The sequence below is a fragment of the Scaptodrosophila lebanonensis genome, unplaced genomic scaffold, assembly GCF_003285725.1.
Source record: "Scaptodrosophila lebanonensis strain 11010-0011.00,11010-0021.00 unplaced genomic scaffold, SlebRS2 tig00000001-arrow-pilon, whole genome shotgun sequence".
NCBI lineage: Eukaryota > Metazoa > Arthropoda > Insecta > Diptera > Drosophilidae > Scaptodrosophila > Scaptodrosophila lebanonensis.
Window position 1 is genome coordinate 14,049,998 of NW_022060529.1, and position 68,672 is coordinate 14,118,669.

At 39.2% G+C, this 68,672-nt stretch overlaps 2 protein-coding genes across 3 annotated transcripts in view; both read left to right on the plus strand.

Moving 5' to 3' along the window:
- Window positions 1-1,021: 1,021 nt before the first annotated feature.
- On the plus strand, window positions 1,022-35,774 carry LOC115625912 (homeotic protein distal-less). 2 transcript variants are annotated; one of them, XM_030521148.1, is made up of 7 exons: window positions 1,022-1,958; window positions 5,280-5,473; window positions 8,441-8,634; window positions 34,280-34,421; window positions 34,574-34,678; window positions 34,778-34,997; window positions 35,489-35,774. In XM_030521148.1, the coding sequence occupies exons 1-7, from the start codon at window positions 1,828-1,830 to the stop codon at window positions 35,505-35,507; spliced, it is 1,005 nt and encodes a 334-aa protein (XP_030377008.1). In that variant the 5' UTR covers window positions 1,022-1,827; the 3' UTR covers window positions 35,508-35,774. The 2 variants fall into 2 exon arrangements, with proteins under 2 accessions (XP_030377008.1, XP_030377016.1); XM_030521156.1 differs by having other exon boundaries at window positions 5,280-5,455.
- Window positions 35,775-68,069: 32,295 nt separating this feature from the next.
- Window positions 68,070-68,672, plus strand: part of LOC115623793 (odorant receptor 88a-like) — a 1,444-nt gene continuing 841 nt past the window's right edge. The window contains exon 1 of the mRNA XM_030518372.1: window positions 68,070-68,672. This exon is cut by the window's right edge and continues 381 nt beyond it. Coding sequence (XP_030374232.1) covers window positions 68,070-68,672 — 603 coding nt within the window.

A 68,672-nucleotide genomic window follows, 5' to 3' on the forward strand; every position in this document is an offset into this window, starting at 1 on the left:
AACGAAAAAAGTAATACAAAGAAGACAGTCGACGGCAGCAGCGCTGTCGCGTAACAAAACCAAAATGTAAGGAATTGTAGCAAACAATTTCTGTACAACATATTTGCATACAAAAGTTGTAAAATCCCAAAAGCCACAGTCGACATTGTTGTTGTTGTTGTTGGTGGTGGTGTTGCTGTTTCTGTTGTTGCCGTTGCTCATACAAAGGGCCGGCGGGCAAGTGTCTGCCATGGCCACGCCTCATTTGCTGACAAGTGGGTGGGGAGGGCGGCTTAGTAGCCAAGTCTGGGGTTTTTGTGGGCCCGAAAAATACATATACTAGTAGCTAAATAAAAGTCTTTTGGGTTGACAAAGCATATCCAGGACGAACAAATATATGCATGCATACAAGTATATCCACCGACTGCCAAAACTTAGCATAACGCATACGCCGTGCTGTACAACACGACCCAACACTCCTCACCTAATTCTACCCTACTCGACCCTACCACCGAACCCTTACAGCCCACTGCCGCGCTGTTGTGTGACCATTGATAAAATTTATGGTATTGGTGCGGTTTCAACACCAACCGCTGCCGAGACAATGCCAACACACGCATACATGCACGCAAGCACACACACACGAGCACTGCCAGCACTTGTGCTCGGCAGAGACGCTTGACAAACCGGTTCCGTGGCATGCCATTGGTGGTGGGCTGTGCCTGCAGCTACAGAGCAGCGTCGCAGCAGCAGCGCGCTCGCTCTCGCACACGCCACTCAGAGGCAGCAGCCGCTTCCGTCGCACGCTACAACCACAGAGCGACAGGGCGACATAGCAGCACCGACTCGCCAGCGACGGGCAGCGCGCAATCGCAGCTTAGAGCTCGTACCTAGTCGTATACGCACTTTGTTCGTGGTTGGTCGTTGCCGTCGTAAGCGTCGCAGCGCCGTCGTCGTTGTTAGCTCGTCAGTTCGTCATCAAGTGGTCTGGTCTGGTCTGTTGCCGTAGCTGTTGCCTTTGCTTTTGCCGGCTCGAAACGCCAACGTTTCTCAGAGATTGTGAGATCGGGTCGCGAAATGATTGCCGTCGCGTAAATTGCATAAAAAGCATGAAAAGATTATTTTGTGCATACTCGTTGTTGCAGAGTGGCGCATTTTGTAATGCCAATTAAATGCACAAAGCATACAAATTGTTATATGATTATTATTGTTGATAATTGAAGCAGAAGGGAGGGTCACCGTCTGACCCACATCGAGTGCTAAAGATTTCTGCCCATGCATTAAAGTGTGTTTTCAAGTGACAACAAGAGCAGCAGCATCAGCAGCACCAGCAGCTGAAGAAAAAGTGTTCTAATACAATTGAGTGTGCCCAATAAATAATCACAATCACAGCAACAAAGCTCATAATTTATACATAAATGTAATTCTGAAAACGTTTAACAAAACTATCATAGCCATTGTCATTGCCGTTGCCGTTGTCGTTGTCGTTCTTCTTGCCCTTAAATTAAACACGTGCTCCAAAAATATATGTGTCCGAGCATTTGGCACTTTGAGGCGTTGCCGCACATTTAATTGTCCGATTGACTGGTGAACTCTAATTAAAACTTTGTTTATGTGCAATTAAAACTTGCATACACATATATACATTTATATATACATATACACACAAACCAACACACGCATACACTCACTCACACAGATAGCGATTGTCCTGCATTTCCTTGCGCGCGCGTTCCCACAAAAGCCGTCAAAATTCTTGATAAAGTGGCCTCAATAGGCGCCAACACGCTTAATTTCACGGATCTAGGGAGCCCCTACGAGGGGCCTCCCAGCACACCGCAATCGGGCATGGATGCCCCCGATGCGCCGCATACGCCCAAATATATGGACGGCGGCAGTACGGCAGCCAGCGTTACGCCGGGCGTCAACATACCGGGCAAATCGGCCTTTGTAGAGCTCCAGCAACATGCCGCCGCTGGGTGAGTTCAAAACTTAAATTAAAAATTATGATATACTGGCTATAATTTAGATAACACAAGGGAGAATCCTTTGATATTATCAAAGAGTATGCTATTCAAATGAAAAATTGTTGTTCGTATTCCTTCACAAATAGTCTTTCGATCAGCAAATAATTTTTATGTTTAAAGCTTTTCTATTGAAACAAGTGTAAAGCTAAACTACACAATCGAATCTTGAGGATTTATTTACAGTGTACAGGTTGGTCGATAACTTTTAAAATTGCCGTGCGCCACGCAATGAATGTCGAATAAAAAATGACAACAACAAATTTCGAGCAACATACAAATAAAGTCGACCGACTTTATCGCATAAAACGGCAACACAATGATAAAAACTAAAGCTACCTATGCGATCATAAGCAAATTTTAACTTAGATTAAAGTCTATTGAAGTCAACCAAACACAACAATATCAAAGCTGCAATACATTAAGAAACAAAAAAAAAATTACTGGTTTACTGACTGGCTGACTTCAACGACAAGCCCAAAATAAATCAAGATGCAATTTTCGATATGCCAGCTTATCAGTTTCAAATTCAAATTAACTCAAGTATTTCTGTGGATATCGGGGCAGTAGAAATAGAAAGTTAAATGGAATACATGTTGTTACTCGTATGATCCGGTTCAATATACAATTTTCTTAGAATCCGATTTGTATTGCCAGCGCCAAGCATTCTGCTTCCTTGCCAACAATTCCCTAATGATTTGTATTCAAAATGTAGATCCAATGAAATCAAATGAAAAATAATCTTAGATGCTACTCTGTTCGGTATTTCCATGTAAATAGGTTTGCAGCAATATAAAAAGTTGAGCCTACAAATTCAATATATAGACCAAAGCATTTAAAATACTAGACTAAACGCTATGCTTAGTATTGTTATTAAAACTATCAGTATGGTTCAATAACTATACAACATAAAAATAAATTTTATTTAACATTGTGAAATAAAATTTGATTAAGGAAAATGATAAGAGTTACAAATATTTAACTTGTTGCAAGTTTTAATTTCTATAAATTACTAATTTGTATTAATACAAGTAGCTTCGTCAAAGCACATTTGAGTTTAAAAAGTTAATGTTTTTCTTTAGAATGAATTGAACATGGTTTCAGTTTTTCGATTCTGGTTCAAATTGTCATCGAAGCGCCATCAAAAAATAAATAAGTCCCCTTTTTGAAATTGAAAAGTTCTGTCTGTTATCGTTTTCATCCAAAGATGCCTCTTCGCATTTCAGCCTTCTGGAACTAAAAGTGATTTGAAACCTAACCATTGATAGCTTGATTATTATATTATTATTTATATTTTTGGTAATAGTACAATTTCCTAGAACGCCATACGCCCTAAGCGGAATCGAAAAGCCTAAAACCACTCTCATCTGCCGTTTGAGAATAAAACGTTCTAAACTTATTAAAAATTGCTTGAACTGTATTTTAGAAAGTATAGAATACACATTAAAATAATAATCAAATTTATTAATAAATTCCATATATACGTATTCATATAAAAATGTAAGTGTAGATAGTTGAATCTATAGTATAAAAATCTTGCGCAAGAAACTTCTTAACATCCTCAATATACTTTCTTCTTAATCATTACTTATAACAACAGACATCTATTAAATCATCGTACATGTGGAAGAATATTAATCATACTCAGCGCCTATGCGTATAGATACTTATAGATGTACATAGTTCCTATCTTAATCACAAAAGCTTTTACGATTTTATGCTGGTGCCACTGATTAACGCAACAGAACTATGCAAGTAGTCTGTAGAAAGTAGCGGAAGCCCAACATTAATTCAATTAAATTTAGAGTTTTGCTTAATATGTAGACCAATAAATGTTTAAGTTACACAGTACAGTGACGCCTAGTATTATGGAATCGCTCTGAATTGGATAACTTAAACTGTTTTCGAACGCACGATTCGATTTTTCATTATACATATTTTATTGCATATTCTGCGGTTAGGGGCTCTGTCATTTTCTTTCGCCACACAGCCTGGACTTTTAATCGTTGTTGGTTGGTCAGGGCTTCCAGCTGCGACTGCCATATTGTTGAGTGGCTTTGCGGTTTTTGTTTGCCGTTACCGTTGCGTTTGCGTTGCGAGTGTTGTTTCCGTTTCCGTGTTGCGCCACATACAACATATATATGTACATGCATACATAGATAGTTATACATATATGTATGTATGTATGTATGTATGTATGTATATAGATATGCACGTACAACGTACCATGTCGATGCGGTTTCACCTAAGCGGCGCCGCTCTATTGAATATTTTATGGCTTATTATGTGGCAATTTGTTTGAAACGTTAACATAATACAGCAAGAAGAAAAAATGGCCTGAGACATGAAACTGAACTGCATTGAAAATGCTCTGCATGATGGGAAATTGTGCAACTGTTTTCGCTTCTCACCGCACTTTTAGTTTTGGTCTGAGCCCAAAAAAGTGTTAACAAAATATTTACCGGGCAACATTTTGGAGGTTACCGACTGGATTGTTAGTGGCTGGCAAGAAACAACTTTGACATTTTATTGATTTTGCTGTGTGTCTACTTTTATAGTTTTGTAAATAAAGTCATGAAAAGGACCTGTCTATGCTCCGCTTAATATACTTACATTTACATACATACATATACACATTAGTTTCAAGTTTCGTGTTTGTTGTGTGAAAAAAGTTTTCTTTGACGCTTTTTGCATTACACATGAACTTAATACACGAGTATATATCATTAACATATAGCCACAATATGTAGTTCGTACTTGTAAATGCAACGATATAAATCTGTAGGTAGCACGCAAGCGTTTATGGTTACTTTTTGTTTATCATTATTATTTTTATTTTTTTATAAACTATGGAAGTTTCTGTTAGTTGGTGAGAATAATGAGAACTGTAGTCGGACGTTTCAGCGCAGAGTTTTGTTTGCAACAATTGCAGAAATCGTTCAAAACTAAACTTATTTTATTTTTTGAAGGATTCTTCCCTTTTCAGATATGTATTTCAATTTCATTTAAATCCTATTAAATTATTTTATGATAACCAAAATTCACTTTTATACTGAAAAAAGATGAATAGGTAGCACAAAATATTGATTTATCAATATCTATTGATATTTCCCCATAAAAAGAGGGAACAAATATTTTTTAATAATGAAAAACGTTGGGAGGACAGTTTTTTAATTGCAATTACTTTTGCACTTCCCTTATTTATATTGCTGTAATAAATTACTTTCATTTAGTGATTACAATAACATAATCGTGTTGTTCATTATGTCTTTATAGATACGGCGGCATACGCAGCAGCTATCAACACTTTGGTCCACAAGGCGGTCAAGACTCGGGCTTTCCGAGTCCGCGCAGCGCCTTAGGTTATCCATTCCCGCCCATGCATCAGAATTCATATTCTGGCTATCACTTAGGCAGCTATGCGCCACCCTGTGCGAGTCCACCAAAGGATGGTAAGTGTGAATTTACATGTAAGTCCTTCTTAAAAATAGAGTTTATGGTATTAAAAGGTCACTGGACTATATTCATTTATTATTTTAACAACGAAATATGGACTGTCGATGTAGATTACAAAGTACAATACCTTCTGATTTCAAATTAAAAGAAAGCCTCATAAATGATTTAGAAAATTTATAAAAACGCTTGGGGGATTCTAGTTCCCATCCTGCGAGATTCAAGTATTCATAAATTGGTCAAATATATGATTGTATACACCTATGCTGATGTATAAGTAATTTAAATATAAATTCAGTGGAAGAAAGAAAAAACATTTTTAAAATGTTTATTGAAATTTAAATTTAAAATGTCCGGAAAAGCAAAAAATTGCAAATTATACTAATACGTATAAACATATTGCATTTTTGTTCTATGTATTCAATTTTCAATGTTGAAATCAAAAATATTGGTTTGGTAACAAAATGCATTCTAATTCATTAATTAATAAATTTTAAAAAAAGAGCTCCTTGATTTGGTATTGTCGATAGATTATATAGTACAATAGATAGATAAATACAATAGATAGCACTGACAATAAAGATATCAGTCTTGACATAAATATTTTATCTAAACGCCAAATGTTCAACTTCTCTTTTAAATGTTTTAGATTAAACATTTTTTAAATCACACAAATCGGTTTTATGAACTAAAGTGTGAAAGGTGTTCATGAATTTTTGGTACTTAATATCAAAATCTGCAACTGTGCTTCTGCATTCTAAGTAATATGGAAGTCCTGTAACAACCAACGGTACCATTTAGGAATTAAAAGCTGGGGCTCATTTAAAGTGAATTCGTTCGATGCACAAAATGTCAGCATTATTCGCCTTTGCGACTCAGCAGAACAGTGTGCACAGAGCCTTCATGAAATTCGCACATTTCGTTTATTTGGCAACACTTGAACTGACGTAGACAGCGGGTTCAAGTGCCTTTAGTGTCGCCTCTTTGTTTGGCTTTTGAAAACTTGTTCATTTATTAGGATTTAACTGGCCTTATTGTGCATCTGTACAGGCAGACAAAGCTACTGAACTTTTAGTTTAATATTTATGGTATTATAAATGCAGCATTAAATTCTTGATTTTGTTTAAATTCAGATATTCACTATATATTCGATCAAAATCACCAGCTTCCATGAAGGTTCGCTTAAATTATATGTATATTTAGCTACAATTTTTTTTCATATACATATATATCTTTTATTTTCTGTTTGCTGGCATAATTGCGCGCTTGACTGTGACATTTTTCAACTATTTCGCTTTTATGGGTAGCTTCTCTTCTTTCTTTTATATATATATATATATATATACATTTTTTTTATATGTTTACATATATATTTTGTTTTTTTGGGCTGTTTAAGCGTTTTGGTTGAGCAGTTTTGTACGTAAGTGAAAAGCAATTCATTGCTATTGTTGTTGCTGTCATTGTTGCTGTTGATGCCGCATGTGCGTCGCTTTTAATTTCAGCTCAACGCCAACACAAAAATGTTGTCGTCAACTACCGACAGACAGCTTGACTTTCGTCACACATACGCCGCGTTGGCTGGCAATTAACCTTGATGTGGCTGGCTACTTGAATTCGAATCTATTTTTATGCATATATAGAGAAAATGAAATTTATTCGCAGCCAAACATTTAGCGCTGCAATTCGCCAACAAAAACAAAAAAAAAAAACAGCATCAACAAAATGACAAATACATTTTTGGACTGGTTGGAAACAGCTGATCGGTACCAGAAGTCATTAATGGAAACGCTCTCTTACATGCTCTTAAACACATTTGTAAGTGCCCACAGGGTGTATGATTAATTTTATGTTCCAAACATGGCAAACACAATGTCTAATAATAAATTGCTCAACGCAAGACTCTCGCAGAGGTCTCAAACTCTCTCACAGACACACAAACTGTCTCTCTAACACACACATATGCGCTGCTGTGGTTGTTGTGGCTGTCTGTTTGCGCAGTTGTTTGTAATTATAATTGCGGTAATTACGCTTTCGTTTGGCGTAATTAATTACACCATTCTTTGGCGCATGTAGTTGTCTGATGAATGCGACCGCGGCCAAGAACTGAGAGCGAGCCCTCATTTCACACAGAGTCCAATAGCCAGCCGCTCTTACACATATGCATGCATCCATATACATACATATATACATGCATGTATATATGTATGTGTGTGTGTGTGCATCTGCTCAGCAGGGACAAAGTGTCAGGCTAACTAATGGCCCATGGTAGCTTGCCGACTGGCAGTTGGGTGGTCGTTTGTCGAGTCGCTCTCTCACTCGCTCCAAGCTGCCATTTTGTCATTAAAGCCACAGCACGTGCTATGGCGCCAATAATTTTTGGCGCAAAACACACACACACACATGTACGAGTATGCTCGTATGTGTGCACATGTGCCTGTCCGTATTTGGCGCTTGATAATAGTTGATAGTTTATAGCCGCTGTTTGCCTTTGACGAACAATTAACGTTGTCATCAAAAGTTTCAATTAAATTTCGATTTCGATTTTCTTGGCGGGTGCTTTGAACTTTTGTTTTTATTTTTCCTTTTATCTATCTATCTATTTATCTTGTTTTTTAATTATATTTATTTTTATGACATTTACAAGTTACTTTACGTTCGCTGCCAAAAATGTAAGCTGCAATTAGTTAGTAGCTGCTCTAGCTCCATAAAAGTAACAGTTTATGCATTCCCCACAGCAGTGTCTCATAAATATGCATAAGTCATAAAATACCAAAGCAGCTTGCACAATGAACAATGGATCCAGGGAATGGGGGGAGGAGGGAGCACACAAAAGGGCTTAAATACCGCAAATTGCCTTGCTATAGTTTTTATGCCCCAATTATAAATTCATCATTGACCGTTTGCCTTTTACAGTCAGTCGATCTTTGTTCCTGCCTTTGTATTTTGCTCATGTTCTTTATTCTCTTACTTTCCACCACTTGCAGACTTTTCAATCTCAGACAAATGCGAGGACTCTGGCTTACGCGTCAATGGCAAGGGCAAAAAAATGCGCAAGCCTCGCACAATTTACAGTTCACTGCAGCTTCAACAATTGAATCGCCGATTCCAACGAACCCAATATCTGGCATTGCCGGAACGTGCCGAACTGGCAGCGAGTCTGGGTCTGACGCAAACGCAGGTGAGTTAATAAAAATTTAAAATGTATGCATTAAGAAGTGCATTGGCCTTATCCTACACTCTAAGTTCCAACAGAACTTTCTATAAGAAATAATAAGATATGAGATTCAGGGGAGTACAACTAAACTGAATGCACAAGTGACCATTTTTATTGGATTAAATCCTGAAGTGCATTCTGACATTTCCTATTTCCTATTAAGTACTATTAAAAGTTTGAATTGAAAGCCATTTAACAAGCCTTAAAATTAAAGGAAACTTTTATGGTTTAAATAAGAGTTAAATTTGGCATTTTTTCAGCTCTTAAAGAACTCGTAAAATACTATATTAAATAAACCAAAAATAATAATAAATTTGGAAGTGCCATGCAATAGTATGAAATAAGCTATAACATTTTTCAAAATGTTCTACAAATTGGAACACAACAGAGGAGCTTCTGTTTATTTTCGTTTTTTGATTGCTTGACGTATGAAATAACTTATCTTGATTCCTGAAGAGCGAACACCTTGTCAATTCTTATTCAAGCAAATTACTTATTCAGTTTTTTCTTGACTTTAAATATGGATTAACCAATTCTCAACACAAGTATTCAGTCTTCAATGTCCATTCCGTTTTAATGACCCTTTCAGAGCAAAGTTCTCAATTTTTAGTTTCCAAGTAGTGCTCACGCAATTCCCCATGCTAATCCTTTTAACAAGACCTTAACGACTCATACTAATGCGAATGTACATATGTACAAGTATATTGTGGATATGCAAACGAGTGCATTTAAAATTGAATTGCTGACATGTTGCTGCTAATGTTGACTGACAAACGAGCCACATACAAATGTACGTGCATAGTCTAATGTATGATGGCCTCCTACGCTTGTGACCCTCACTCAGACCGTGTTCTGTGACGAAATACAAGTACGTGTCGCCACTACGACTCACAACTATGTAATACTATTATGTATGTAGTATGTACGAGCATCTACAGTTTTTTCCACGTGTGTCAATGTCAATTTTATTTTTATATATTATTACTACTTTTTTTTTTTTTTTTTTTTTTGCATTGCACGCGCTGTTGCCCAAGAGAGGCAATGAGAGAGGGAGATACATATTTACAAAAAAAAAAAAAAAACGCCTGCCATTGTCGCGGGTTTGCCCCGAAACACCCACCCAGATAGATGTTGTTGTCGTCAACGTCCAACTGTCTGAAATACTTATTGTTTCTGCTGTTCTGAGTGTAGTTTTCCACTGGAAAAAAAAAAACGCAACAATTTGCAAACTAGCGCACAGATACACAAACACACACCCTTATATACTTTCATAGTTGGCAAAACTTTTTGCAAAAAAAAAGTAAGTAAGTGAATGAGTCTCGTTTTGAAAAATTTATTGATAGTGGGCGTGGGCTTCCTAATTGAATTAGTGTGCCACAAAGTTCATGCACACACACACACACACACACATGCACGAGTACGCCTTACAACAGTCATAAGAAACTTGTAAAACAAGTCGAGACCCTGTGCCATACTGAAGTGCATCTGTGTGTTTGTGCTTGTGTTTGTGTGTGCGTGCGTGGGTGTTGCTCAGCCGCAAGTTGTTTATCAAGATATGTAGTATTTGAATATTGCCTGCTGTCATGGGCCATGCGCTATTGAAGACGCAGACAAGTCTGCCACTGCCACACACGCACACACACACACACATACTCGTTCGTACACACGTTACATGTGTGTTCCACACGGCGGCTGTGTAATAAATATACTTTTTCGCCATGCCACAACAATGACAGCAGCGCTGTACTTAGTCACCCCATAAAAGCTGATTTACATGCACCAACCGCAATGCGCCGCAGTGGGTTTCCCCGCATTCCCTCAGTCCACAAACAACCGCATAGCCAAGCCTACAAGCCCACAAACCAAAGCCATAGCCATAGCCATAGCCAAAGCCAGAGCGCCCAAAGAGTCGAAAGAGACCAAACCAAAGAGACTAGAGAATGAGGAGTTGAAGTCAAGTCGAGGCCAAGTCGTTGCCAAGTTGCGGACGACAACGTTGTTAGGACTTTGGCACATGAAAACCGCATAAAACTGGCAGCTGTCAATCGACGTCAACATTGCCAACTGACAGTCAAGTAAAACTAAACAAACAGCGCCACGCCCACAATGCACAATTGTTTGTGTGCGCTGCACTTTAACGAACTGGGCCCAGAAAAAACAACAACAACAAATTCAACGAAACGAGTAAAATAAACGGTACATACAATTTGGTTTTTATCTCTTGACCCTGCGGCATTTAAAGGGTTAACACTGCACCGCTATCTCTTACATACACATCCCCACATACATACATACGTACGTACCTTCGAGTATGTATGTATGTATATTACACAAAATTAATTTATGAGTGCGCCGAGGGTGTTACTGTTATATTTCTTATCCTGCACAGGCACGACCCTAGGCTACTGACTTTCGCTTTCGTCTCACGTGGTGGCGGGCTCGCGACCTATGCGCGTGTTAATTAAAACCGCCCTGCGTTTTCCTTTCTGCCCCACCGATAACCGAAAGCAGCACCATCAGGCACCATCAGCACCACCAGCACCAGCAGCACCACTGGCACCAGCAACGGAAGTTTTTTATTGATTTGGACGCTATGTCTATGGCAGCTATAGCGCAATGCTTACACGCCAATGTTTGGCCCATGCAAACAAAAAACTATTGTGCTTTAGCTTAAGATTTATGCGTTACACAAACAGCAACAGCAATAGCAAAAAAACACAAACACCAACTAAAATACAGCAGACAATGCCTAAAATGAACTAGGTAGCTGCAGCAAAGAAGTGACATTTCATATTCTGAAACAACAGAATAGTATAGTGTAGTATGTGCCTTTGTTCTGGCTAAAGAGCTAAAATGCTATCTTCAAAGAGAAATATCCCTCTTAAGCACTATTTGTATTTATTTATTTATTCAAACACGATTGAGAAATGGCTTAAAAAGTTTGGAAATCAAACATATACTATAGAACATTTTCAGTTTTGAACTTAAAATCAAGTTATAATCTTCTTTTTCTTTGGAACAACCTCTTCTATTTTAGGGAGGACAGAAATGGTATTAAAATATATACTATTTATATATTTATGTATTTATTTATTATATATTTATTTGCTGCTTCATTGTGAATCTCCAAATGTGGCTATTGCTGTCTTTTTTGTAAGCCATACGATTTTGAATAGAATAGTTTTCAAGTTTTCGCCCCACCCCTCACAAAGCTCTAGTTTTCCAAACAATGCACATTTGTTTATAATTACAAAAGCCTTTTTTAATCAACTTAGACTTGATTGATCTGTGGTTCTTTATGCTTCACTGTAACAGCAACAACTGCAGGGCAACTTAATGGCCTTCAGCGGGCGTGCACACACTTTTCGCTGTAGTTTAGTTACTTTTTTTCACTTTTATTTTATACAATATTTTTGGGGCGTGTTGCAGACGAGCAGGCAGTTAGCACGCCTCTGTTATATAAGTAAGTTGCTGTTGTGTGTACACACACATACGCGTGTGTGTGTGTGTGTGCGAGTCTTAAAGTTTTGTCTTGAATTTGAAATGCAGCAGAAGTTTTGCACGCTCGCAGTAGCTCATTGACTGACATTAACAACTGACTGGCTGGTCAGCTGGCTAGCCTTAATCTAGACATGTTCTAACACCTGCTTATACTTGTATGATAATAAAAAATGTAGTGCTGAAAAGAAAAAACTAGTAAAACATTTATTCATAATGCGACTTGTAAGCACATGCACGGACGCGCTCTGTCAAAACTGTGGCAAATTTTAAGAAATACGAGAGTACATTTATTTCTTTTATAGCTGCCATATAATTAAGTCGATTTCATTATTATATTTTGCATCTACTGCTAAAATTCAAGGCAGAAACTTGTTCCGTGGTTGCTTTTTATATCATCATCATTATTGCCATCATCAGCATTATCGTTTGCTGGCTGGCTGGAACGTCGGGCAGCTATGAAGTCGGTGCCTGGCAATTTTCCCTGTCCAATGATGACTTGCATAGTCCGGTCGTTTGGGTTCGTTCTTTCACTTTGCTGCTTAATCAGCGACTAGTTTCAATTCCAAGCATTTGAAAGTGCATCCGGTGCTCCACTGCGGCCTCAGCCAGCTTAATGATTTCATAATTGAGTTAAATGTAGTTCAATATCGTAAGCGGACTGCACTGTGCGCATATGCGGGACTTTATTTTCGCTCACCAAGCTGTGAACCTTAATTAAAATTCAATTAGAGCAAAATGGCGACTACTGTTCGCCGCTCTTGTTGTTTGTTTTTTTTTTGGTTTTTTTTTTGTGTTCTTATTGCCAGCTGCTAGTTGTTTTAGCGCACACACACGTGTCGAAAGCGCAGCAGTCGCGCCTAATTGAATAATTACATACACATGTAGAATGTTGTTGGCACAAGTTGTGCGCCAAAAAATCGCAGCCCAACAGCCTTGCTGGATAAAAGACACTAACCAAATAAATATTAAAAAAAAAAATCCCGTGTGAAACACTCAACGGGCTGTTTTTTTTTTTTAAATGGTTCTGAACAACTTTTTAACTGCGTGTTTATGAGCTCATATCGGCACATTTTGATCTTGATTTTTGCTGTGCAGCAACAGAAACAGCAACAACAACAAAAGCCAGCTGAGCAACTCCAAAAGGGCGCATGGGTTTAGTTTCGCAACAACACTCAACAAGATTCAAATAAAAAAAAATACAAAACTTGTGGGAGGCCACACTGACAGAGAACAAAGGATTTGGCAGCAGCAGCATCGAGTCGAGCTGCTGAAGCTTAAGCAGAGCAGATGAACTGCCAAAACGGCGCTTGAGCTTGTGGCAGCTAAGCAGGCACAAGAGAAATGTTTGTAGGCTGAAGTCTTTGCCAGGGACCTATCGGTATATATTAAATGAATTATAATGTTGCACTACGAAAGCAATATTTTATGAGAATTTGCTTTTGGTCTTACAGCGTTGGCTTGTTGCCATTTATTAGAAACCCACGATATTACTTTTCATAGTATGCTTTTACTAGATAGTCCTAATATCAAAAATAATTATTTGTAATTAATTGATTTATTGATTAAAAATTAATTAATGAAAAATGTTCGAGTTGACTCACTGATTAAGGCTATATACAAATTTTGTCCTTCATCAAAATTACAGCTCGAGTTTTATTTTTGATCTAATAAAATAAAACTTAAAGAATAATCATTGTTAAAACTCAAAATTAAATGTGAGCGAATGAATAAAAATTAAAATTCTTTAATCATGATTAAAATGCATAGATAATCCTTAAAAATGGATATCTGTAAACTCCTCCCTTTCTCAAGGTTACTATAATTGAATGAATTTTTGAATTGAATTGAATTTTTGCGTTAAAAAAAAAAAGAATATATCCATTAGTTGCGGTCCTTGAAAAAAACCATATAATAAGTAAATATGGTTGTTGGCTGAGGATTCAAGTAGAACAGCATTTCGCATGTTTCCCTTCTTTCGTAGCTGGCATCACATATATTATAAAGCATATTCAAAAATTATCTTTAGCCTTCTTCTAATTCTTCATTATTTAAACGAAAACAAGTCTTGAACCTTTGTAAAGCTTTGTGTAGATTATTCTGAAGCTTTTCGAAGGACTACTATAATGCTCTACTAACATTTCATCATCGGTATAGGACCTGTCTACAAAAATCAACAACGTGCGTCAACTTCACTCGTGTCTTTGTGTGTGTGTGTGTGTGTGTGAGTGTATGTTGCAAGCAAAAGTTCAGCAGCGACGGCTGCTGCGATCGCAGTTCACATTTTTGTGGCTGTGGCTGTGGCCGCTGTGTCGCTACACGCAGACGCATCGCCCACGGTGCACACCTTCAGAGGCCTTTGTGGCAAGGCTCTTATGGGTTGTGCTGTTGTTCTTATGCTTGTTTCTTGTGCTGGCTGCCTGCCTCCGATAAGTCTGTTCCACCCCTAACCCAAAAGAACGCAGAGGCCGCTGTACAATGCTCTGAAATACGCAACAGCCGCACACAAAGGTCATGGACTTTACATACGAGTATTTACGATGAATTTTGAGCGGAGCAGCGGTCGCAGTGCAAATAAACTATAAAATCTCAAAATTGAAATTAATTTCGTCATATTAAAACAATGAAAACAAGTGACAGCAACTATGTTTAATGTGCGTAAATAGTTTTATTGTATTAAGCGCGCAAAAATGAAACCCGAGCTCGACAGAGCACAAAAAAAAAAAGTAGCACAACTTGATTTAAATAATACAAGTGTCTAGTTAGTATCAACAGCCAACTTGAAGCGACAAGACAGCGCGTGAATAGACAGCAATAACAGCAATAACAAAAATGAAAAACTGAAAAACTGGCTGACCGCATTTAAATACTCAGCGGTCGCAGCATAAATGAACGTGACCGGGCGGGCGGCAATGGCGACAACAGCAGCAGCAGCCAGCAGCAACAACACAAGAACAGCAGCAGCAACAAACAAATCGCGTTGTATATCAGTGATTGCCTGATTTACGCGCGCAATGTCAATTAAATTATGGCACATAATACAATGTAACTAAAACGGCAGCAACAACAACAGCAACAGCAAACGCCTCATGTCTTAATAACACGCACGCATATTGCAACAACAACAACAACAACAACAAGAACTAAAAGCAACATGTCGAGTCCGACGCAGCCCTCCCTATATACTGTGTCGAAATTTTTGCACCGTGTGCTCGCGTAACAGGAACTTTGAATTAAGTTTGATCAGCGCTGTGATGCTGGTAGAGCTATGTATATACGAGTGTGTGTACAGCAACAACAACAGCAACTACAGGAACAACAACAGTAGCAACAGCAGCAACAGCAACAACAACAACAAGCTAGTACTCGTATAACAAACAAGCTGCCATTAACAATGATGCATTGCTCGTGACACGGGCATCGCAAACACTTGTACATTTTTACATTTTTTTTCTACATTCGTAGATATGTCCGTGTGTCTGTCTAGCACATGTGTGTGTGTGTATACAGCTTCTCACTCAGCCATTCAGCCAGTCAGTCACTCAGTGGTCGCACTTCCACTTCGAGTGACAAGTGACCGCATTTGCATTTGAGCGCATCTAATGGTCATCAAAAATAAAAGTTGCCTGGAAAAAGTTGCGCATATTAATGCCAAACATGTGCTTACATGCTGTTTGCGCAATCTTGATCTCAGTTGACATAATTTGCGATGGACAACAACAACAAATACAACGCAAAGACAAAAGGCAAGACTCTCGTCTTGGCAAAAAATACGTCAAAACTATGTCACTATATAAGAGAGATACTTTCCAGGAACTTTGCAACCGGCCTATGAACTGGAGAAGGAGGAAAGAGGATTATTGTGATCAACTAGTTCTCAGGCATTTTTAAAAACATAGCATCCATTTAATTTGAAAGTACTCTACTATACTTGTACACTCTTGAAAGTCAGGTAAAATAAATGTGTTGTAAAATATGGTAGAAACAAGTCCTGAAAGAAACAATGCGTGGGGACACAATTAAGAGAAGTATTTAACGAGTACATACAATTAGGCAAATAGTTTTTCATTACTAATCTGGCTAGCAATGTTGATAATATCTTTAAAGATAAATTAACTTAGATGCGGCTACACCTTGACTACTGATATACTTACATATGTATATACTGTATATAAATTTTTTTTTTAAAATCTTCAATCTTATTAAAGATCTCTGGAAAATTATTAAATTTTATGGAGATGACGACATTTTATGTGTTTTGTAAATTATTTTATATCCAAATTATTTATTATAAGCATCAATTGCGCTTTTAAAGCAGAAACAAATCTCATTTTCTATAAATTATAAATCCATTTTTTTTTTATTGAAAGTATTCATTAACTTTCGATATAAAATATATTTTCTTAGTAAATGTCTCTTGCTCGTAACGGATATAATTTAGTAATAGTTATGGATTTGGAAATAAAATGCATGATTTAGTACTCTTTTGTGTTACTACTTCTTTGGGGAAAATTTATAACAAATTTTCTCAGTTCCAAAGTTGTGAGAACTGCTTATGCTGCGTAATAACTTTGCTTTGGGTTTTTCTTTTGTGCCACATCCTGTCCAGCTTCCGCTTTGTTCTTTGTTTATACAAACTTGTTGCCTGTTTATCACGCACCATGGATGTACATTCGTGTATGTATGCCAGAGGCTGTGCATCAATTTTACAGTGTCGTGTTGAAAGCTAGTTTCAATTTTAGCATTTCATTCATAATATTTGTTGCTTTCGAAACGTGTAAACTGGTCAACTGCCTCTCTGGCCATCCATCAGCATCAGCTTCAGCTTCAACTTCAGCTTCAGTATCAGCATAAGTGGCAGCGGTCCAAGCTTTTGCGACAACAGCCGCACGAGTTGGAGATGTTTGATAAAAATCTGCAGGAAATTACAAAACGCAAGCGCCAACAGATAAAATGTGAAAGAAAAAGAGAGAAAGAGAGAAAGAGAGAGAGAGAGAGAGAGAGAGAGAGCGAGAAGCGAAGCAGTTCGAGCGGTCGGGCAGCCAAGTTATTAGCCCGCTTCACAGTTGATGTTGTTGTATTAATGGTTGTCGCTGGCGTTACTGTTGTTGTTGGCGGTGTTGTTGCGGCAGCAAGTGAGAGTATTCAAATAAATAAAAATTTACGATTATTGCGCGCATAGTTGGGATGCCAGCTAAGCCGGAGGCCGGCCGCATGCCCGACTGTCTGTCTGGCCAAAACAATTGGCTAACATTACGTGGCTTGCGTTTGAGGTTGGCGGGTTAATTACGCGCTCATTTGTTGACACACACACACACACACACACACACACACACACACACACACACACACACACACACACACATACATATACACACATGCTCGCGCAGACGAGAAGCGTTGAAATACAGTTTTGGCCGCCCAGCTAAAGCCACAACAGTAACAGCAACAGCAACAGCAACAACAATGGCCAGCAATGTAAACAACTTTGGCTGGTTTTGACTTGAGTTGTTGGCTTGGTCGCGCCTCAAGGATGTGCGTTGCAACAGTGATTGTTGTTGCTTGCGTTGAGTTTAAGATTTCAGTTACGCGATAATAACAATAATTATTATTTTATTATTAAAAAAATCAACTTTATAAAAAGTGTAAAACGCGCCAAGACAACTAAGGCGACCAACTCCAACTTCGAAGACGTCGCGCCGTCGACGAGGCATTGACGGCTTGCCAAAAAGGCTGGCTAGCAGCCAGCCAGCCAGCCATCCAGCCAGCCAGCCAACCAGCCAGGCAGGCAGACAACAATGCCATAGGCTTCAGCAGCAGCAAGCAACAACAACAACAACAACATTAAAAACAAAAGCAATGCCAACTTGGCAACACCCGCAAAATGCGAGACGACCATAACACACGGTGGAGCTTCCACAAAAAGGCATATAAAATATTTAAATAATTAAAGTTAGGCATAATAATATTGTGTGACAAAAAAGATCGTAAGTAATAGAAAGAAAATGTGCTCTATTTAGAAATTGTCATTCATTATTCATATGTTTTATCAGGTTTTTCCAGTAGATAGATAGATACATCTAGTATAACAAAAGCAACAATAATTTCGTTTCTCCTGCTAGTTCTGCTTTAAAGCATGCGGTTGTATTTCTGTCGGGAAATAGCTTAATATATTCCACTGTGCTTGGGCGGGGGCAGCGTGCTGTGGGCACATGATGATGTATTTTTAATCGATGTGGAGATATTTGCGCGCCTTTTTCGCAGCCTTTGGCTGTGCGCCGTTCGGCAGTGGGTGCTGCCGGTTCCTGATTGTGCTTCATGAGTCACAGACACAGACTTAAGTCGTCTAAAGTTGAAGCCCATTTCAAGAAATGAGCACAGGCTCATATTTTAATTGGCGTTCGCCTGTAGATGGGTATATGGGCTCTCAAATTCATAAATACGCATACAAGTATGTGAACAGCCACTAAGTTGCCGTCAATACGTAGTTGCAATATGAAGCCGAATAGTGGGCGGTTTTGCGACCCCCCCCGTAGCTAGAACACCCTGGCAGAGGTTGTGCACTTGACTTGAGTTTGGATTCTACCCCCCTTGGTAAATGCGATGCCAATTACTGAGCTTAAATATCTTTTGTTGTTGCGCCATGTCATGTACTTTGACACCAATTAACGTTGCCCACCAACTACGTCTATAACAACAACAACAACAACACCAACTGTAAGGAAAATCAGTCACATTTTATCTAAGCGCGTTGCTTTTCTTTCGCGGTAGCGGCAGCTACGGCAACAACATTAGCAACAGCAACAACAACATCAACAATGGCAAGGCAACTTTTAACGCTTGGTTAATTTTCTAAAAACTTTTTTCCACTCTTTGTTTTTGTTTTATTTTTTTTCTCCTTACTATGCTGTTTTTCATTATCATGATCAAAAAGCTGGCACTGTTTTTGATATCCGCTTGCTGTCTGTGTGAAAATGTATGGAAAAAAAGCGACAACAATAATACAAATAGCAACAACAAAAACAAACGAACAACAAACGTTTTGTGTACATCAAATGAAAACGACAAATAATAGTTAGTTGACCATGATTTCATTTGTGGGTAAAAACTAACCCCAAAGAATGCGCTTCTACTATTAACTGTGCAATTAAGGGCCACACTTTTTTGTTTGTTATCTCTTTTAAAGTAAAACGTTACGATCTGAGTAGTAGTAGTAATTATGCATAAGTTGGGAAACAAATGAATAACAGTTGACCGCAACAAATGTAAAAAGCCGAGTTGAATTTGAAATTTGTACCTACAACTGCTTCAATGTTTCTCTCTCCACAGTCAATTTGTTTGTTCGCCCGATTTTGTGATATTCTATGCACTTTTTGTTCACCTCTCTGTCAGCTCCACCAGAGTGGAACACTTTTTTTAAATGCACTTCATGAGTGCTCTTTAATTTTGTAATTGGGTAACGAGAAATGTCATATTTATGGACTTGAAAAAAAATAGCTGTGATTACTGAAACAAAAAAAAAAAAATGAATTAAGTAGATCGGTTATTTTTTGGTTATTATTTTTTTATGAGATATAGAATTGTTTACTTACTCTACATATATGTTAAAAGCTAAAATTTACGATCAGTGTAATTCAGTGTGCACAATATCAGATTATAAAATTTGAAGAAAATTCCAAAAAAAAATTACTCAATTGTTTTTTGGGACATTATATGGCCAATTCGATTTATAACCTGCCCTGTCAGAGGTTAGGTTATGTCATCTAAAATAATTGCCAATTAATATAGCGTGTTCATGTGGAAGAATGATCAAATGATTTCCATTGGAAATAAAATATAAAGTTAATTAATATACATAACTCAAATAATAGTTGATAATGGTCCAGCCGACAATTTATTTCGCAAAAGAGCATAAAAAGTAAACAGATTTATTCAGAAAAACTAAATATACCTAAAATTCACTTAGAAAACTTATAAGGCAGAAACTTAATGCAATAAAACCAAAACAATATTAAATACGACTAAGCAATACCTCAACAGTCTAAATAAATCCCTCAAGGCATAAATGAAGGTATTAGTTAAGGATTAATTTTGAAATGATTTTGATTTTCTTATATACAAAATTTGAAACAGCTTCTCTAGTAGACCGTTTTTATTGCCATTTTATGGTCGCCAGATACTCGTAGACCGACACTTTCTATTTATAGCTGACCACAACAAGAACAGCAAGATTTCTAACAAAAATCAGACACTTACACCTTCTAGCTGGGGAAGTTTTGTTTTTTTAATTTTCCAATTGTGACTATTGCGAATGATATGTGTTTGCAACACTAGCGCATTAATATTTAACAGTCAAGTTTAGTTGGTCATGCTTTGGCCATATTTCGTGCTTGGCACACATAATTTTAGATCAGCAGCTGCATTTGTTTTAAGCTGTTGCTAAACAAGACGTGGTGGAGAATATTATGTTTGGCGACAGCCACGGCTCTCACATAAGTATTATGATGCAGTCACTAACTGAATTGCTTCATTTAGAGAGGAAATCTAGCAAACTCATTTAAATGGTTCTACTCGTACTAGACATGACATAAGTACTCGTACACACACACCTCCCTTACCCTCTCTGTGCACCTTCCCGCGATTTACTGTCACTTGCTACAAAACAGAACTAAAATGAATATGACTAACAATTTGCAGTGACTGTAGAACACAAATAAAAAAGTCGAAATACAGAAAGTACAAAGCAAAAAAAAAACACTCAGACAATGCTGACTAAATTCGAATCGACTGTTAGTGATGCTAGAGAATGATTTTTTTTTTTGCACATTCTGCGAGCTCGAAGCGTCCCCGCCCCGCCTGCTATCATAACAACCTTAGCTACTTGGAACTGCACTGTCTGCTGTATCTGCTTAGAATCTCACCTTGACAATTGTTGATCAAATGCTGCCGCCGATTTATTGTTAAAAAATGTTACATTACGTACAGCGATGTTTTTATTTTCATAATAATTTTGTTTTTTTTTTTGCTGCGCCTGAATTGTTTCAATTGTTGTTGTTGTTGTTGTTGAGTGACGAGGGCCACTGATGGATTACAAAAGCGCAACTGGCAACTGACTCAGTTTTAGTTGTTGCAGCTATAACAACAACAACAACAACAACAACAATGCAACAGCAGCATTAGAAACAACGCATTAGAATTACAAAATTTCAAGGCTTTGCAGGTGAATCAAATACAGAAAGAAAAAAAAAACGACCGGCGCATTGCATGCCAGTCAGTCAACTAAACGCTGTGCTTTGGGGCGTTTTAGTATCTACAGTGCTTGTTGTTGTTGCTGTTGGTTGTTGTTGTTGTTTTCTATAGTTCACTTCATTCACTTCACAGCGCCATAGAGTGCGCGGTACATGGGAACAGTTTCCGGATTTGACATTGTTGCACAACCCGTGCAAAAAATAAAAACAAAAACAAACATAAAAACCCCAAAAACAACTGAATAGTTGAATAATGCCGAACTGAATAGCGTTTTTTTTTTGTCATTTTTTCGTTGCTTGACTCTCAAGAAGTCGCCTTTGATGCTTGATGCTTTTTTATGCCACGCAGTCAATGGCAATGGGGCGGATGTACGTCAGTCGGGCGACATCCGTTGGGCCCGAGCTGAGCTAACCTGAAGTACAGTCTAACTTCTGTATTGCTTGATTCCAAGCATGCAATTGATATTATTTATGATTATATATTCATAATCTGGTGTGTGATGAACGTTCCTTAAGTATTTGATATAAAATTTGGCAGCCATAGACAGGCCCGTTAGCAGGTATGGAAAGAAACTTCAAAATATTATGCACCCACTACGTTGTACCCTTGGTTATGTAATAAATTAATAATAAATAATACAAACTGCACATAAAAGAAAGCATAGTATTTTGTCTAGGCTTAATTCTGCACTTTCTGCGCACATATTTTATTCTTCCAACTACATTTTATTGTTTCTCATTAAGCTTTTAATTTTTATTTATTACTCGAATTAACATCTCTATGAAGGTAAAAGTCGGTCCATCGCATTCATAATTAATGGGTGTACAATATATCAGATCAATATTTATGGAGGGAACAATCTTTCTTGTTAGATTCTTTCTGCGTTTAATTTTCAGAACAAAAGAACATTTCTTTTATTTATTGTAATTTGTTTTTAATAGTAAAGGGAATAATCACTTATATTTATACGTAATTTGAAATCTAAATCTTTATTTTAATTAAACTGTTCCGATTCTGTTTACAAGAAATATATTCCTAGAGTTCCAATTCACTCCCTTTCATTTAAATACTAAGCTGCTGGCATATTCTGTAACCAAATATTTTAGTTACCTTCGAGTTAATAGCACAAAGTTATATAGCACAGTCATGTGCTTAAACTACTGAGATCGATTGATATTAATACTTAATTGTCGGCAGTAAGGTGTAATTAGTTTTCCATAATTAATGCCCTCCCAAACCTTTTCTTTATTAAATCGTAGCCTATTCCCTTATTAATTTTTCGCCGATCGTTGAAAATTTCATTTAGGGCAGCTCGCCTGTATAAGCATACATATATACTATTCTATACTATACTACTTTTTACACATAGACGTAGATGGCTTAGGCTAAGCGCGAAATGACGTATGCGAGTTGTGTGCTACGTCAGATTGTTAATTGTTTCTCCGTATGGCCCGTATTGGCAAATGCATTGGCCGAGGTTGTCACATTGCTCGCTTACCTATAAAGTACTAATTGAGTTAGTATAATGCTTGATTTGGCTGAGTGAAAACGCTCGCTTTGGCCAAAGGCATGCGGCCGTCTTGTCGCTAGTTCGCATGAAGTTGAGACACGATTGCATTCTCGCCAAAAGTTAGTTGCTCCGTTAGAGCTGCTAACAACTTTATCAGTTGCACATAATTAATAAATGGGCTTTGATTTGATTTTGACTGCGGGCCGATACAAATACGAGTACGTTTCATATTTGTGTGATGGAAACAAGTTGCAAGCCTCTTTCACTTAACTGTGGCTGTGGCTGCGGCTTGTACAAGTTTTATGGCCTGGCCCCATGGTACGTGACAGAAAGCCAGATAGTCAGATAGCCAGAAAGCTGGTCAGCTGGTGAAATGCTGCACATGCGCATGCGTGGCAACGATTAAGCAATCACTGTGCCGCCAACAGACTAACGCTTGACCAATCTGCAGCAGTGCAGCCTATATAGAAATTAGATCAATATCTTTATTTATTTATAAATTGTTTTATGCGGCTGCCTGCTGCTCATTTCTCATTACGGCCAACGCCAGCATCAACACGTTAATTGCGCCACGCTCATGATGTCTACGCTGACGATGTCGATGACGATGACGATGATGGTGACGATGACGGTGATGGTGGTGGTGGTGGTGGAGATGGCAATATTGTTAGATGCAGTGACCACAGCCCCATGGGCGCATGTTATATAAACAAGAGAGGCAGTGGCAGTAGCAACCGCCATTGCTTAATTGCATATTTATTGTTTATTAAGCAGCATTTCCCGCGGGTAAAATGCATTGGCAAGGTCTGATGTTGTCTCTCTATAACATTTCATAACAGGCTTTGGCCGGCTCATTCAGTTTTTACGCATTGCCTATATATGCATAAATTAATGAACGTGCCATTCATTGTGAAGCTGTGGCTACTTTGCCACAGCTACATACTCTTACAGTCTGCCACTCTGTTGTGTCTTCATTGATAAAGATCAATGGCATAGCTGACAACGTAACTATAGCAAAGCTCCCCCGAGGCTTTGGGCGCCCAAAATGGCAGCCAGCCGCATATTTTGCATGACAATGCTCAGGCTCAGGCTGCTCACTGAGCAGTCCACGGATGCAGCAATGCCTGCAATGCGCAACCTGTCTAGCAGGCTGATTGTATTTCATTATTTTTCAAATACATAAAGAATTGTTCAATCAGTTAGACTACATATTGTTTATAACATGAAACATGAAGGGTAAATTAAACAGAAGAATAAATTGAAAGCATAAACAGGGAGTACAACAAAGGAGAGCAGTGATTGAATTTAGTGTATGGATAATATATTATAATAGTATTTGATTGACTCTCCTTTGTAGTTGAATTATTCGATTTGCTGTTATAAAAGAGGGAATAGCAAGGATACAGTAATACAAAAAGAAATGATAACATTCTTGAATGCATTCTAATCAAATAGAATAGATCAAATTTAAAAACTGTATAGTTTAAATGGGTAGTGGATTATTCAGTTTCAAAAGCAAAAACTATAAATAAATATATTTATTAAAGAAAAAATTTGAGTTAAATAAAAAAATACGTTTCTAGCGTTTTCATATTAAGCGTTTTGAGTTCAATTGTTCGGCTTTTCATATTAAGCGTTTTGAGTTCAATTGTTCGGCTTTCATAAAATCCATTGAATGACTAATTGAGTGCAAAAAGTATATTGACTTTGAGCTATGTTTGATGAATACAGCTATACCTATTTAGTTGTTTTCTCAGCTTACTTTCTAAATTGTTTAATTTTATGCGACTAGAGCGCAACCAACACCTCACAAATTAAAAGCCATGACCAATGTGTGGCATAAGTAGCAGCAAGTGAAGACATGCGTGCCTGCCATAAATAAAAAAAAGCTGCAGCCGATCCACAGCCAAGTGCAAGTTGCAGTCAAATAGGCGCGCACTTGGGTTAAAGGTGCACTTGCGCTTGGGGCTACGTGTTTCAACTTTGATGTTCATGCTGCTGATGCTGATGCTGTGAGTGTTGCTGTTGCCTGTTTATGATGCAGGCCAAGTTTGCTTTGGGGGCTTATGGTTCATTACCGGTATCGATTTGCTTTCAATTTGTTAGCGGCCAGTGTTAACTTGCGTTCATTTGTTGGTCAGCATGTTGCACGCCACCGAACTCCCCGTTTCAGCCCCGTGCTCAGCCATCGTCCAGGCGTTGTTGGCCTTGAAGCCTTTGAGCGTTTCTGCTACTTTTGTTGTTGCTTTCCACAGCCTCCCGCTCTCTCGGCTGTTGGTTTCTTTTTGCTGGTTGCTGGTTATTTTCAAAGAGCTTATGTATTTTTTCGGCGCTTTTGGCTTGCGCTGGCGCGAAGGCGTTGCCCAAAACAGCCCGCAACGATTTTATTTGGAAATCAGTTTTTGTTGCATTTAGCAGACAACGTCAAGGGTAAAGCAGGCAGGCAGGCAGGCAGACTGGCAAGCAGGCAGGCAGGCAGTCGGACTGTCCGACAGGTAGACAAATGTTTATTCAGCTAGTCAAAATCTTAAAGCTTAATGCTAACAAGCCGCTGGTAGGTAAAGGTAGGTAGAGGTAGTGAGCAGTAGAAATAAGCAAGAAACAAAAGACTTGAGCAACGAACTTGCTGTCGCATTTCAAGTTTTCTCTTTTTATCCATCATGCTAGCTAGAATCTGAATGTTTGCATGTGATTTAATGAGCTGCCCTGTGGAAATACAAGTACAAGTATATGCTGCATGTCTAGTGGTTGCTGCCAGTCGGTCTTCTGTACGCACAGTGTGCGTGACACTTGACTGGGGGGCAGCATGTACTACAAGCATGATAAACAAGCCCAAGACGCGGCAACAGCGCACTCTCTCACACAAACACACACACACTCACACCGCCACCGACACAGACACAGATACACTTATAGACACAAAAGCATTTTTCAAAAGAAAAACTTTTTGCCACGACATGGCATTGTTTGAATTTTCTACATTTTGAAGTCATTGCCTGCCTGGCGGTCTAAACTTGACTTGAGCTGCTGTTGTTGTTGCTGCTGTTTCTCGTTGCCTGCATTCAAAATTATAAACAAATTTTTTTTGCCGTTGCCCAGGCACACACAATTGCATGCAATGTACAAATTTTTACAACAATGAAAAGCAACAACAACGTTAATAACAATAATAAAATGAAAATGCTACGGCCGGCAAGTTGCGTAATCCGTCAACCATGGCAGTCGAAAAAGAAACAGCAACCGAAGCTAAAACCACAACAACAACAACAGCAACGGCAACAGTAAGAAGAAGAAATAAAAAGGCAACATTGGGGAGACAAGTTGGCGTTACTCTGGTGGGTGGGGCTGCATCTCTTGTTGCCGTTTTCTTGCCGCACGCACGAAGCAGAAAAGCAGCCAACATGAGCATGTATATAGCTTTCATGCAAAACTGAACAAAAGAAACAGGCAAAGTTTTGCTTGGCCTTATCAGAGCCACATTGCTGGCGGCGAAATGCCGCAACATAAAGTAGCCGCTGTTCCAATCGCAAATTTGCGATCGTTTCTGTACGTAAAATAATAATAAATGCGTTTTTTCTTAGCGTTGTTTTGGGCTTTTACTTTTCGGTTGTTGATAAAAATCTTGTTGCTTTTGACAAACAACAAAAAAAACATGATTTTTAGCTGTTCGGAGAACGCGGCCTGCACAGCTGGCCAGCAGTGGCAGCAGCAACAAAAACAACAACAACAACAACAACAGCTTTGCTGCACTTCATGAATGATCGACTGACCGACAGAGCGACCAAATGAATCAAGTGAGTGAGTTATAATGCCAAAAGCACTTGTTGCGCTGGCAAGCTGAAAATATATACAGGCAGACAGACAGACAGGCAGACTAAACACTGTGATGGGTTGAAGGGTGGAGTTGGGAGGAGGGGGGGAGGCAGCCGCACTTGAGCAACGAGCTACTTGAGTCGAGCGCTGTTCGCGCTGTTGACGAACAACTTCAGAGACAAGATCATAAATCAAAATTTTATTTTATTTCGCGCAGCAGCACAGATTGTTGCTCTACCCCCTTCCCCCGCCGCCCATCAAACTGTTCTCTCATTCTCTCTCTCTCCCTCTCTCTTTGGTTTTGCTGCGCATGTCGGCATATATAAGTATTTAAATTTTTATTATTTTACTTTTTTATGGCTTTTTTTGCTTAGCGCATAAATTAAAAATCGCCGCGCGGCACGGCGCAAATTTTATGTGCGGCAGCGGCACCGGCAGAGGTACGATTGCAGCGCGATTAAAATAGATTGCCGCGTCGTCGACTGGCGACCGCTGGCCACGTCTCTGGCCGCATGCCGTACGTCGCATGCCCCACGACCGCCGATTGCTGACTACCTGTCTTGAGCGGAGCGAAGCGCATGTGCTGCTGATGTTGCCTCTTTGAAGGAAAGTTTATGGCCATTTGCTGGCAGTTTAGAAAGAAAAAAGAAAAAAGCAACAAAAAAAAAAACAACAGAACGACTAGTGTAAATCGCATGAAAATGAAATGGAAGCAAAATCTAATTAAGAAAAGCGCAAGCTGTGCCGCTCAAAAGCATACAAGCACGCGCTTACATACACACACTCACACACAGAGACAGTCGCTCACAGTGAAGGAAAGTGTTTGTCGGCTGACGGTGCGTATGCGCATTATCTGAGCCGGCTGAGTCTGCACAATATCAGCTAGTATTTATGTATAGCCACACTAACAAATGAATAATATTCAATATAATTTTCATAACATTATTATTATTTTAATTTTGTCGATCACAATACAATAACAATAGTATAAAAAAAATGAAGCATTTTGAAATTTCTGCGCTTGTATTAGAAACAACAAATAAACTAAACTGATAAAATGAAGTCTACGAGTATTTGGAAAACTAATACAATTCACATTAATTCAACATTATGGCATACAATTGGAAAAAGAATATGTAAAAATTTAGAAAAATCCTTACGATAGCTGCTTAATATTCAGACATTTTACAGTAAATATTTTATGAGTTCCGCTTGCCCTAAGCGGTAATATAATGTTGGCGTAATTTTTACAGTCAACAATAAAAATAAATTGCCAATAGGTGTGAGGAATGTATTTCCTACTCGAGCAACTATCGCTGTTGGCTTAATTCTTGAAGCGAGCATGCAAGGTTCATAGCTTTCTAACATTTTAACTAATATACTCATATCTTAAAAAATGACAATGAAGCAAGCTTTCGTTGTTGCCCAGTAAGTCAAGAAGTCTGTCACACTTTCCATGACTCATTGTGTAAATTACTTATAAGTATATGGCTATTTTTATTGGCCATAAGTTTTCACCGATATTCAAAAACCTGCATTAAATCTTCCCAGTTTTTGCTTTGCCAGCAATTGTTGCCACAATACAACCATTCTCTGCCATGTTTGTACCTCTATTTGCAAATGGCCCAAAGAAGTTTGGTCTAAGCACAGCGCCAGCTACTGACACCCGCCATTAATCAACTGCCAACCATTTACAAAATTTACAAAATCTTACCGCCAAACACAAACAAGCACACACAAACACACCTAATTCAAATTGGCCTAAAGTAGTGCGAGCAAAGTGCCAAATGCCGCCAAAATCAGCCTTACACCATTTGGTCTTTTACGAGTACGAGTACGGGTATTGTCGGGCCGCTTTGCGCACCAAAAATGTGCAGAAATATGTTAAAATCTTGTAGCGTGGAATTTATGAATGAAAAGCGCAACAGAGCAACAATAAGCCAAATAACAAGCAGCCACAACATTGAGAACAATGAGGGGGAAAATAGCGTTTATAGCTGCCTGGCGACTTGTTGTTGCTGTGCTGTTATTGTTATTGTTGGTGCCGCCGTTGCTTTTTGGAGGCCATAAATTTGTGAACAACTAAAACTATTTCTTTCTTTCTTATATATGTATGTACATACATATATATATATTTTTTGTTTGCGATGTTGCTGGAAAATACATAAAAATTTTGCAGACATGCCAGTCAAGCGTTCGAATAGGCTGCAGCAGCAGCAGCAGCCAAAAGGAAAATGCATGTGGTCAGAGCAACAACAATAACAATAGCAGTCAGCACTTTAGCCTTTGCCTTATGCTGTTGCCTGTTGTTGTTGTCATTAACCAGGCGCATCCGTACTGTCTTGCCTATTTGCTTAGCCCTCTCTCTTGCATCTCGTTCTGTGCAAAATATTTGTGCGCAGACTTTTTTGCATTTTGCACAGCGGTCAAAGCTAATAAAGTCGTAACTTCACGTTTAGACCGCATTATTTATGGTTCGTTGGCTTGTTGTCTTGTTGGCCGGCGCTAGTTGGCAGCCACAGTCCGGCATGTGGGGCGTGCCCGCCGCCCATTATTTATTTTCTACTCCAAAGAGGCTAAAGCGCAAAAAAGTTAGTTGACGTTGACCCTTGGGAAACTTTGTTTCAATAGTCGGGAAGCTCCCACACAAGTAAAGCCTATGCCAATAGGCATAGGCATATGCATAGCGCTATGGATTAAAGTGGACATAAAATCAATTGCCTTATCTTTTCCCACGTTTTAAATGCTCAACTGTCGCATGAATTAAAAAAAAAAAATACATCAAATGACAACAACAAAAAATGAATATAAAATAAAATCAAGCCATTGCTTTAGCATTACTTACGCACTTTGGCAACGACGTCCGCAACAACAACTACATTGGCAACAACAGCAGTCACAACAACAACAACAACAATAACAGCAATAATGTTATATGTATTTCAAACAGGTTCCAATCGCAGCTGGGCAGGTGTCTACGTCTACTTCGGGGTGTCAAATGGGCAAACAACCCAAACACATTTGGTTTTTGTGACTAAACATTGTCGCTGCAAAAGTGATAAAAACAGTTACAGTAAAAAATGCTTGAAATTGAATTGTTTGAGTTAAGTTTAGTTTCATGAAACTTGTGTGGGAGTTAGAACAACATGACTGCTTATGTTAAGGGTGTCTTTACTTTTAGTTTGCATTATTTTATTAAATGATTTTAATCGGTTGCTTTAAATTTGCAATTTTTTATCATATCTTTGTAATGTTTTTCAAACTATTCTCTTTTTCAAACTATTTTCTTTGATATTTTAAATTTGTGTGTACAAAATCAAAAATGATTATTTTATACAAAAAAGAAATTTGCGATGCATTTTAAAATATTTCTTAACATTAGACAAGACTAGCTTAATGACATACAATAGAAAACATAGAAATAATAGAAATTTTTATGAAAAACGAATAATATCAAATATACCAAAAAACACTTCATTAATGCTTCTTAAAGAGTGTATTCAATTTTCTTAATGGTTGATGTAGATAGTTGTTGGCAAAAAAAAATTTTTGTAAAAGACAATCCCTAAAGACATTATTTAAGCTTAGAAATTGTTGATGTAGCCAGTAGTATGCAAACAACAATCCTTTATAAAAGAGAATCAACCACATACGAGTATTCTGGCCGACTATTGCTGCTTTCCATCGTATACTCTTATACTCTTAGTGGAGTAAATTCCAAGTTCGCAATCAAATATCATGAATATTATTTGGAATATGTGGTTTGAGTTGTGCACGCAATACAGCTTAGATCATATATTTTCAGTACAGTGTTCATCATAAGCGATCACTACTTTATTAGAAAGCCCACAAGCAAGTGGCTGCCGTTCAATTCGAGCATTCAGACCGACAGCGGCGCATGAAGACGAAACGCCAGCCGCTAGATGAGGCAGGCACTCGACGCTACGTCTACATCAACATCCAACATCCAACATCCAGCATTCAACATTCAACATCTACATCTACTTACAGCCACATATCCACAACGTTGTTCACAGCCACTTGTTGCGACGCGCGTCTGTCATAAACGCATCTGTAATCTGTTGCTGTTGTTGTTATTACTTTTGTGGTTACTGTTGCTGTTGCTGTTGCTGTTGTTGATGTTGGTGTTGCCATCAATTCTGGTCGCCGTTTCTGTCGTCTCCTGGCTGCCTAGCTGCCTGTCGCCGGCGCCGTCTGTGCACAGAGCCTAGGCATAAATTATACACAATATGACATATTGCGGAAGTGATCAAGCAAGTGTTGCCATATGCAACAAGCATTCGACCAAAGTAGGTTAAAAGGATAACCCGCGCGTGCAAAAACAAATGATAATAAAAACTAAACGAAGCACCAGAAGGCAACAGCAGCTTCAACATCACCAGATCTTTGCTTTTGTCAAGTGGCACACTGACATGCTAATTTCTCGTTGTTGTTTACTTAATTTTTTTCTTTTCCATATTTGTGCCCACGAAAGTGGTACAAATGGATGTGCTGGGAGCGAATGCTAAGCCATGAGAGTGACATAAGGCTGATTGACATTTGACAGACGGTGGCTCGAGCCACACTTTTACTCTCACATGCGTGCGTACATATTTTTTCTGCCTTTTCGATTGCTGTTTTCAATTTTGCATAAAGAATGAAAACAGAAACATCGATACATACGACCATATAACAATTAATTGTGTGGCTGTGTGTGCGCGCAAGTGAATGTAAATGTCTCAATAGAAGGGGAAAAAATTACAAGAGCTTGAACGAATATTATTATACCAACAATGGGATCATTTATCAAACTATATTGGACTTAAAATGAATAACAATAATAACAATAAATGACAGATATAGCATCAGAGTGTACAAGCTTAAGTTATAAAGATATATACATATTTGAATTAAAGTGTGGCTACTGATATTGAATCGACTATAGAATGTAACTGACACGAGTCATCTACACTACACTTCTAGCGTTGGTTACAATATTCCATTGATCAAACGTATATTTCAATGAATACATTAAACGGTTATGCATATGTAAATCGATTTATTAAGAACTTTATCAAAAGCTATATCGAAAAAGTATCATAAAATATCTGCTAGTTGCAAAATAGATTAAGATTTGAACGCTGCCCAATAACTCGTATAAAATTCAATGCATTGTTTATAGAGCCATAACTATAGCGAAAAGTAAACTTGAATTATTTTAAATGTTTCCTAGTTGCTAAATAGATTAAGATACGACTACCGCGCAATAAATCGGGTATAATTCAATCAATTATTAGTAGCGCCTTTTTTAAAAGAGCTGTACTTCTGGTTTCACAATTTGCATCTGTCAATTTGGCAATGAATATCCGAATGTTTCATTTCGCTTAAACTATTTAAATCGGCTTCGAAAAAGTGTCAAAACTCATTTATGCAAACCATAAATCCGACAATCGAAACCATTAGCTTTGACATGTGCACAAGTGAATTCGAATGCGGCCCGATTTACGATTTAGTTACGAGTATGCAATAAAAGAGAAAATGGTTGCCATTGCAAAATTGTGGCGTGTGAAAAATGGAAAATGTTTTTCATGCTCCGAGCTGACGTGGCTTTGTTGACAACGACTCGGGCAGCGCGATTATGAAAGACGTCGCTTGGGTAAATCGTGTTCAGAATGTTGGCCAACGCTTCCTACTCAGCACTTACAGTGAAGAAGAAAAAAAATTGTGTTGCTTACCTTTTTGTGTTGCCGCTCCGTGCAGCATAAATAAATAAATAAATGAATAGTAGAAATGAAGTCGGAACCTCGACAATATTTTATCATTGAGCGCATATTTTGCGCTTGGTTTCTCTTGCGTAACAGCCGACAACTGAAACAAAATCAAAAACAAAATCAACAACAACAACAGCAACAGCAACTGAGTTTGCATCTTTGCGGCACTTTTCATTTAGGTATTGTAGATATATCAACGTTAGTTCAAGGCTATGAATTGCAAGCTGCCCAAACCCCAAAAAAGCCTCTCATTACCCATTTAACTCAGGGGCACATAAAGCGACCATGCCTCCAAAAATTCGTATCTCTTGCCGCTCCATTGAACAGCGAATTGAAAATTAAAACACAATTTCGGCTACCGTTTCGATGCTGTCTTTTAACGATCGCCAAATGTTGGGCACACAAGTCAAATATTATCGCTTAATTGAATCAACTGCAAAATTCCGAGTGCACAATAAAATTTCAACTAAATAGTAGCCAACTATTTATCCACGATAGCAAAAAGTGTACAAAATGCTGGCGAAATTAGCAAAAACCAAAAAAGAACTTCAACTAGGAAAATAAGCGCATGCTGCCACAAAAATTCAACCAAGCGCGAAGAACGACCTTGAACAAGTCGGACCGGCATATACAAATACAAATAATATATTAGCTGCTACATATATACATACATTTACATACATACTTGATGTACGGGTATGTACAAATGTATGTGTTTGTTCACATACCTATTTAGACGCCATGCCTATGTACAAGATTGCAAATTTCAGATACTGTTAAAAGCGCACATAAAAACGCGGCCGGCATTAGATACGCCTCACTGTATGTATCTAAGCATATTCGCAGATACCCATACACTCCAGCCAGCCAGCCGACGACGCTGCTAATTTGCTTTCAAAAGTGAAGTGCGCCGGCGCACAGCTCAGCGCACAATTAGTTCTACATAAAACAACAACAACAGCAGCTACAACAACAACAACATCAACATCTCAGGCAGCAGCGCTACAGGCATTAACGCGAAAATGAAAACTGAAAGTAACTATGAGATACTACTACGTAAGCTCTGCTGTCGCTTCAAGTTTTTGTGACTGGTCTCTGCTCTAAATTTGACTTTATGTATAAATTTCAGAGATTATTTACTAATTGTAGCGCAGTTATAAAGACATTCGGCTTCTGACACAATTTTTATAAATCACACGCTGCCAGAATTGTTCAAATTTTGTTAAATGCCTCTCTCGGATATGCACTTATTATTTTATGTTCAGACACCCAAATAAATGTATTCATACTATATATGAACTCGTATACTATACTATATGTGCCTTTCATGAACGGTCAGCTTTAATTTCATGTGAAAAGCGGTTTGAAAAGCCGTCATTGCTGTCGCTAATATCTATATTTTCCAATATCATAGCCTACATATCGTCGTATATTGATTCTCTTTGGCATTTGCGTTTAAACTTTAATCACTTTTGATAACGTTACTGCCGCTGTCGCCGCCCCTCCTTCCTCGAGGATGCTGTGAAGCATTGTCAGTTGACAGTATGCTATAATTTAGTTTCGTGTGGCTGACAATTTAATGTGCACGAGTGTATTGCAATTCACACAAATTGGAAATTTATTTAAATTATAAACCATGCTAAGCTCTGACCATTAAAGTCAGCAAAAGAAACACTTGTAAGCTTTGCAAATGATTACTCTGTAGAATTAACTAATCAGCTTGTATTGTCGTTATTAAAAATTAATATATTCTCTATTATAATTTCAGGTGAAAATTTGGTTCCAAAATCGCCGTTCAAAGTACAAAAAAATGATGAAAGCAGCACAAGGTCCAGGCGCAAACAGCGGTATGCCCTTGGGTGGCGGTGGACCCAATCCTGGTCAACATAGTCCAAATCAAATGCACAGCGGTAAGTAAATCAATTTTCATCACCTAGAATCAGCCCCATCCGATGGATTTATAAAAGTTTATGAACAGCTTTTATCGTTCAAACTAAAAAACATGTTCAACTTGGCTCAACTTGGTTTTAACATGCCTATCTATGTCTATTTGTCATTCTAGGCGGTAATAACGGCGGTGGCTCAAATAGTGGTTCCCCCTCACATTATCTACCTCCCGGACATAGTCCAACGCCATCAAGTACGCCTGTGTCTGAGTTATCACCTGGTAAGTAACACTGTGTATATTTTGTTAGACTACCATGACCAGAAAGGAGATCTCATTGATATATTACTAATTTTTCACTCAATCTTGTCTTCCAATTAGAATTTCCACCAACGGGTCTTAGTCCGCCAACGCAAGCGCCATGGGATCAGAAACCACATTGGATCGATCATAAGCCACCACAGCAAATGACACCACAACCACCTCATCCAGCGGCAGCAGCGCCACATCCGCAATCGCATCATCATAATCCGCCACCACAAATGGGCGGATATGTGCCCCAGTATTGGTATCAGCCCGAAACGAATCCATCGTTACTAACGTAAGTTGAATAACAGAAAATCAAATGCCTCTGCTGAGAGGTTGTTTTCGAATAGATTAAATGGAAAGTGGGTTCTTACCAGAAGAAATGCAAAGAAAACGTAACATTTAATCAAGGGATACACACTTTTCAAACCTGATTTTAAAATACTGCACCAATAATAACTAAACAAGCACTTTAAAATGAGTTGATAAACTTTCTTGGCTAATACTTCTAATATATAGGTATAATTTTTTATAATAAACTTATATTTTGGAATCTAAGTTTTTGTAATTTTTTTAACTATTCGATTCCGCTAAATTAGTTATAAACTAAATCGATTCCAGAACCAAAAGTTTTATTCTTTATACATTTATACGAACTTCAATTCTTTGTAAAACTGAAAATCCACCTATCAAGATAATAGTTATTTGCGGATTGATTAAAACCATTACTATATAGCATTTGAAATTAATCAAAAATTTCCTATTTCTTCACTTATATTCTTTCAGTGTTTGGCCGGCGGTCTAACAGCACCCGAATCAGTTGCCCCCGCCTTCGGCTGCATGGTCGCAACCGACGCAGGCCTACCAACCCCGATCCTGCGCCGAACTGCAGCATAATGAGACCGTTTTTTTAGACGGTGGTGGTGTGCCGGGGCACTGAGCACAATATCTTAGCCAATAATTCAAAGAGCTAGAGAAGATGTTTTGGCTTTTCGCATGTAAAACATTGTAAATTACTTATAATATAATAAAGTTATGCAACTAATAAAAGGGCGTTTTGTATATTTCAATAAATAAAGCATTACAATGTTTTAAATGTAGTTCTAAGTGAAACGTAAAAATCAACCTAAAACACATTCCTCAAGCATAAAACGTGTCCTTTATTTTATTTTATTTTATTTTTATTTGTAAACCTTAGCAAATTACACAATGTATAAATATGAGAAAGAATAAATAATAAAAATCATGAAATCAGCTGTTGATCTTAAGCCTTTCTTAGAGCCAGTCAAAGGTATTTAATATTTTTTGTTTATAATTTACCGCAACTCTTTGTATAAATGCAAATTAGCCACAAGCGAAAAATCAGTAAAAATCAGATCTCAACAGAACATTTTGCATATTATTTTATGTCACAACTGCACCGACACAAAAAGAAAACGACGACTAACAAATACACAAAAAAATAACAATTAAAAAAACAAGATGCATACTTTTTTTTGTAATGTGCAATATAATTTAATTTTCTTTTAAACATACATTTTAAAAAGGAAGCAACTGTTTTCAAGAGCTACTAAAAAATTACACACCATATACTTAGTAACAAAGTCATGCGGAAAATTGCTTTTTCAATTTCAAATGTACATTTTTGTAATATAAAAATTCGTTTAACCTAAGCTTAACTACGATTAACTGCTATATTTTAGAATTAAACACAAGTGCATAAAATGTAAATTAAAACGAAAACAATAAGTTTAATAAACAACAGATAAAATGCTTAATAAAAATTTATGTAGAACTTGCTGTAGTTGTAATGAAAATAGGGGTTAATAGAGTGTGTTTCTTTGTAGTTTAATTTATAAAATAAAATACAAAACAAAAGAAAATTATTTAATTTAAATTTACTTTCCATTGCATTGTAAACTATTAAACGTTAAAGTGAGAAACCAATACACAAATAATGTAAAATGTAAACCATTATACATACTTGTATGTATACATGTATGAGAAAAATATGTGCTAGCATTTAATTAATTAGTTTTTAATATAGAAAATGGCAACTACTTTATAAATAAATAAAAACAACAACAAACCATACACAAGAAACCATTTCAAATATGTAGTAATATTTGATATGAAGAAGAATAGTGAGCAAATAAATACAAAATAAACAGTAAACAATGGAAACAATTTAAGTTGTAGAGAGTGTCGTAATTTTTAAATGAAATCAAAACAAATGAACAAAAAATAAAAATTTAAAAAAAAAAAACACACACACACAAGAAAAATAATGAAATAAAATATGTATACACAAAAATATATCCCTGCAAGCTTTTACTTCAGCCCTCATTGAAAATTAGGCATCTGCGGACGGATTAACTGCGTTTTAAAGAGAGTGTGTGTGGATGCGTGTGTGTGTGCATTAAAAAGGACTTCAGCTCATAAATGCATTACATTACACTTGAAAAAGTTAAGTGGCATTTGTGCAGATGATAACGCCAACGCTGCCGACGGAAGGAAGCATAAAATCTGTTCCATTAATCATAAAGAATGCAACAGGATATGCTTGAGGCTGGCAGGCTTTCACACAAACACACCCACACACACACACACACCCATGGCAGCAGAGCTTGTTTCCATGAATGGTTCCATTATGTGCTTAAAGGCATATTTTTTATAACAATTCACACTTCAGCAAACACACATACACACACACAGAAACAAACACAGCTGTGGCAAGCAGGCCCTGCATTATCTACTTTTTGCCTTTATGGGTGGTTCGACAGGCGTTCTTTTGCCCGGGACTGAGACTCGATTCGTCGGCTCTGTCATTTGCACGCCTCATTTGTACGCTTTAATGATTATTTGCTGTTAATTAATTAGCACTGGATTCTTGCCACAACGCAAATGGTCAGACAGCCCGGAGGCCGAGTAAAACTGTAGGCAAAAGCAAGTGACAATGTTTTAAATATATATGCATACATACTACTATACAAGTATATAGATATTTGTATAGAAATCATTTAAAATGGAATTATAAATGTCCTTATTCACTCATTCATGTGGAGAGACCTCACAACTATTTTTCCAAGTTGTCAAAACAAAGAACGTTTTTATTTACCAATTTATTTTAAAGCTCTAATGGTACTTTTGGAAATAAAACATGAATCGGGCATGGTAATAAAAAAAACTTCAATTTAAACTTATCATACATAGCTAGCCGAAGGGCAAATAATGTTCCGGGTTGGAGGCGTTAATTAGATATTGTTGTAAATTGAATAGATTTCTCCCTTTTAGGCTTTTCTAGCTTATAAGATGCTTTTTATAATTTTTATATATTTTCCACCTATGTTGACAGTCAATGTTTGTTGACATAAATAAAATAAAAAAATTCATAGCAACATATTTTACCGTAATACAGTTTCGGCGGAGAATTTGATTATGAAAATCCAATAAATATCCAATCAATCTAATCAAAATGTCATCCTTTTCAAAAACTAATATAATATTTTATTTTGTTTATCTATCGAGATATTCGAATAAGCATAGAGACGGGCATGATGGTCGCAATTTAAATCGGTATGAAGTGTTGATTTCTAAGACATATCTGGTGTATTGAATAAAAAACTGTTTAATAATCTGCATACTCGTATTTGTCATAACTTTAATATTGATGCTCTTTACTGTTTTTGCCAAACATATTTGCGTAAGGAAATATAAGCAAATCAATTGTGAGTTTCGATTTCAATAATATTTTACCATTTTGATATAACAATCAACAGATCTTTAGCATATATGCACATACATTATGCTTTAATTTAAATCCACTCCATCCAATTCCTGTATCTGTTCTCACTCACTCAGAACTCAGTAAAGTGGAGCGAAGTCAATGACAGCGGAAACACAAAAACCGAACTAACAACCCACAGGCCTCAAATATTGTCTACTCCTACGGCCGAGCACCCTGCTGGGTTCTTCTCCCTTTTCTTTCTTTCTTTTTTGTTGTTGTTGTATTGCTCATTAAATCAACACCTTGATCGGACTATAGAAGTGCGGTGAAACGGCTTGATCTCCTGGAGTTGCTGCAGTTGTTGTTGGTGGTGCCGGCACAAATAACAATAACAATGGAAACTGGACAGATTTGTTGGCAAAATACAAGAATTTGGCTTGCTGACCAAACAAGGTGGCTGTGCCGAAAACTGTAGCACATCGAGGAACAGAGAATATCGGAGCAGACCTGCGCGACAACAACTGAGATAGCGACAGAGACAGAGACAGGAATAGGGACAGCGACTGAGACTAAGACTGAGACAGGCAGTAAATGTCGTGAAAGGATTTTTGCATTTGACTGTTTTTGCGATTTCAATTTAAAATTTAAACAAATATGCAGCGAGCGGCAAGGCAAAGGCAATGCCAAAGAATGCGTACATTCCGCAATCAAAAGGAAGCAACAGAGCCAAAGGACAGCTACCGCGTTACGCAGAGTGCACAGTGGGGCAAATGATGTGGCCAGACACAAACGCCTATACTTGTATGTACGTTTTAATTGATATTTTGCTAGTGAAGTAAATGCAGTTTTCCATAAAGCCTAAACAATAGCACATTTGTCTTTTGACACAACAAAGCTGCGAAATACCCAACCAGGCAGAGATGACTGCGACTGCTGTTGGGCTGCTGTTGTGTTGTCTTCATTGTTGTTGTGGCAACAACAGCAACAACACGTAAAAAACAAAAAAAATTATATATAAAAAAGCAAAATTCCCAGTGCAATTCTTCTGATGGAATTTGCACAAATGCCAATGTACGAGTAGCTGTGCCGGGACGGGGCACTTTGACTTTAAGTTGTGGCCGCGGCTCGCGACTCGCCACTCTCGATTCTCGGCTCTCGATTCTCGGCCTAGGCAAATGCAAAATGCTCTATGAATGAAATGGCCACTGGCTGTGGGGCAGCGAGGGGCAGGCAAATGGGCCTCTGTAAATTACTTGCTGTAGCTAGCGTGTTTACATAAATTAGTTGGAGCAGCAGCTCGAAACTGAAGGATCTGTACGTTGTTGTCGCCGAAGAGTCAACGTCACAAGAATTTTCCTCGTAAAAATGACGCATACCAAACTTAGACAGCACGGCGTATGGGGATGTGATGACTGTTGTTGTTGTTGTTGTTGTTGTTCTTGTCCATGCTCCGTTCCAAAACTCAACAAGGTTTGTGTCAACCGAACTGGCCGGCCGATCGGCCATACCAAATTGGTGTGTCCACAGCAAGAGCAGCGGGCGAAATACAATAAATAACGCGCAAAATAAAAAAAGATAAAAACTAAAAAAATATATATGTAAGTATAAAACAGACACACACACACACAGAACTGGTGAAGTTATTTGTGAAATTCATCCGTCAAAGTCGTTGCAACAGCTCAGCTGCAAGCTTGCTCAGACTCTGGGTCTTTAGCGGCCTACTGACGAGTCTTGGTGCAGAAGCTGGGCCGGCGTAAAACTTAAAAAGCGTTCCTTTCATGGCTGTGCCATTGTCTCTGGCTACTGGCTGCTGACTGCTGACTGCTGGCTACTGGTTATGCTGCCTTCCTGGGCTTCCAATGCTGTTGGCTGCGGCTGCTGCTGCATTCCTGCGCAACGTCCGCCTGGAATGATGAACGATGTGTCGCTGATGACCTGATCAAAGTGGAGCATCTGCACGCATATCGATTGCAGTGCAGTGAAGGACGCGCTCTATTCCTCTGCCCCCAGTATCAGGCTCCAACTCTGGCCCTGGCCCTGGCTCTGGCTCGGGCTCTGGCTGAGTCTCAAGCTCAGGCTGAGCTGAGCTGTGCTGCATATTTAAGGACATGACATTTTTTGTCGTGCTGTTTGCTAAAATAACTTTGTTAAGATTTTTGTAGCTCGCTTTTGGCTCTGGGAGTAGCAGTTGGAGTCGTCCTCGTCCTCCTCCTCCTCCTCGTCGTCAAAACGTTCACGAAACATTTTCGCTAAACGAAACTCGTCAAAGTCGATCGACCAAGAGAACAACCAGAGAAGACCACGTCCACATCGACAAAAGGACAAATTTGATGTGCCATGCTGGCCAGGCTTGCGGTTGCTCTTTTGTTTTTGTTTTTGGTTTTTCGTTTGCCAACATCGTGCTGCATTTCAATGAGGTCGATAAATCTTATGGGCCAGGTAACTCAGAGAAACCAAAGCCACAGCAGCATTCAATTTGGTCTCTCTTGGCTGTCGGTGTGGTTTTGTTGTTGCACTCGCTGACCGATTTTATGACAAATGTATTTTATGAACTGTCAAAATAGGTGTTGAAAATGAATTAATTTCCTCTCTTGACTGGCGAACTAACTGGCCGACTGTCAGCAATAACAACAACAACAACAACAACAGAAAAACATTTGCCGGCAAACTTCAGTCTCGCAAGCGTGACATTTGTAACAGGCAAGCTGTCATCGTGTAATGCACAGAGAGCAAAGTACGAGTATAGAGCGAAGGGGAAGGGGAAGGGGCAAGGACATGCTCGTGTCTAAGGTTGGACATTTCAGCTGCGCTTGCGTCGAAATTTGAAACTGGCAATTACGTCATGCGACCTAACTGCTTTTCTACACAATGCAACACAACACACTGAGGCAGTAAATGAAATCTGCTAATTTAATCAGCATCGCTGCGTTCTGGGCGGAGGCGTGGCAGCGCGCGCAGGCACGTGACAAGCGTGTACTGTTCATAAAACTAAACTCTAAAGTCTTCAATTGCAGCTGCCAGCCTCATAACTGTACTCGTACATGAGCCAATAGGCGTGCACAAACAAGCTGATTTAAAGATAAGTTAAGCAATTTGCAGAAAAAACGAGGTTCAAGACAAACCCTTTTCAACATATCCTTTCAACGAAATTGGGAGCAAAGCTTAGAAGCTCTTCATCAAAGAAATTCCAATTTGGTAGAAATTTTGTCCATATACATATGTCATAAGGAAAGTTATATTGACTCTTCATCCGCCTATCCGTTGTGGGCGATAATTTCAAGCAATTGTTTAATATTGGACCAATGGACCATGGCAAGGGAAAAAGTTTAGCTTTATGCGTAAAGACATTAAATTGTATTAATGTTAATTATTTAAATTTAATTTTTTGATGATTTCAGTGAATAAATGCTAAAAAGACTAAAAAGAGTTATCAGGAAAGTGGTTTGTCCTATTAAGCGCAGAGAAGAGTAAATAACTTTGGCTCTGTAAGAAGGAATCTATACGGTTGTATGCCTGTATACCGTTCATTCATCTTATATATCGAAATTTGGCTATCTATTAATTCTATTGTCAAAATTAGCCGGATTATTACCTATTATATTTAGCAACGGAATAAAAAACTCATCAAAACGATCTTAGCCACATTTATATAATGCTATAACATATACTTGAATTTAAATTATACCTCATAGTATATCATATAGCTGACACGGGAATAATCATGTCTTGAAGTGTTTCCACAAAAAACTTGAATAACACGAATAACTACAACCAATAAAGTTTTAAAGCTGCCATACAAAAATTCGTTTTTAGACAAGTCTATCAACAATTTTTAGATAACAATTGACTTGACAACATATCTTAAGTTTTGGCTTTTAGATCCTTAAATGATTTTTCTTGAAAGTTATGTTGAAAAGAATAAAATTCAACTAATATATGGAATATTAAACTTCTTATGCTTCAATAATAAACCATCAATAAAGAGTGTTGAAACATTTATTTTCCTTTGAGAAAAGTTAAATTTGTTTTGTAACTAAACAACAAAAAGTACCCATCATTCCAAATAAATTATTGAAGTAATTTTCAATAAGTTTTTTTTAATAAAATGAATCTGTTAATCATGTCGTTATAGATTGATTTTAGATGAGACGGAATGTTAAGTGATTGTTTATACAAGTACAGTACATAGTAGTAATTAAAACATTCATTTGTAGAGGCATTTCAAAGCAATTGTTCTCGCTGCTCGCAATGCCTGAGTAATTCCCATACCTTTCCAATAACTCACTTTTATTGCCGTCTTAGATAAAATCAAATTCTTGGTAATGCGAATATATATGCATCCAGCATGATCTAGAACCAGTGCACACTTAGAATCCAATTTCCAATTCTTACACATACATAGCTCCTAGCACTGCCATGAGCTAATGTTTTATTTATTGCAGCAGTCTAAAAACTGCAAAAACTGAAAATATTCGATTGGCATTAGACTCAGTGGCGATTTTAAAATCAATGTAGCATATGATTATCGTATGTCAGTCAACGCAACGTTTTCATAAATACATAAATAAATGTTTAAAGAGCACAGCAACAGAAACAAAAGCAACAGCAACAGCAACAGCAATAGCAATAGCAACAACAACAACATGCGATGGTGCAACATAAAGTGTAGCATGTGTTTTTTGTGCAGCTTTCCCAAGCGATTTTCAGGCGTGAAACTTGTGCTGTTTCTCTTCTTTTCACTGTTATTATTGTTGTTGTGCAAAACGCGTTTTATACATACATACACCCATAAATACATATATACAAACATGTGTGTACATCTGAGTGTGTATGGCTCATGTTTAATGCGAAAGCTGCACACTGAGGACTGGACAAATGTGTTGCCTGCGACACCTAACATTGATTCGCTGCTACGGAAGCCTCTGCTGGTGTTGGGGCTGCTGGAGTTCCAGCTACAGCTCCAGCCACAGCTTTTGTGACTTTATGTAATCCTCTCATGGTCGCAGGCACAACACTCTAGGGACAGTCGCCGTGTACGCAATAAACACATTAACGTGTTATTTAGTTGTCAACGGCCAGGAAGCTGCGAGACTCTCTTTGATATGAGCCGCAAACATGCAACCTGTTACGATTTACACTCGCTCATAAATTAGTATGCTAAATTAACTAAATCTGAAGTTAGTTGGCATTTGATGATGGCGAGCTCAACTGACGATGCAAGCCACCAGTGTACGGGTGCGGGCTCTGCGAAGCTTCTCTATAACGAATGTCTTTCAAGTTAAGGTTGGTAAGTATCAGAGACTGTTATTATTAAAAGTGTTATAAAATAATTACAAAATAATGTTATACTTAATAATTAATTTAATTTTATTCATTCGCTTACAATTTATTGATTAATTTTAAGTTTTACTTTGAGAAGTAACCAATAATCATTATTGATGAGAAAAAAACGTATAAAATAATGATTAATCTTTGAATTTTATTTTTTGGAAAATGCTGAAAATGCATAGATTACCCTTAAAAAAGGATATCTGTAAGCTCCTCGCTTTCGCAAATTTACTATAAGTGAATGATTTTTTCGTAAAAAAAGAAAAATCTTTATTTGCGCTCCCTGAAAAGTTAGTTTAGCTTTTTTACATTCCCTCCTTTTACAATAATATGTGTTAGTTATCGTAAAACGTAAAAGAAATGCATCTTTGCATAAAATCAAAGAAGAGACTACTTCCGAGGTCACTTCTCCTTGGAACAAGACACCTTCAAAGCGCCTTCAAAATTTAATGGACTCAGTTCCAAGACGTTTTCAAAAACATATTGAAGTCAAAGAAGGGTATATATTTTAAGAATCTATAATCAATTTCTTATGTTTTGTTTAGTATTGAACATTATTTCTTAATTTTATTTTATTTTTTTTTTGTTAATATCCATTGGTGAAAATAGTTATGCCAATCCATGAAAATGAGATTGATTTATAACATTAAAAGCTCTTATAAACATATTTCCTTTAAATTATTTTTAAGTTTGTAATACCAATATGTAATTGAAAAAAAAAAAGTTATCTTTAATGTCTTAAACCAATAACCAGTTATGAAAAAGAATGATTTTCTTCAGTCTGCATAAAACTATTTATGTATGTACTATATAATTTTAACTGATGCTTCGCCAAAGGGGAAAACAAAGTCATGCTATTACTATACATGATATTGCTATACTTAGAGTACTACTAGACATCTCAACTCCATTTAAAATATCTTGTAAATCTTTAATCTCTATTTAAGATCTGTCCTATGTTTGACAATTATTAACTTTTATAATAACTTTGAAATTTTTGAATCTTGCTTCTGTCATGATATTAAGAGTAGTATTCGCGCTAATGAAGTTCGACTGTTTCAAGCAATGTGCCTATTGAGCCGTGTGGGTGCTCAGCTTTGGACAAAGGCAGCAAGTAGCAGACAGGAGGCTGAGGGCGGAAGGCGAATGGCAGGGGCAGCAACAACAACAAAGCATGAGACAAACAGTCTCATATGAGGGTTGACACGCAAAACAATGGCAAGCAGAGTCTGTCGCTCAATCCACAGCACAAATTGTGGAGCGGCTGCGGCTGCGACTGGGACCGTGGTGCGGTCAAGTGAAGAAGCATCACCACCACTAGTTCCCAGACAGCGCGCACATTTTGATGAAAACGCCGCGTCATTCGGCGGGTGAGCAGGCGAGCTTGGGTTCTTGTGTGGATGAGGCTGAGCGTAGAAGTTGTGCGCAAGTTTATAACTGTGCCCAGCGATGAGATATGTCATAAATTGATTGAGCCAAGTGCTGCTGCTACACCCCCTTAAGCACACACACACACACACACACACACACATACTTGTATGTATATACACATATACTTTATATGTGTATATATGTACAGAGCTATACTGAATTGTTGGCGCGACAACAACTACAACAACGATTCATGCACAAAACTGATTTATGATTATTTCGCAGACAATTAAGACAAATAAACGCAACAAGCCAAATTCAATTAAACCCATTAAAAAGTAAGGCGCATGGGGAATATTTGCGCTGCGTTTTTGGATCCCACACTCCATATAAAAGACTCGCCGACTGTCCGATTACAGAAGAAGAAAACAGACAGCCGATGGGTCCCTCTCTCTCCCTCTGTGTGTGTGTGTGTGTGTTGGCAAGCGTTCAATTCCAGGCGATTGAAGTGCTACTTGCTGCCAGCATAAAAGTTTGACCTCTGGAGGTCAATTAAATTGACTCGATTTGCGGACAACGACGATCGTCGCGCTCTTTTGGGGTTATATGTGAGCGTTGAAACAATTCGATTAGATGACAGCGGCGGGGACATTGCTGACGACAATACATTCATTCATTCAATCAGTCATTCATTTATTTCGAAGTGTTTCGGCTAATCAAGATGTGGAACATGCAAACAAGTTGAACCAAAGGTCGGGACCTGTTGACAAATCAAAGTGAATTGTTAATGGAAAGGGGTGCAGGAGTCTAGATATAATTGTGATTGTGATTACCAAAAATTCAAAAGAAATATGTAACATTTTTTGAAACAAGTGAAAGGTTAGAATTCTACTAGAATCTACTCTGACTATTAAGTGACATTAAAATAAGAATAGGCAGATGTCCTAGAGCATATAGGACTAGTCATGATCCTAGATTTTGAGAAGTTCAAAACAACTTTTTTTAAAAGCTGCAGCAATCAGAATGGCCTCATTTTATGGCTATAACTTTCTGTAGTGTTACCTATTCCTAAGAAATACGATGAAGAATTTCAACAATTACAGGAGTTAAGGAAATCCCACTAACAACAGAGGAAGGCGGCGTGCATCAGCAAAAGAAACCGCAACTTGTCTAAAAACATATATATTTTAATACGATTATCTACACACTTTAAATAACAAATAGTTAAGAGAAAGTAAGTTTCTAAGTACATTTGAAAATTTTACTCAACTGTCATTTTAAGTATCTGTCTTTGATTTTAATTAACGGTAAATATGATTCATTTAATATTTTTAATTCTTAATTACAATGTGTAATAGAGGTAAAAAGACTAGGACGCCCAAGTCAATAAATACGAGTACAAAGTATAAGCACTTGACATGCACGTATTAAGTAAGTGTATTTCATTAGATATTCATATTATTAGATATTTTTTAATATCATTATCATCTGCATGCTAAGTAGTGGAAAATATCAATATTTATATGGCTTTATAAATTAAAAGTGAGTATGTAGATATGTATTATTGAAAACAATTCAATGTTTTAGTAGAAGTGGCAAAAACAGGAAAATTACTTTAAACTAAAAAACTAACCTTTGGCATGAATCAAACCTACGTCAGTACCTTTGAATCAATTGCTCAGCACTTTGACTTCACTAGGGAATAATATTAATACTATACACTTAAACACACTGTGATGCACAATTGTTGATACAAATATTACAAGTAAGATACATACGAGTAAATATTTCGATTGCTTCTGCTTAGTTAGCCATAAGTTAATTTTCGTTTACTTGCTCATATTTTAAAGCTTTCAGAAATGAGAAAAATGGGGCCAAGTAAAAGACGCTAGATTAGAATTTTAAGCCACCTGGAATTACAATAGTTTAGTTTTGATTTTTTCAGTGTTAAATTACGTAAATGATCGACCACTCAGTACACTCTTCATTCATTTTAAATTGATTTTATCGAAATGAATTAAACTCGAGCCTTAATTACGCACATGCTCATGAACATTAACAAAAAGCCACACTCTCGGATATCGAGAGCACGGTAGTTGTGCAAATGATAACAGCCGGAAGGAACGTTTGTCATGTTTGTGGCCAAAAACTTTTTGCACAATTGCAATGAATGCATTAAGCTACTACGTGATGGCATTAAAAATTCCAAAATTGAATAAAATTGAAATTGGGTAAACAAACAACAACAACAGAAAAAGGTGTTGCTGTCAATCAAATGAGCAGGGAGTGCGCCACATGCTGAGCCCAACACTAAGTACTTACACACTTATTAATGCACAACAAGAGAATCATACATAAGTAGATATATGTACTTTTTGGTATTACCCCAATAGGTAATGCCTGCAATGCATTACAAGCACAAGACGCAGGGAAGGGCATTTCACATTTTTGTTGGATTAAATAGCAACGTTCACGCCCACAACACTAGGAGCGTATTGTATACAGATTTGGTGACCGTGTTACCATTGTCTCTGCCATGTGCATTTTGCGGATTATCATTGTTGCACTGCCAGGATCCGTAATAGATCAATTTTCAATCAATATATCGAAGAGCGGAGCTGCTGTGAGCATCGTGTGAGCGTGAGGAGCTCAGCAGGCGGTCTGGCAGGCTGGCAGGCGTGCACCAACCTAATGCACTCTCACAGCAGACTCCCAAGCCTGCTCATCCTCTCCTCTTTCGTCTGCCTCCCATGGTGTGCTCTCAAAAGCGACGAGGGAAAGATATAGGCAGTGAGTAGGAGATAGAGGTAGAGAGAGAAAGAGAGAGAGAGAGAGAGAGAGAGAGAGAGAGAGAGAGGGAGAGTGAACGCTCGCGCTCTAATTGCGACTACAACGGACTCTGTGACAGCAATCGATTAAGAAACCCACTGGGCAGGCCACATAGGCAATACTATCCAATCCATTGAGCAGCGGCTCTTTGAATGACGTCGACATCATCATCATCTTCGTCGCCGTGATCGCATCTGGGATTTGCCGCGATTTGTGTTGCTCTTGTGTTGTTGTTTTTGTTTTTTTAAAGTTATTTTATTATTATTACTACTATCTATTGATGCTGATCAGTGACCGACAGACAACCTGTTGCTACGGCCGTCAGTTTTGTTGCTGTTACTCCTGCTGTTGTTGTTGTTGCTGTTGTTTCGACTGCGGCGCTGATCGCATTTTGTAATTTAATGCTCGGCTTCTGGTTAATTGCCACTTTCATTGTTCAGCGAACGTTTGACGTTGGTAGCATTCATTGATTCGAAGCAGCGTTTGAATTGATGTAGATGCGTATACGTGTACAAAGATTAAACAACACACATACTCCTATACTCATACATATATGTATACAGGGGTATATTGGACTTTTTGTTTTGCTTTCGGTTAGTTTTGATTAATTTCACTTGAACTTGCTGGCCATCAAGAGATGAAGCGTTTGACCAGCGACCGCACTATTTTTTTTCACGATCGTTTGTGCTTTTCAAATCATTTGTTATTCGAATGCACTGCATTGAGCCATAGCCCACTGAGTCTATTAGTAACGCATGTCCAGAAAAATGGCAATAGCTGCGCAACTTGAAACGAGCAGGCACAGCTTCTTCACACCTAAATCGGAGCATGAACTTCCCAACTCACATTGAAACTATTTGGCTGGCGGTGTGTGTGGCTTTGCCTGAGAAATGATCAAATGCGTTGTGACAGCACATTTAATCGAATTTATAATGCTTAGGCCCAACTTCCAGGAAATATTAATAATATCTCTTAGTTTATTATTTCGAGTCGTTATATTTATTATATATGAATAAATAATATTTCCACAAAGTACTTTCCCTTTTAAATAGCTTGAAATAATCCCCTGAATTTCTTTCTGCTAATTTTTTTTTGTTCCCACAAGCAAAAAGAGATTTATGATTTAAACCAATAAATTTGTTCTGGTACAATATAGTGTACGCAGATCAAAAATTAACATTCACGAGCATACTATTTGTACTATACATATATACGTATCTGCATTCCTATGGGGTTAAAATGTATCCGCCTGCATGGTCGATCTATGTCAGAGTAGTTCCAAAACGGGGTAAGAACTCCTCAACTATAGTACCATTTCTAAATTGATGACTTCTTGTGGTCAATCGTATGATCAAATAAACAGATTCGCAAATTAGTAGTAATAAAAGAAAACCTTTTTATAAACAATAGATAAATATGTTTGTGTTCTTTTTTTGTATTATGATAAATGTAGGCCACAAAGTATGCGATCTTTAGAGCACCTAACGATCTTCATTTTCTAATTAACTTATAATGTTAAAAAAAATAAATAAAAACACTCTTAATATTTAATTCTTAGATTTCGCCACTCAATGCATGTGTGTTTGGGTCGTCGTTGATATTTATCAAGCACAGAGAAACCGACTTTGTAACAAAACAATCACATTACATCCATATATTTCATTATTAAAGTCTATATAATGTAAATGGGATTTACAGCTAACCTCGATGCGTCTATAAGCTACTTGTATTTTCTAAACACCACTTCATTTAAAATATCTTTACCGACATCTTTTCTCCCCATTAACCAGCCTTTAAATGCAGCTGCAGTGCACCTAACAAACAATATGCCGATCCGTTAGGTACATCTTTAGGAGAACATAAGACAGATGCCGCCAACGCCCATCGATTTGCAAATCTGATTACAACACATGCACAAGCCAGTTGACAAATACTTACTCGTTCCTTCAATAGCCTATTTAGTTGAGAAGAGGTGCAACAACAAACCTAACTACTACCCCAGACCAAGAAGGCAACGAAGTAACGGCGTTGGTGGCTGCTGCTACCCCTTGTAGTCGTATGCGTACGTATGGATATGTGCAACAAAGGCCACACTTGAAGCCTGGTGCAGTCACAATGTGGCAAGTTGCTGTTGCTACTTGGCTCAATGTGGCTGCTTTGTTTTTGCCCTTCGAGCGCTTCCGGGGCAGTCGAAAACGCTGCGCAATTCAAATTGGATTCTCAAGACGTCAAGGAGCAGAACGACAGGAATTGTGCACCACAGTGTAGGGCGGAACTCGCCACTCGCTTGCCAAGCAGAGCTCGAGCTCTGAAGCCTGAGTCCGACCCCGACCCCATCCTGACCTCATCATCATTCGTACAATTCGAATGCTAAATTCCGCTCACCTTTCGCTCGCTCAGCCAGCCAGCCTGCCTGACGGTCTACGCTTATTGTGTAATCCAAAACGCGCCGGAAATCAGCGCACAAAAAAAAAGGAAAAAATGAAACGAAGAAAGCCGTAACAAAAAAAAAATGTATTTTGGTGCACGCCCATGCGCGCGCTTTCAAAATTCAAAAATGTATGTGTACTATGGATGTATGTATGTGTGAATAGGTACTGGAAAACAATTGCATAAAAAACGGCGACAACTGCAAATCTGTTTGCCATAAAGGACCTAAAGGTGCCACATATATACCCACCCATACAAATCCACACACAAACATGTACATATATATAAACCATCGAAATGAATCTGTAGGATGCGCGAGCACTGCTGAGTAATTCTAGATGCCTGCCTTTTATGTTCCACCTTTGCTTTCCTTTCCTTCTTGCGCTCACACTTCACTCCCTAGGGTGGACGGGCCCTTCGTCCAATTCGTATTCTAGCTAGAGAGCGAAGCCTAACTTATTGTTATATACATTACATTTTTCAAGTGCTTGTCGACTCAGTAGCGATGCTTTGGCTCACAAATTAGATGGCAACGGGAACGGCCTCAGCATCAACTACACACAGAGATATGTCAATTAAATTTTGTGTTTTGTGTGTCAGAGCAGTCAATTATTACATACATACTCGTATACGTGTATGTGTGTGTATATCTGTGTCATGTGAGTGTGTGTGTGTGTGTGCAATTATAGTGTAAACCACACGACAACAAACTAATTTTGAAAATCAACTTTTAACACCTCACAGCCTCTTGGCCGCACTTCTGTTACTGCCTTCTTTGTCTGGCGATGGCGCTTTTCACTTTCAAGGTCGTTCGACATTTTTGTGTGCTTTCGTGGTCTATAATTTTTAGTGTTTTGCTTTCATTCGAGTCAGGCATCATCTGTACACAATTCTGTCTGTGTGTGTGTGTGCTTATGTGTGAGTCCCGTTTACCCATTTGGCAAACATTAAATTATCATGTTGCTGTTTCGTATTTTCGATATTCATTTTGGGCCAATTTGCAATTATGTTGTTGTTGCCGCCATTGTGCTTGTTGTTGCTGTTGAATGGAGTGTATGTATTATTATTATTATTACTTTCAACAGATACGGCAACACAACCACAACAACAACAAGCTTAGTTGTCTGAAATTTGCCACATAATCGGGCCAATGCATTGCCTCTACAAAGTTATTGACTTCTGGTGGATTTACTGAAAGGTCTGGAAGAGCCGATGTCTTCGCAGCTTCATACAATATATAGAAAAAATATATGACAAACATGACAAGCAAGTAGAAAAGCTAAGGTCGGGTGTCCCGACTTTGAAATACTCCGTACATACATACATATAACAGTACATACATTTGTATGTACATATGTATGCATGTGTAGAATAATAATAACAAGATAGAGCGCTACATTCGAGAAAGCCCGACAGTAAAATAGCATGTACTCTCCACAAAAAATAAAAATTAAAAAAATTAAATTATTAAAAAAAATGAATGAATTAATTAATTTATTAAATTAAATTAGAATACATGTTTATGTTCAGTTTTAACAGCATACATTTACATCACGTACCTATGCGTGTTTATACGTCATTCCGTCAATACGTCATTCCGTCAATATGTCATTCCATCAATACGTAATTCCGTCAATACGTCACTCCGTCAATACGTCATTCCGTCAATACGTCATTCCGTCAATACGTCATTCCGTCAATAAGTCATTCCGTCAATACGTCATTCCATCAATACGTCATTCCGTCAATACGTCATTCCATCAATACGTCATTCCGTCAATAGAGAGCGAAGCCTAACTTATTGTTATATACATTACATTTTTCAAGTGCTTGTCGACTCAGTAGCGATGCTTTGGCTCACAAATTAGATGGCAACGGGAACGGCCTCAGCATCAACTACACATCATTCCATCAATACGTCATTCCATCAATACGTCATTCCATCAATACGTCATTCCGTCAATACGTCATTCCATCAATACGTCATTCCGTCAATACGTCATTCCCTCATTCCGTCAATACGTCATTCCATCAATACGTCATTCCGTCAATACGTCATTCCGTCAATACGTCATTCCGTCAATACGTCATTCCATCAATACGTCATTCCGTCAATACGTCATTCCATCAATACGTCATTCCGTCAATACGTCATTCCGTCAATACGTCATTCCATCAATACGTCATTCCATCAATACGTCATTCCGTCAATACGTCATTCCATCAATACGTCACTCCGTCAATACGTCATTCCGTCAATACGTCATTCCGTCAATACGTCATTCCGTCATTCCGTCAATACGTCATTCCATCAATACGTCATTCCGTCAATACGTCATTCCATCAATACGTCATTCCATCAATACGTCATTCCGTCAATACGTCATTCCGTCAATACGTCATTCCATCAATACGTCATTCCGTCATTCCGTCAATACGTCATTCCGTCAATACGTCATTCCGTCAATACGTCATTCCGTCAATACGTCATTCCGTCAATACGTCATTCCGTCAATACGTCATTCCGTCAATACGTCATTCCATCAATACGTCATTCCGTCAATACGTCATTCCGTCAATACGTCATTCCGTCAATACGTCATTCCGTCAATACGTCATTCCGTCAATACGTCATTCCGTCAATACGTCATTCCATCAATACGGCATTCCGTCAATACGTCATTCCGTCAATACGTCATTCCATCTATACGTCATTCCGTCAATACGTCATTCCGTCAATACGTCATTCCATCAATACGTCATTCCGTCAATACGTCATTCCATCAATACGTCATTCCGTCAATACGTCATTCCGTCAATACGTCATTCCGTCAATACGTCATTCCGTCAATACGTCATTCCGTCAATACGTCATTCCATCAATACGTCATTCCGTCAATACGTCATTCCGTCAATACGTCATTCCGTCAATACGTCATTCCATCAATACGTCATTCCATCAATACGTCATTCCGTCAATACGTCATTCCGTCAATACGTCATTCCATCAATACGTCATTCCATCCATACGTCAATACGTCATTTCGTCAATACGTCATTCCATCAATACGTCACTCCGTCAATACGTCATTCCGCCAATACGTCATTCCGTCAATACGTCATTCCATCAATACGTCATTCCGTCAATACGTCATTCCGTCAATACGTCATTCCGTCAATACGTCATTCCGTCAATACGTCATTCCGTCAATACGTCATTCCATCAATACGTCATTCCGTCAATACGTCATTCCATCAATATGTCATTCCGTCAATACGTCATTCCATCAATACGTCATTCCGTCAATACGTCATTCCGTCAATACGTCATTCCGTCAATACGTCATTCCGTCAATACGTCATTCCGTCAATACGTCATTCCATCAATACGTCATTCCGTCAATATTTCATTCCGTCAATACGTCATTCCGTCAATACGTCATTCCATCAATACGTCATTCCGTCAATACGTCATTCCATCAATACGTCATTCCGTCAATACGTCATTCCGTCAATACGTCATTCCATCAATACGTCAATACGTCATTTCGTCAATACGTCATTCCATCAATACGTCACTCCGTCAATACGTCATTCCGCCAATACGTCATTCCGTCAATACGTCATTCCATCAATACGTCATTCCATCAATACGTCATTCCGTCAATACGTCATTCCGTCAATACGTCATTCCGTCAATACGTCATTCCATCAATACGTCATTCCATCAATACGTCAATACGTCATTCCATCAATACGTCATTCCGTCATTCCATCAATACGTCATTCCGTCAATACGTCATTCCGTCAATACGTCATTCCATCAATACGTCATTCCGTCAATACGTCATTCCATCAATACGTCATTCCATCAATACGTCATTCCATCAATACGTCATTCCGTCAATACGTCATTCCGTCAATACGTCATTCCATCAATACGTCATTCCATCAATACGTCATTCCGTCAATACGTCATTCCATCAATACGTCATTCCGTCAATACGTCATTCCGTCATTCCGTCAATACGTCATTCCGTCAATACGTCATTCCATCAATACGTCATTCCGTCAATACGTCATTCCATCAATACGTCATTCCATCAATACGTCATTCCATCAATACGTCATTCCGTCAATACGTCATTCCGTCAATACGTCATTCCATCAATACGTCATTCCATCAATACGTCATTCCGTCAATACGTCATTCCATCAATACGTCATTCCGTCAATACGTCATTCCGTCATTCCATCAATACGTCATTCCGTCAATACGTCATTCCATCAATACGTCATTCCGTCAATACGTCATTCCGTCAATACGTCATTCCATCAATACGTCATTCCGTCAATACGTCAATACGTCATTCTGTCAATACGTCATTCCATCAATACGTCATTCCGTCAATACGTCATTCCATCAATACGTCATTCCGTCAATACGTCATTCCGTCATTCCATCAATACGTCATTCCGTCAATACGTCATTCCGTCAATACGTCATTCCATCAATACGTCATTCCGTCAATACGTCAATACGTCATTCTGTCAATACGTCATTCCATCAATACGTCATTCCGTCAATACGTCATTCCATCAATACGTCATTCCGTCAATACGTCATTCCGTCATTCCATCAATACGTCATTCCGTCAATACGTCATTCCATCAATACGTCATTCCATCAATACGTCATTCCATCAATACGTCACTCCGTCAATACGTCATTCCGTCAATACGTCATTCCGTCAATACGTCATTCCATCAATACGTCATTCCGTCAATACGTCATTCCATCAATACGTCATTCCGTCAATACGTCATTCCGTCAATACGTCATTCCATCAATACGTCATTCCGTCAATACGTCATTCCATCAATACGTCATTCCATCAATACGTCAATACGTCATTCCGTCAATACGTCATTCCATCAATACGTCATTCCATCAATACGTCATTCCATCAATACGTCATTCCGTCAATACGTCATTCCGTCAATACGTCATTCCGTCAATACGTCATTCCATCAATACGTCATTCCGTCAATACGTCATTCCGTCAATACGTCATTCCGTCAATACGTCATTCCGTCAATACGTCATTCCATCAATACGTCATTCCGTCATTCCGTCAATAAGTCATTCCGTCAATACGTCATTCCATCAATACGTCATTCCGTCAATACGTCATTCCGTCAATACGTCATTCCGTCAATACGTCATTCCGTCAATACGTCATTCCATCAATACGTCATTCCGTCAATACGTCATTCCGTCAATACGTCATTCCGTCAATACGTCATTCCGTCAATACGTCATTCCGTCAATACGTCATTCCATCAATACGTCATTCCATCAATACGTCATTCCATCAATACGTCATTCCATCAATACGTCATTCCGTCAATACGTCATTCCATCAATACGACATTCCGTCAATACGTCATTCCGTCATTCCATCAATACGTCATTCCGTCAATACGTCATTCCGTCAATACGTCATTCCATCAATACGTCATTCCGTCAATACGTCATTCCGTCAATACGTCATTCCGTCAATACGTCATTCCGTCAATACGTCATTCCGTCATACGTCATTCCATCAATACGTCATTCCGTCAATACGTCATTCCATCAATACGTCATTCCGTCAATACGTCAATACGTCATTCCGTCAATACGTCATTCCGTCAATACGTCATTCCATCAATACGTCATTCCATCAATACGTCATTCCGTCAATACGTCATTCCGTCAATACGTCATTCCGTCAATACGTCATTCCGTCAATACGTCATTCCATCAATACGTCATTCCGTCAATACGTCATTCCGTCAATACGTCATTCCGTCAATACGTCATTCCATCAATACGTCATTCCGTCAATACGTCAATACGTCATTCCGTCAATACGTCATTCCGTCAATACGTCATTCCGTCAATACGTCATTCCGTCAATACGTCATTCCGTCAATACGTCATTCCATCAATACGTCATTCCATCAATACGTCATTCCGTCAATACGTCATTCCGTCAATACGTCATTCCGTCAATACGTCATTCCATCAATACGTCATTCCATCAATACGTCATTCCGTCAATACGTCATTCCATCAATACGTCATTCCGTCAATACGTCATTCTGTCAATACGTCATTCCATCAATACGTCATTCCGTCAATACGTCATTCCATCAATACGTCATTCCGTCAATACGTCATTCCGTCAATACGTCATTCCATCAATACGTCATTCCATCAATACGTCATTCCGTCAATACGTCATTCCATCAATACGTCATTCCGTCAATACGTCAATACGTCATTCCGTCAATACGTCATTCCATCAATACGTCACTCCATCAATACGTCATTCCATCAATACGTCATTCCGTCAATACGTCATTCCGTCAATACGTCATTCCGTCAATACGTCATTCCGTCAATACGTCATTCCATCAATACGTCATTCCGTCAATACGTCATTCCGTCAATACGTCATTCCATCAATACGTCATTCCGTCATTCCGTCAATACGTCATTCCATCAATACGTCATTCCATCAATACGTCATTCCGTCAATACGTCATTCCGTCAATACGTCATTCCATCAATACGTCATTCCGTCAATACGTCATTCCGTCAATACGTCATTCCGTCAATACGTCATTCCGTCAATACGTCATTCCATCAATACGTCATTCCGTCAATACGTCATTCCGTCAATACGTCATTCCATCAATACGTCATTCCGTCAATACGTCATTCCGTCAATACGTCATTCCGTCAATACGTCATTCCGTCAATACGTCATTCCATCAATACGTCATTCCGTCAATACGTCATTCCGTCAATACGTCATTCCATCAATACGTCATTCCGTCAATACGTCATTCCATCAATACGTCATTCCATCAATACTGTCCGGTCTGTCGTATCTGTCTGTCTGTCGTGTATGTCGTATCTGTCTGTCCGGTCTGTCTGTCCGGTCTGTCTGTCCGGTCTGTCGTGTCTGTCTGTCGTGTATGTCGTATATGTCTGTCCGGTCTGTCGTGTCTGTCTGTCGTATCTGTCTGTCGTGTCTGTCTGTCTGTCTGTCTGTCTGTCGTATCTGTCTGTCCGGTCTGTCGTGTATGTCTGTCCGGTCTGTCGCATCTGTCTGTCGTGTATGTCTGTCCTGTCTGTCGTATCTGTCTGTCCGGTCTGTCGTGTCTGTCTGTCCGGTCTGTCGTGTCTGTCTGTCGTATCTGTCTGTCCGGTCTGTCTGTCCGGTCTGTCGTATCTGTCTGTCCTGTCTGTCGTTACTGTCTGTCCGGTCTGTCGTGTCTGTCTGTCGTATCTGTCTGTCCGGTCTGTCTGTCGTATCTGTCTGTCCTGTCTGTCGTATCTGTCTGTCCGGTCTGTCGTATCTGTCTGTCCGGTCTGTCGTATCTGTCTGTCCGGTCTGTCGTGTCTGTCTGTCCGGTCTGTCGTGTCTGTCTGTCCGGTCTGTCGTGTCTGTCTGTCGTGTATGTCTGTCCGGTCTGTCGTATCTGTCTGTCCGGTCTGTCGTGTCTGTCTGTCGTTACTGTCTGTCCGGTCTGTCGTATCTGTCTGTCCGGTCTGTCGTATCTGTCTGTCCGGTCTGTCGTATCTGTCTGTCCGGTCTGTCGGTCTGTCTGTCGTGTATGTCTGTCCTGTCTGTCGTATCTGTCTGTCCTGTCTGTCGTTACTGTCTGTCCGGTCTGTATGTCGTATCTGTCTGTCCGGTCTGTCGTATCTGTCTGTCCGGTCTGTCGTATCTGTCTGTCCGGTCTGTCGTGTCTGTCTGTCCGGTCTGTCGTGTATGTCTGTCCGGTCTGTCGTGTCTGTCTGTCCGGTCTGTCGTGTCTGTCTGTCGTGTATGTCTGTCCGGTCTGTCGTATCTGTCTGTCCGGTCTGTCGTATCTGTCTGTCCGGTCTGTCGTGTCTGTCTGTAGTGTATGTCTGTCCGGTCTGTCGTATCTGTCTGTCCGGTCTGTCGTGTATGTGTGTCATGTCTGTCGTATCTGTCTGTCCGGTCTGTCGTGTCTGTCTGTCGTATCTGTCTGTCCGTGTATGTCTGTCCGGTCTGTCGCATCTGTCTGTCCGGTCTGTCGTGTCTGTCTGTCGTGTATGTCTGTCCGGTCTGTCGTGTCTGTCTGTCCGGTCTGTCGTGTCTGTCTGTCGTGTATGTCTGTCCGGTCTGTCGTATCTGTCTGTCCGGTCTGTCGTGTCTGTCTGTCGTGTATGTCTGTCCTGTCTGTCGTGTCTGTCTGTCCGGTCTGTCGTGTCTGTCTGTCCGGTCTGTCGTGTCTGTCTGTCCGGTCTGTCGTGTCTGTCTGTCCGGTCTGTCGTATCTGTCTGTCCGGTCTGTCGTGTCTGTCTGTCCGGTCTGTCGTGTCTGTCTGTCCGGTCTGTCGTATCTGTCTGTCCGGTCTGTCGTTACTGTCTGTCCGGTCTGTCTGTCGTATCTGTCTGTCCGGTCTGTCGTATCTGTCTGTCCGGTCTGTCGTGTCTGTCTGTCGTGTATGTCTGTCCGGTCCTTCGTATCTGTCTGTCCGGTCTGTCGTATCTGTCTGTCCGGTCTGTCTGTCGTGTATGTCTGTCCTGTCTGTCGTATCTGTCTGTCGTTACTGTCTGTCCGGTCTGTCTGTCGTATCTATCTCTCCTGTCTGTCGTATCTGTCTGTCCGGTCTGTCGTATCTGTCTGTCCGGTCTGTCGTATCTGTCTGTCCGGTCTGTCGTGTCTGTCTGTCCGGTCTGTCGTGTATGTCTGTCGTGTCTGTCTGTCGTGTATGTCTGTCCGGTCTGTCGTATCTGTCTGTCGTGTATGTCTGTCCTGTCTGTCCGGTCTGTCTGTCGTATCTGTCTGTCCGGTCTGTCGTGTATGTCTGTCCGGTCTGTCGTATCTGTCTGTCCTGTCTGTCGTTACTGTCTGTCCGGTCTGTCTGTCGTATCTGTCTGTCCGGTCTGTCGTATCTGTCTGTCCGGTCTGTCTGTCGTGTATGTCTGTCCGGTCTGTCGTATCTGTCTGTCCGGTCTGTCGTATCTGTCTGTCCGGTCTGTCGGTCTGTCTGTCGTGTATGTCTGTCCTGTCTGTCGTATCTGTCTGTCCTGTCTGTCGTATCTGTCTGTCCGGTCTGTCGTGTATGTCTGTCCGGTCTGTCGTGTCTGTCCGGTCTGTCGTATCTGTCTGTCCGGTCTGTCGTATCTGTCTGTCCGGTCTGTCGTGTCTGTCTGTCCGGTCTGTCGTGTCTGTCTGTCCGGTCTGTCGTGTCTGTCTGTCCGGTCTGTCGTGTCTGTCTGTCGTATCTGTCTGTCGTATCTGTCTGTCGTATCTGTCTGTCCTGTCTGTCGTATCTGTCTGTCCTGTCTGTCGTATCTGTCTGTCGTATCTGTCTGTCCGGTCTGTCCTGTCTGTCGTATCTGTCTGTCCGGTCTGTCGTGTCTGTCTGTCGTGTATGTCTGTCCTGTCTGTCGTATCTGTCTGTCCGGTCTGTCGTATCTGTCTGTCCGGTCTGTCGTGTATGTCTGTCGTGTCTGTCTGTCGTGTATGTCGTATCTGTCTGTCCGGTCTGTCGTATCTGTCTGTCCGGTCTGTCGTGTCTGTCTGTCGTGTATGTCTGTCCGGTCTGTCGTATCTGTCTGTCCGGTCTGTCGTATCTGTCTGTCCGGTCTGTCGGTCTGTCTGTCGTGTATGTCTGTCCTGTCTGTCGTATCTGTCTGTCGTATCTGTCTGTCCGGTCTGTCGTGTATGTCTGTCCGGTCTGTCGTGTCTGTCCGGTCTGTCGTATCTGTCTGTCCGGTCTGTCGTATCTGTCTGTCCGGTCTGTCGTGTCTGTCTGTCCGGTCTGTCGTGTCTGTCTGTCCGGTCTGTCGTGTCTGTCTGTCGTATCTGTCTGTCGTATCTGTCTGTCCTGTCTGTCGTATCTGTCTGTCGTATCTGTCTGTCCGGTCTGTCCTGTCTGTCGTATCTGTCTGTCCGGTCTGTCGTGTCTGTCTGTCGTGTATGTCTGTCCTGTCTGTCGTATCTGTCTGTCCGGTCTGTCGTATCTGTCTGTCCGGTCTGTCGTGTATGTCTGTCGTGTCTGTCTGTCGTGTATGTCGTATCTGTCTGTCCGGTCTGTCGTGTCTGTCTGTCGTGTATGTCTGTCGTGTCTGTCTGTCCGGTCTGTCGTATCTGTCTGTCCGGTCTGTCGTGTCTGTCTGTCGTGTATGTCTGTCCGGTCTGTCGTATATGTCTGTCCTGTCTGTCGTATCTGTCTGTCCGGTCTGTCGTGTCTGTCTGTCCGGTCTGTCGTGTCTGTCTGTCCGGTCTGTCTGTCGTGTCTGTCTGTCCTGTCTGTCGTATCTGTCTGTCATGTCTGTCCGGTCTGACATATCTGTCCGGTCTGTCATATCTGTCTGTCCGGTCTGTCGTGTCTGTCTGTCGTATCTGTCTGTCCGGTCTGTCGTATCTGTCTGTCTGTCCGGTCTGTCGTGTCTGTCTGTCGTGTATGTCGTATCTGTCTGTCCGGTCTGTCGTGTCTGTCTGTCCGGTCTGTCGTGTCTGTCTGTCGTGTATGTCGTATCTGTCTGTCCGGTCTGTCGTATCTGTCTGTCTGTCCTTTCTGTCCGGTCTGTCGTATCTGTCTGTCCGGTCTGTCGTGTCTGTCTGTCCGGTCTGTCGTGTCTGTCTGTCCGGTCTGTCGTGTCTGTCTGTCGTGTATGTCTGTCGTGTCTGTCTGTCCGGTCTGTCGTATCTGTCTGTCCGGTCTGTCGTGTCTGTCTGTCGTGTATGTCTGTCCGGTCTGTCGTATATGTCTGTCCTGTCTGTCGTATCTGTCTGTCCGGTCTGTCGTGTCTGTCTGTCCGGTCTGTCGTGTCTGTCTGTCCGGTCTGTCTGTCGTGTCTGTCTGTCCTGTCTGTCGTATCTGTCTGTCATGTCTGTCCGGTCTGTCATATCTGTCCGGTCTGTCATATCTGTCTGTCCGGTCTGTCGTGTCTGTCTGTCGTATCTGTCTGTCCGGTCTGTCGTATCTGTCTGTCTGTCCGGTCTGTCGTGTCTGTCTGTCGTGTATGTCGTATCTGTCTGTCCGGTCTGTCGTGTCTGTCTGTCCGGTCTGTCGTGTCTGTCTGTCGTGTATGTCGTATCTGTCTGTCCGGTCTGTCGTGTCTGTCTGTCGTATCTGTCTGTCTGTCCTTTCTGTCCGGTCTGTCGTATCTGTCTGTCCGGTCTGTCGTGTCTGTCTGTCCGGTCTGTCGTGTCTGTCTGTCCGGTCTGTCGTGTCTGTCTGTCGTGTCTGTCTGTCGTATCTGTCTGTCTGTCTGTCGTATCTGTCTGTCCGGTCTGTCGTGTCTGTCTGTCCGGTCTGTCTGTCGTGTATGTCGTATCTGTCTGTCCGGTCTGTCGTGTCTGTCTGTCCTGTCTGTCGTGTCTGTCTGTGCGGTCTGTCGTGTCTGTCTGTCCGGTCTGCAGCTCTGGCCGCAGCTGTTGTTCTTGTTGCGGTTTTTTTTTTTAGAGTACAGGGTATTTTGACTAAGAATTGAGCCCGCTCGACTTTAGCATTCCTTTCTTGTCCGGACCCAAAGGGTAAAAGGCTATACTAGTTTTGTGCGAATGTATGTAACACACAGAAGGAGGCGTGGCAGACCCCCCAAAGTATATATATTATTGATCAGGGTGACAAGACAAGTCGATATAGCCATGTCCGTCTGTCCGTCCGTCCGTCTGCCTGTATGAGAGCAAGGATCTCAGGAAATACAAGACAGAGAATAACCAAACTTGGTATCGAGGTTCCCCTAAGTACTAGGCAGGTCAAGTCTATTTTTTTATTCCCCCACTCCCCCGCAATTCGTGTTTTTTTATGTAACCTCCGTAGTTCTTGGAGTTTTGAAATCATGATGGGTCAATTCTGAAGAAAGTTATTGCCATAAATAAAATCGCTGCCCATGCGCTGCCTGCAGCTCTGCCCGCAGCTGTTGTTGTTGTTGCTGGTTTGGTTCAACTTTGTGCTGCATTCATACACGCATAGTCACGATGATGGAAATGTTAAAACTGTTAAAACTGTACATAAATGTCTTTAATTAATTAATGTTAAGTTAATTAATTAATTTTTTTAATAATCTAATTTTTAAACAATTTTTTTTTGGTTTTAATTTTCCTTTTTTATGGAGAGTACAGGCAATTTGACTGTGGGGCTTGCTCGATTGCAGCGTTCTCTCTTGTTTTTATATTTTAAACGAAAAAACCCTTTTTTCTCAGATGGCAACAGCACACAATATAAGTTATTGTAATAATCATTTCTTGAATACCTTCAAGAAGATGTAATTTATGTAATAATAATTAGCTCGTCTTCCATTATTATACAGTTTAGTTAAACCTACTTGCATGACAATTCCTAAGCTTACAGTTTGGGAATGTCATACTTTATGATTTTGTAGAGACTAGTTTTTAAATTCTTAAATGAAGCTTACGTTTCAGTTGAGAGCCACTACTATGTCTCGCATTCTCGATATTGCAGCAGCATCTCCCGGTCTCGCTTACTGCCGCTTCTTTAACACCCAAATTGAAATCAAGTCACGTATTTGATTAAACATGGCGACGGCCATGTTAGACGCTAAAAATTTGCTACAAAGTTTGCGTGGCTAACGAGGCGACAGTCGGCGTGTGTCCGCGCAGCTGCCGCTCACCTTTGCATCCGCTTGAACGCTTTTGCACGGAGTCATCAATGGCTTAATTGGACCTATTATAGCGGCTATATAGCTGCATCGCCTTGACCACTTCGCTGCACTGGCCGGTCAAAGCGGGCACTAAGAAGTCATTATGAAATTTCTCATCACACTTTCAACATGCGGCCAATGGCTGTTGCTATTGTTTTTCTTGTTGCTGTTGTATTTTATTATTGCTCTGCTTACTTCAGCCTCTAAAAGTTTAAACACTCATTCATGATCTTTGAAAGGCACAAAACGGAATTAGAAGTTAATTGAAAAGTTGATACTGAATAGATTGTTTAAAAAAGTTAAAGCCGACTTAAAGTCTTTTTGTTTGAGACTGAAAATATTTGCAAACGGAAAAAAAGACTTGCCACAATGCGCCGCCATTTTTAATGATACATCGCACAGTACTGCGTAGGCCTTTTTCCGCCTCTTGGCACGCTGAGCACAAGCGCACACTACAAGTACTATATATACATACATACATACGTCTTTTTGCATACCTTATATTACATACATATGTAGGCACACATACACACAAACACCCGCATGCCAAGTACCATCCATCCACAGTCCAGGGTACGCCACATAGTTTCTTATGCTCATGCCACAAAACCAAAAGACTTGCAGAGTTTTACTGTCGAGTGGTCTTCTTTTTTTTTTTGTTTTTTTTTTTTTGCCTTTTTCGCCAGTTTCTTAGCACTCGTTGGCTGCCAGCTCTCTGCCGCGTTTCAGCCCTGAAGTGCAATAAATATTTTTTCCTCTGTGCAGTTGCTTTTTTCCTTTTTTCTTCAACGCATTTGCTGCTGCACTTCAACCGCAAAAACGAGTGGTAAAATAAGTTGTATGCGGTTTTCTTTTTCTTTGCATTTCGTATTTTGGGCTTTTGGCTTGGACTTGGGATCGGGCTTGGGCTTCGACTTGGCTTTGGCTTGGGTGGTTGGCTAGCACGCAAAACAACGACAACAATACCTAAAAAAAAAAAAAAAAAAACAGCAGCACACACCAATGGGTAGACATGCCATATAAGCCACAAGCGGCCATAATGCGTTCCTCTTACGTGCTTACATGCGCGCCAGTAAGTTGGTCTGTATTTCTGTCTTTCCATCACTCCCCTGGTTTGTCTGCCCATCTGTCAATCTGTCAGTCAGTCCGTCAGTCACTCCATGTATAGCTTTATGCACGCGTAATATACGCAACACCAACATGGCGTCGCCATCACATACAAGCAAACATTTAAAATAAGCAAACAAACTATACGCGTGCATGCTATGAATGGAATAAATGACTCTTCGTTATTTCTGAGCCTATTTATTTCATGCATTATTGTTTTTATTTTTAAATACGCAGTCCACACATACGTTTGCGATAAGTTACGCATACGCAGCGTTAGGCATTAATCGATTTTCATTATGATGCTGCGTATAAGGTTTTTCAAAAATATTCAACTCCGTTTCAAATTCCTCCCCAGCCCATACTTCCCACATTTTCAAATTACAAAAAAAGCGGTGTACAAGAAACTTATTAGCCCGATCTATGAAAGAAAGTCTATATGCCACTGTCAGATCCTAACTTAAGCAACCTTCGATGTTTTGGATTTTATATTATACTTCTACATATGAGCTTACCAGCAATCCAACAAAAAAGCAAACCGAGAGCTTAATTTAATAGAATATTAATACGGCTATTTTATATTGACATTTGCTTAAGTCGATGTTTTTGATTTTACATTACACTCCTACATATGAGTTTACTTAATTAATGAATGCATTTAAGCGCTGGCATCTTGTCCTGAAACCAGATGAGGGTTCGTCCTACCAGCAAACCAACAGAAAAGCTGAAGCAAGGCTGATAGCTTAATTCCATGGAATATAAATAGGGCTATTTCATATTGACATTTGCATGAGTCGGCTAGTATAAAACATTTGCATGTATGCTACATGTATGTATGTATGTGTGCGTGACGGGGTATAGGAACTACAATTGCTCAAACTGTATCGACATAGCACTTAAATGAAAAGTCAAATGCGCAACTTTGTTGCATTGCGTTTAAATGCAAGGTTGCATCGCAAAATGTAGCGTATTGATGGCGACGGCTCTGCAACTGATGGAATGTCATGTTAGATGGCAACAAATACGCCGCTCCATGGCCTAGCTGGCAACTAATTGCATATTTGCATAGAACAGTCAGCCAGCCAGCCAGCCAGCCAACCAACCAACCAGCCAACCAACCAGTCATCCAGTTTAACCGACGAACCAACGGGCGAGCCAGCAAGCTCTCGCAGAAAAACACAGTGCACAAGTAAGTAGAACACGAATAATAAAAAAAAAAAATCGAAAACAAAAAACTAAGGTAAAACAACAAAAACTGCAACAACAAGAACAACAACTACACATATAGTAGAACAACTGTTACAACAAATGCTAAGAACCAGCGACGTGGAGGCGCCTGTTGGCGTTGCAGTTGCTGTTCTGGTTGCTTTTTCTCTGCTGCCTCTGTTGGGGTGTGGCCGACATGGGGCTCCATAGAATGTGTCGAAGCGGGCAGAGGCAAACAAATTTGCATGCGGTTGCAGCAGTAACAGCAGCAACAACAGCAACAACAGCAATAACAACAGCAAAAACAACAACAATCAGCAAGCATGTAACTACTACAGGGTGTTGCAGAAATTGCAATGCATGCTACTTTTTTATCAACGCGTTTTTCTAGCTCTTGCTGTCAATGCCATCTGAGCAAATCGACACAACCAAAACACCGAAACACACTAAAACCAATCCAATTTATCCAACAAGCCATATACCCATCAATCCAAGCTTGCAGCCATCTATCAATATATCCAGCAAGCTAGCTAGCTATCTAGGCAGCCGGCTTGCAAGCAATGCATTCACCAATCCATTCATTTCCATAGAAATGTGCGAAGATTATATGTTTCGTCAAACGCGAAATTGCTCACGAATATGCCCGGGCGTCTGCATTGGCCTCCCAGTAGTTCCGTTGCCCCTCCATGCCGCCCGTAGTCCCTCAATCGCCTGTCACAGTTGCCGGAGTTTGCGCTGTATTTGGCCTGGCAATGTAAAGCGGTTTTGCTGTGCAGGCTGTGGAAACGTTCTTCTAAACTCCATGCACCAACAACATACCCTCATTGTTAGATACACATACTCATACATACATATGTGTATGGCCAAGTGTGGCATTTTTGTTGTTGCCGCATAATGGGTTGGCAGGCAAAAACTGGAGGGGGCGTATGGGTGTTGCGCAGCTTCAAAGGGCCTAACAAATTCATTGTTAGAAGCTCCAATAGAACCTGAGGTTCAATATATACTTGTACATATAGTTCATATGTACAAGTATATACTTAGTAAGTATTTATATATTTCCATATTTACTTCATAAAATAGCTAATTAATTAATGATCGTGAGAGTACAAATCCGTGACTGATAACATTAAATGTGAAAAAAGAATATTATTGAATTCACCAAAAATTTTAAAACCTATAAAAACAAAAGAAACCACAAACTCTTTCGATAAAATTTAAATTCGAGCATTTTGCGATGCTTTTTAGAAAAAACATGATGAATAAATAACAATAACAAGTCTTGGTTACATCACTAGATATACACCTAATTCTGTTTTTACACGGTAGATTGGTTCCAGAAACAATCGTGTAAAGAAGACATAGATCATATTTCTAAAGAAATATATATTTAAATTTTAAATTTTCAAACCATGTTAAATCAAAAAAAATAGATAAATAGATCTTATATTCATAAACAATGCGTAATGCGTAAGAAAAGTGTAAAAGAAAAGTGTGTGACGTAGCTTTTTTTTATCTCATTCACAGCTCTACTGATTGTACACTCAGGAAGGCCCGTGTCACAAAATGATTCAATTTCTAAAAAAGTCATTTGCATTTTCTCATTAAGAACATAGCTAAAATACATTTTCACACCCGATCTATCTCACTCGACATTTTATTACCACATACATACTTTATTCGATCAAGATTCAAATTGAATTGTTGCGTCAAAACTTTTACGGTTTCACTCGTATAACGAATAAAATAATTTTTGGAAAACTTCAAAGACAAACTGCAAGTTCGGAAAACCCAATGAAAATTCACGAATTCATAAAGAAAACAAATTTTTTGACAACTTCAAAAATTGATTTCTTCCATTATCATCTTATCATTTATTTTGGTTTTTTTTTTGTAAAATTTAACACTTGCGAACATGGTATTAAAAATCATATTTCCAATTTAAATCCATCTTATGTCCAATTTTTTATTTGCCTATATTTACGAAAATATAGTTATTCGAACAATACAAATAAAATATCAATATATTATAGAATCGTTGTGATAGCATTTTAGGAATTGAAACGAAATTTCATTTCCAGTTATGGACTAAAAGTAAAACCATCTCTGCAATTACTTTCAAAAACTAAAGCAACGGTCACACATGCAAATAATTTATTTGAAAATTTATTGTATTTTGCAAAAAGGTTTCAAAAAGTAAATTGCAAAGAAATTTGTATATAAATCTAAGTAGTTTTCATTGAAAAATATATTATAGTCATAACATAAAAATCCACATGCAAATTTATTGTCTGACCGTAGCTTTAGCAAACCGTTTTGTAAAAGAAGTACAGACAGTATAAAAATAGAAAAACTTGTTATAAAATTCAAATTGGAATTTAAATATACTTATTATAACGCAATGTGCGTATTCGCAGCCATATGTTAATTATAAGCCAAGATCCGAACTACCTCATATAAAAAATTGTACCTGCCACAAGTCGCAGGCTCTACTTAAGTCTGCAAGTGCTGTGTGCAATAGCTTACCTGCAATTTCCTCACACGGCTTTATTAGCTTAATTAATTATGACCTTCTACCACACCATGCCCTTGAAACTTGGCAGTATTAAAAATACAGGTTTTTGAGTCCACTTGACCAAAGTTCCTTGCAAGTTCTAGGAGCAAACATGGACGAACAGCTAATAGTGTTCGAGCAGTTTCTGCTTCCGCAGAAAGTTTTACAATATTCTGGATTAGTTTACTTCAAGTTCCAGCGAAGAAATGGACGCCTAACCAGCAATTGTGCCAGCGCATTTTACGTTTCAATTATTCTGGTGTCTATTTATTACGTTTTCAATTGTTTCGATTTGGTGTACTCTACATGGGTTGGTAAACCCTCTAGTCAGAACATTGCTATTTTATGTTTGACGACGTATCTGTGTATTCGGGGATTGACACTCTTTTTTAAGCACGATGATATTTTGACACTATTCAACGATCTAGACAGGATATATCCCCGCGACATGGCAACCCAGGCAGCAATGGAAGTGTCCAAAGTCTATAAGCAACATGTTCAACGACACAATATCATACATTATTTCAGTTTCACCACTCTGGCAATGTTTTGTGTCATGCCAGTAGTCCTGTACATATTTGACAATGAGCGGACAGGGATTATCACCTTGGAACAACAGATTGTTGGCGGCTGGTTTCCTTTTGGTATTCGACAAAGCCATGCTGCATATCCATTAGTCTGCTTGTACGACTTCAAGGACGCCTTTGTTGGCTTA

Excerpts from the sequence above, each read along its gene's own strand:
- LOC115625912 (XM_030521148.1), top strand. The coding sequence starts at position 1,828 with ATGGATGCCCCCGATGCGCCGCATACGCCCAAATATATGGACGGCGGC. Across the intron at positions 5,474-8,440 it reads TGGTAAGTGTGAATTTACAT|ACTTTTCAATCTCAGACAAA; the intron begins GTAAGTCCTTCT and ends CACCACTTGCAG. Across the intron at positions 8,635-34,279 it reads TGGGTCTGACGCAAACGCAG|GTGAAAATTTGGTTCCAAAA; the intron begins GTGAGTTAATAA and ends TTATAATTTCAG.